This window comes from Leopardus geoffroyi, chromosome C1 (genome assembly GCF_018350155.1).
Source record: "Leopardus geoffroyi isolate Oge1 chromosome C1, O.geoffroyi_Oge1_pat1.0, whole genome shotgun sequence".
NCBI lineage: Eukaryota > Metazoa > Chordata > Mammalia > Carnivora > Felidae > Leopardus > Leopardus geoffroyi.
The window spans coordinates 18,072,350-18,133,297 of NC_059328.1; the positions used below are offsets into that span (position 1 = coordinate 18,072,350).

General features: G+C 51.3%; 1 protein-coding gene and 1 long non-coding RNA gene across 4 annotated transcripts; one reads left to right on the plus strand and one right to left on the minus strand.

The window, feature by feature from the left end:
- Positions 1-6,725: 6,725 nt before the first annotated feature.
- Positions 6,726-10,176, minus strand: LOC123599836. Its single transcript, XR_006713313.1, has 3 exons — positions 9,495-10,176; positions 8,614-8,729; positions 6,726-7,469 (listed from the first exon to the last, which is right to left on the minus strand). It is a non-coding gene; the product is annotated as an uncharacterized LOC123599836 (long non-coding RNA).
- A 3,955-nt stretch (positions 10,177-14,131) lies between these two features.
- Positions 14,132-60,001, plus strand: GRHL3 (grainyhead like transcription factor 3). 3 transcript variants are annotated; one of them, XM_045482180.1, is made up of 17 exons: positions 14,132-14,407; positions 22,881-22,885; positions 36,956-37,142; positions 40,413-40,474; positions 41,865-42,210; positions 42,467-42,540; positions 43,477-43,630; positions 43,841-43,952; positions 45,311-45,405; positions 47,066-47,224; positions 47,769-47,847; positions 47,953-48,089; positions 50,092-50,126; positions 51,241-51,329; positions 52,225-52,310; positions 54,715-54,779; positions 59,058-60,001. In XM_045482180.1, exons 3-17 carry the CDS (start codon positions 37,077-37,079, stop codon positions 59,170-59,172), a joined length of 1,674 nt encoding a protein of 557 aa, XP_045338136.1. In that variant the 5' UTR covers positions 14,132-14,407; positions 22,881-22,885; positions 36,956-37,076; the 3' UTR covers positions 59,173-60,001. The 3 variants fall into 3 exon arrangements, with proteins under 3 accessions (XP_045338136.1, XP_045338133.1, XP_045338134.1); XM_045482177.1 differs by lacking the exons at positions 14,132-14,407; positions 22,881-22,885 and adding an exon at positions 24,976-25,233; XM_045482178.1 differs by lacking the exons at positions 14,132-14,407; positions 22,881-22,885 and adding an exon at positions 24,977-25,233 and having other exon boundaries at positions 47,956-48,089.
- Positions 60,002-60,948: the final 947 nt, after the last annotated feature.

A 60,948-nucleotide genomic window follows, 5' to 3' on the forward strand; every position in this document is an offset into this window, starting at 1 on the left:
GAATGCTTTTCCCCGCCACAGTTGCTCAGAGAATCCAATCCTTGCAAACTGGGTTTAAATGTCCCCTCCTCGGAGAAGCCTTGCCCGACCACTCAGCACCTTCTTTTGTCCCCAGAGCTAACCATTTCTTTTGAGTTCCCGACACACTTCACACCTTCCTGGGTGGCGGGTAAGCTTGCTGTGCACTACAGTGGATCTGTCTGTATGTCTGTCCCCTGATGGCTTTTTAAGGCCAGGGACACGTCATATCATCTCTGTGTCCTCAGGATCAAAGATAGTAATGTTCAAGCGTTTTTAGGCGTGGACCTCTGTCTCCAAAAGAAAATCTATGAGCATCTTGATATAAAACAGCTTCAAGGAAAACAGTTCCTGGGGCGGTGGGTAGACACCCCTGCCTGTGTGGTCGCCTCAGACCCTGCCTGGGACCCTCCCTTGGAGCCCCTGAGCTTCTACAAAAGTCTGAAAGCCCCTGACTCAGCACCATGCTGGGAACAAGGTCACTGCTCAACAGATACTTTTTAAATGACTTGAAGAGCAAACCCCTTCGTGACCCAAGGAATGAATTCCTTGGAGGAGAATTTCGGACACCTTGATTGCAAGGAGGGGTGCACCAAGCCTTTGGGTCAGGAGACAGGGGTTCAAGTCTGAGCCCGATTGCTGTCTGGCTGGCAGGGACCTCACCTCCCTGGACCTCATTTTTCTCATCCATAAAATGAGAACGGTAACACCTCAGCAGGGCTCTGGGTTTGTGATTATTCCCAGGGGCAGGGCTGTCTAACCACCCCTTCCCCATGTCCACTGAAGTCAGGATGGTGGGCCAGTCTGGTATAAAGATGCGAGCATGGGCTTTGGCACTAGATCCCGGCTCTGACATCGACTAGCACGGTGAGCCTCAGTTTGTGCATCTGCCAAATGGGGATAAAAATAGTAGCTCAGAGGGTAGCAGTAAGCATGTGGCCAGGTCCAGAATGTTCTACCCTGAGGTCTGAGGCCTCACTTTCTAGCCCTGCGACCTTGAGCAGGTTAGGTTACTTAACCTCTTGGAACCTCAGTTTCCCCATCTATACAAAGGGGCCCATAGTAATTGCTACATGGGAGCAACTGATACCACCCCCCATGGGGCTGTTGTCAGGATTAAATTAATTTATATCTAAAATGTGCTTAGCCCATGGGGCACCTGGGTGGCTCAGTCCTTTGAGCGTCCGACTTCGGCTCAGGTCATGATCTCGCGGTCCATGAGTTCGAGCCCCGCGTCGGGCCCTGTGCTGACAGCTCAGAGCCTGGAGCCTGTTTTGGATTCTGTGTCGCTCTCTTTCTGACCCTCCCCTGTTCATGCTCTGTCTCTCCCTGTCTCAAAAATAAATAAAACGTTAAAAAAAATTTTTTTTTTAATAAATAAATAAATAAATAAATAAATAAATAAATAAATAAAATGTGCTTAGCCCAGAGCCCGGTACGTGATAAGAGTTCGCTTGACAAGAGCTGATAATTAATATGAATTCAGTTCGAATTCAGCATGTTGCATATGAGCTTTGGGGGAAAACACACACACACAAAACCCAAAAAACAGAAGATGGGCAGAAACTCCAGGGCTTTGGATCTCCCTCTGTAACCTCCTGTGAAAGGGACAGAGGCAGCTTCTCTGGTAGGGTGGGGGTGCCCCACGGTGTGCTTCGGGGCGTGTCCTGCTGCCTGACTCAGAGAAAAGCACCCCCTCCCACCTGTCCCCCACCCGTCTCCCGCGGCACCCTGCGCCTGCCCATCCGTGTGGTGATCAGACCTGACCCTGGAGAGCTGCAAAGATCCTATCACTGCCCCAGGGCTAGGGGTGGCAGGAGCGGTTATAATTACGGGTTTCATCGAAATTGTGGCTATGATGAGCCCCGCTTTCCACGGCTCCTCTAAGAGCTCTGCCTGGGCCCTCCCCAACCCCTCCCACCTGGGTGCTGCCAGAAGCCGGCACTCCCAGCCCAGGGAGCTAAGCACTGTATTCGAAGTATCTCATTTAATGCTCACAAAAGCTATTGTCTCTCCCTCCCACCCCGTCCCATTTTACAGATGAGGAAACTGAGGCTCAGGGAGGCAAAGCGATTCGCCCCAAAGCAAGTGGCCAAGACAGGCTCCAAGGTGCTTCTGGCTCATGGCCCGTGATCTTAACCTCCACCCCAGCCTGCATCTTGAACAGTGCCAAAATCTGCTTGTAATCGTACAATTCGGAAACTGGGCTCTAGAACCCAACTGCCCTGGGTTTGAGTCTAGGCTGTGACGTCGTGTGATCCTGGGCGGTCACACCGCCTCTCTGAGCCTGGATCCCCCCCCACCCCCCCCACCCCCCATCCCCCGGCTTGGATGTGAGAATTATGTGAGAAAACATAGGTATCTGTAAATGCCTGGAATAGAGAAGGGTCCGGTCAGGGACCCTTCCTTCGCTATTGTTAGTGTTAAGGTTTATTGATGAAGAGTCTGCATAGATACAGTCACCAGGGTGTGAAGAAACCTCTTGGTATTAGACGTGCCACATGTGACATTCCCAATTTTCTCCAGATTCTGAGTCATGAAAACGCGGATTGAGTCACGGGGTTTCCATTTTGCTTATATTAAGCCATCAAATTGTGGGATCTTTAACAGAATCTTTGGTGGAAAGCAAATGAAACAGATTCCTCCCCCGCCCCCCCATTTGCTGTGTGAGTGGACCCCAGTCAGTCAGCGTCTCTGATCCCAGAGTGTCTCCCTCTAGCTGAATGTGTTGATCCTTTGCCTGGAGGCTTGTAGCGACCACGGTGCAGAGCCTGGAGCTCTGGGAGGGAAAGGGGTTTTAGAAGCCCTAGGTTGGGGCGCCTGGGTGGCTCAGTCGGTTAAGCGTCCGACTTCAGCTAAGGTCACTATCTCGCGGTCTGTGAGTTCGAGCCCCGCGTCGGGTTCTGTGCTGACAGCTCAGAGCCTGGAGCCTGCTTCCGATTCTGTGTCTCCCTCGCTCTCTGCCCCTCCCCCGTTCATGCTCTGTCTCTCTCTGTCCCAAAAATAAATAAACATTAAAAAAAAAATTTAAAAAAAAAGAAGAAGCCCTAGGTAGTCCTGTCCCTTGTTTCCTGTTTCCTGTCCCTTGTTTCCTGTGATAAATGACTGAGAGACAAAGATGCCCAATAGGGAGAGGGAAAGGGAGGGGGTGTCATTTACTGCTCTGGGAGCACCTCTCTAAGACACAGCTTGGAGTTCTAACCATCTCCGGTGACCCACTTCACTCTGTGGCCCAGAGCAAGTATCACTCTGGCTTTCAGTGACTGTGCCGTGATCACTTGTCTCAGACTTACTCACGTCTCCCAGCGAGGCAGGAAGGAAACACCGTGCCTGGCATTAGGCAATCCCGAGGACCGGGCAGGATTCCATTAACCCCAGAAATGAACCTTGGGTTCCCATCTGCCAGGTCCCACCCGCGCCGAGGCTGGGGCTTTATCCTAATTTACGAGCTTCTCCATTTTGCCTGTTATTATGTCCCTCTTATTCATGAGCAGGCTTAGGACATTCAGGATTTCCTTAATTAGCGTTTCCTCCTTCCTGAGCATTCTGTCTTAGGATCTTTATAGGTCATTTACGACCTCGCAAAGTTTGACATTGTCCCAGGCAACCCTGGTTTCTTCGCTGGGAAGGACAAGGGACAGGTTGAGAGAAATGGGCGGCTCATCTCAGTGGGCAGGTGGGAGCCGCTTCAGCTCAGGTCAAGGGCAGCCTCTTAATCGCCAAAGGCCGTAAGCTCACCACGTCCGGTCACTGGAGGACAGACACCATGCAGACAACGGGCCCGGAGCGGAGGTTTTGTACGTACGCTCTTTGAAAATCCAGAGGGCCAGAAACTGGTCTCCAAAGACAGCAAGTTCCTATCACCTTCCCCACTTTTTTTTTTTTTTTTTTTTTTTTGAGCTTCTGGGTTTTGTTTTGTTTTTTTTCCGAGCTTCTAGTTCTGCGAGGTGCTTTCTCCCAAGGCCCTTTTCCCCCAGCCTCAAGCTCTCTCGGGCTGAGGTGGGCAGGGGAAGGGCCGGAGGTGAGATACAGTCCCAGTCGACACAAGCACCTTTCTTTTCGTTCTGCGGTGTTGGACACACGGGCACGCTTAATAAAACAGGTGGCTGATCCGAAGTGCTGATTCGGCCACGCCCCCTCCCTTTCATCTTGGGCTGTGAGTGTTTAACAGCCACGCTTAACAAGAAGAAATGGAATTTATCTCCTTAATAAGCCACCCTGAAATCACTGGGCTTAATCATGTTCATCTCCCAGGAGGCTGCGGGGATCATTTCTGGTTTTAGTAATAATTCACCTAGTGTGCTGCACAACGATCCATATGGTCATTTAAAACAACAGCAACAAACTCGGGGCGCCTGGGTGGCTCAGTCGGTGAAGCGCCAGACTTCGGCTCAGGTCGGGATCTCACAGTTTGCGGGTTTAAGCCCCGCGTCGGGCTCTGCGCTGACAGCTGGGAGCCTGGAGCCTGCCTCGGATTCTGTGGCTCCCTCTCTCTCTCTGCCCCTCTCCCCCTTCAAAAATAAATAAACATTAAACGACAACAACAAAGAAACCCCATTGATACGGGTCTTTTGAAAAAAGCAAGTTTATAAAACATAGCACCTTGTGTGCAATTCCGGTTTTGTTGGGGAACATCCACTTGTGGACGGGAGAATAGTTTGGAAGGTTTAAAATATCAGTGGATATTTAAAATATCAGTGGTTTAAAATATCAGTGGATATCTCACTGGATGGTGAGGTAATGTGGTTTTTGAATTTTCAGGTATTTACTGCCTCTCGAGATTTTGATAAATTCCTTCCATAAACATACATTATACTCGAGAGTCAAGAAAAAAGTAACCCCCAGGATATCCCTCAAACAAACTTGAGCTTAGCTCAAACAGTCTCGGGGACTCAGACCAAAAGAAAAATCTAGATGTCGTAACTAATTTCTGCTTTTATATCCCCTTCCTCAATTCAGGCCCACCTCCCCGCAAGGCCCAGGAGTTGAAGCTAGGGAGAAATGATCACTCATTTGTGTTCGACTCAGTAGCACATTTGCCCCCCTAGTTCTGGCTTCTTCCCACAGTGAGAGCTGTCACAGAGGCACGCAGGGGTGGGAGCGGCTGTCTTTCCACAGCCCTCAAATGTTTTGGTTTCTCCCAGCCTGTGCTTTATCCTGAAGGCCGGGGGTTAGAACTACCGTTCACTTCTCTGAGGGAGGGGTGTTGAGAGGAATTTGCCGGTTCAACCTGGGTTGAGGCAACCAGACCTCAAGTGTGGAACCAGCTTCCTTCTTGCGGCCTTTCGGGGGGCAGTGTTCTCGGCAGAAGCCGGGACGGGCAAGGCCTCAGATAGGGGCTTCGGGTACTAACTCTCTTCAGCTTCCTTGAGAACAGCCTGATTCCCTCCCTGCCTGGAGTTAAGCCTGGAAAGTTCCATCCCCCTGATTGGAGGAAGAAGAGGGGTTTACAAAAACGCCCTGGAAGATGAGGAGGAGGGCAATAGGCCGTTTGGGAGTCAAACGACATTTGTGGCTGATGAAGGCTGATTTTGAACCCCAGGTGGTAGTTTCCCGTGGGATGGGGAGAAACGGCGAGTGGGCTGACTGCTGGGGCCTGCTCCTGCGATGGCTGTGCCTAGGCCTCCCTTCTGCCAGGCGTGGCTGGCGAGGAGCGCCTTCCCAGTGGCCCGGGCCTCCCTTGGGCCCGCTGCCCCGCAGCTGCCATTTCAGATGTGAGGCTGCAAGCTTCTGAGGGGGGGCCACCTCCCGGGAGATTACACACCCCTGCAGGAAGGCTCCAGTGAGGAGGAAGGCCGGGTGAGAGGGGGTACCCAAATGAATATCAGGTCCATGGTGGGCACTCAGTAAATGAATGAACCCCGGGAAACAGTGGCTAAGAATGTGGCCACCGGAGCTGGTGGATCTGGGTTCACACCGCGGTGCCGCCTTTAAGAGCTGTGTGTCCGTCAGCAAAGGAGAACCGAATGCCCACTGCCTAGGACTTTTGAGGGGGATTAGCAGAGCACTGGGGCCTGCTAGTGCCACTGAGGACCTGGCTTTTAGACTTAATTTAATTTAATTTAACTTATATTTAAATCTGGAAACTGACTCAGTGTAAAATATTTTCCTATGAAGGACAACTTTGTTGTTTTGGTAGGACTGCATCACACTTTTCATGTATTTTTCTCTAACTAGCTGCTTAATTAAGACATAATTTACATACCATTAAATTCTCCATTTGAAAGTATACAACTCAGTGGCTGTTAGTGTATTCACAAGGTTAGGCGACCGTCACCACTAAATGCAGAACATTTCATCACCCCAGAAAGAAAGCTCATACCTGTTAGCAATCTGTCCACGTTCTCCCCTGCCCCCAGCCCCTGGCAACCATAATCTACCTTCTGTCTCTATGAGTTTGCCCATTCTGGACATAGCATATAAATGGAGTCATTTAATATATGTTCTTTTGATTCTGGCTTCCTTCACTGAGCTTAGTTTCTCAAGGTTTCCTTCATCTTGCATTTACTCCTTTTTATGGCTGAATAATATGTAATATTCCTTTGAAAGTATATGCCACCATTTGTGTATCTATTCATCAGTTCACAGATATTTGGGTTGTTTCCATTTTTTGGCTACGAGCCCTTGGAAACATAGCATTCAAATTGAGATGTGTGCTAAGTGTAAAATCAATTCCAGATTTCAAAGACTTGTACAAGAAAAGAATATAAAATGCCCTGTTAACACTTTATTTGTATTGGCTGTATGTTGAAATCACACTTTTTTTTTTTTACATATGTTGGGTTAAATAAAACATATCCTTACAAAAAACTAGCCTGAAAACAAGACTGGGAAGGCGTGAGCCGCTGGGGGGTGGGGGGGTGGGGGTGGGCAGGGGCGGGGGTAGTTCAGGGCCTGAAATGCAGAACCGGTTGACTCAGCAGCCAGAGCAGACACTTTTGGTCACCCTTCCTTGGCACTGAGGGCAGCTGCAGGGAGGAAAATCCAGGCAGGAGTTGGGAGCAGACCCGCACGTAGAATTATGGACAAAAGGAGTAATTGCAGTGGCCAGTGACAACAGTGGCTTCTCCTGGCACCTGGCCTGGGTCGGGGCTGCAGAGATGCTCACACCCCCATAAGCTCCCCGGCTCCTCCCAATGGGAGAGGCCTCCTTACCCCTGGGCACCGGGCATCTGGCTCCTGAGTGGCCATCAGGAGCCTGGAGCCCCGGCTCTGCTCTGTCACCATCCTGCTGTATGTCCTTGGGCAAGTCCCTTCCACTCTGGGCCTTGTCAGGCGAGGGGATTGGCTTAGGGGATCTGGAGCGTTCTCCAGCTTTACTATTTAATATAACAATTTTAATATTAATATTTCCTATTCTAAATGAAAAAGTCCTGAGTCAAACAGATGGGAGATCAATCCCGGCTTTCTCCTTACGGGCTGTGTCACGACTCTGCCCCATGTTTCTCCATCTATAAAATGGGGTAAATAATAAATAGTTACCTCACGGGGTCACCGTGTAGTTTAAATCAGATAATCATTGCTGAGGCTGAGTGCTTAACTAGGTACCAAGTACTGTCCTAAGTGCTTTGCACAGATGAGCATATTTAATCTTCCCACCAAACCCTCCAAGGCAGGTCTCATCAGTTCCATTGCCAAGGGCACATAGTGACAGTGTTTCAGAGCAAGGGTTTTAAAGCCAGGACTTCCAGAGTTCTTTATGTCTCACGCTAACCCAGTGCCAGCACACATAATAAACCCTCAGTAAGTGTTGGAAGGGAGAGGGAGGCAGAACCCCATGGTTGTTGATATACCTCGATGGAGACACTATTAAGCTCCCCACCAAACAGATAGGGACACCAGGCCCAAAAGGATGAAGTGATGTGTCCTGGGCCACCGCCAAAATGGTGACAGTGCGAAACCCAAGTATCCTGGCTCAGAGCTCCCTCAAGTCTTTGAAACAGGAGTGGATCTCATGCAAATCTGCTGGCAGATGAGTGGCCCCAACCCAGGCTGATCTCAGAACTTATCACTTGGCTGATTAACATCTGAATATCAGCGCAGTGCTTCTGGAAATGCCTTTGTCTTCCTCTGTGTAGAGTCCCTGAACTCATCTAGGTAGAATCCTTAGTTGTTAGGTCTTGCATTTAATAAGAATTGTCTGCCCAGGGCACTTAAAAAGTCACTCTTGGCTTGAGACTCGGTTCAGATATTTCTTGAGTGTTTACTGTGGGTAGAACATGTATTAGGTGCCGGAGCTACAGGGAGATGAAGGGACTACCTCCCTGCCCTGCCCTCCGGGAGTTCCCAGTTGAATCAGACAGATAAAAGAAATTCCCTTGCTCAAGAATAATTGCTTAAAGATGGGCAAAAATGATAAAGGCCAGTGTTGGTGATGGTGTGGAGAAGGAATCGCTCTTGTTCCCTGCTGGTGGGAAAGGAACTTGGTACCACCTTTCTGGAGAACAGTCGGTCACAGGGACTAAATGTCATAAAATTGTGCCTGCCCTTAAGATCCTGCAATCCTACCTCTTGAAACTGGCCCCGGGGAAATAATTGTGGCTGGGCACAAAGATTTAGCTGTAGTTATGTTAATACAGCATTGATTATACTAACCTCAAACTGGATGTAACTCGAATGTCCCTCAGTGGGTGCCTGGTAAATGAGGCCAGGTCTTCCATACAAAGGTCTTCATAGAACATTTCATGCTGGAAAGAGGTTCACCTTGTTGCCTAATGGGAGAGAAACAGTAGGTAACAACAGTATCCGTGGAGTGATATCATTTTTTTTTTGGTCAGGATACATATTTGCCACGATGAGAGCTAACATTTATTGAGTCAGTTACAGGGATTATGTCAATCCTACAACATAGATCATTTCTTTAAAAAAAAAAAACAAAACCTTCTAAATAAACTTTTTCATATCATAGATGCGGTCTTTATTTTCATTTTACAACTGGGGAAATGAGGTTCAGACAGTTTAGGAGACCAGGCCACCTGTGTATAGCTGGGATTAGAATCCAACTCAGGGAGCCTGTGCATTTAACCTGGGGGCTGTGGCCTTCCTGTAGGCAGAGAAAAAGGTAGGGAAGAGCCACAGTAGTTCTCTTTGGATGAAAAATTTTCAGTTATTTATTTATTAAATGTATTGTTACTTAATTTAGTCTTCATTATATTTATCTGCATTTTCATTGTTGTTTTTTTTTTTCTCTCGATGAGCACGGTTATTTTTACTTCAGATAATACTGGCCTATTGACCCTACAAATCAAAAAGATCAAAAGCTTGAACTGTCAACAGGGTTTTTTCCCTGCCATGCCTTCCAACTGCCAGAGGGCTGTTTCAGGCTAAGGAGCAGGCACACCAAGGTCCAAACTTCTGCAAAGAGCGCAACCTCATCCCCAGCCAGCCCCCCTCACGCAGGATCCCAAAGGGCTAGGTTCCAGCCGAAGGGGTTCAGTCTACCCACCAGCCCCTGACCTCCAAGGCCTGGACCTCACCTGCAATTCAAAGGTGGGCACTCTGGTCACGGTGGCCCCATTCCTCTTGACGTAAGGCTTCCAACCACCTCATTTCAGAATGAACCAGGCAAGGAGAATCCCAAAGCAGGTGGCAAGGATTCTTAAGAAAACCAAGATTCATGTTTTTCCCAAATCAGTTAGCGATCCCCTAGTCACCACCCACCAAGGGGTTCGTTCTTTTTACTCCCTGTGCTGGCTGGCTGCTGTAATAACTGTTCATGATTAAAACTGTCACAACGGCCCTTAGACGGCCATATCTTAGGTTTCCACCCTCTGACGAAAGGGAGACGTTGAGAGCAAGCCAAAGAACTGTTGGGGGGGGGGGGGGCGGGGAGGAGTGGGAACGTGGGCGGAGGAGGAGGGCAGGGAGTTGTAACCATACCGAAAATAGCAAAACGGCAATAATAAACTTAACCAGCATTTACTGAGAACTTAGACATGCTGTGAGGTTTACATGCATGATCTCATTGAATCCTCCCTTAAAACACCAAGAGGTACATCAGGCACTGTTACTACATGACCTCAAAGGTGGGAGAACCCAGGCGGAGTGATATTAAATAACTCGCCGGAGGTCATGTCACGCAGCTGATAAATGATGCAGTTAGGCTTCTAAACCCAAGACCTCCTCTTGCTAAGTAGCGCTTTCCTGGAGCTGTGGGAGCCCCAAACAGTCTTTACACCTCTCGGTGCACACATGCGCGCGCGCGTGCGGGCGCACACACACACACACACACACGCGCGCGCACACACACACACACACACACACATGCGCGCGCGCTTTGCAGTTTCAGGGAAACTGCTGCTTTCAAGTCTCTTGGCCAGAAAGAGCTCACATTTCTTCTGGATTTATGTGAGGCCACTTTGGAAATAGGCCAGCTCGACGACTCTGAGATCAGGCACCCGGGTTTGTATCCTATTGCCAACACTACATGTTTCTGTGACCTTGGGCCTCAGTATCTCAGTGTAAAATGAAGACTGGTAATAATACATACACGCATGTACACAATCACATGCTGACCATGAGGTTTGGAAATATACTATTATTTTGACTGGATTATAATGTAACATAGCTAAACCGTTCACATTGGTTATTCTTTGTTATTCGTATTTGCCTGTTTTCAGACTTAATGGCTACTATGTATTTATCTCATGGGGGTTATATGTATGCGCCTGTGTATATGTATACATACAGATATAGATGTTTAAACACATGTATATATATTGAAATATGTGTGCAAGGAACTTAGCATACGGCCTGACACACAGCAGGGGCTTAATACGTGATGGCTCCTGTTATCTTTATTTTCAGAAATCTGGCCTCAACTGAATCTCACCAATGTTAATTCAGTGCTTGCTATGGGAGGGCCCTGGGGGGAAGCCTACCCCCAGTGGGGTAGGCAGACATCCTCATGAAGAATTCTCATGGGAGTCTACATAAGTGATGTGCTACCTATATGGACACAGTGCTTCGAGAAAATAATAGACAAAGGAGTGCATGATTGCCAGGGAGACTTAAGTGGTAAGATTTTTATTTTTAGGTTAAATGCACAATACAATAAATGTACACAAATGTACAATTTGGTGAATTTTGATGGAAGTATACACTCGTGTAACCACCACCAGAATCAAGATGGAGAATATTTCTATTCCCTGCCCCCCCCCCCCAAGCCCTTTTGTGCCGCTTCCAGTCACAAAGGCAACCACAGTTCTGTTTTTTCCACAGTAGCTTTGCCTGTTCTTGACCTTCATATAAATGGAATCATTTACAGTGTCCTCTTTTTAGGTCTGGCTTCTTCCATTTAACATGGGTGGCAGGTTCTAAGTTGAGCTTCAAAGCATTGCTAGGATTGAATAAGTAACAGTGGGGGCCAAGGAGGTAGCTTGAGAAAAGGTAAAAAGGGAGAAAGATTAACATAGTATGCTTGGGGAATGGTAAGTGTGGCTAGAATGAGGGTTGGGTTCCCAATGGGGAATAGCGAGAAAGGGATGGAAAGGTAGGTTGGAGTTTTGTTTTGCAGGGTTTTAAATGCCAGGTCAAACAAAGTATGTGGACTTTATCCTGAAGGCAGTGGAGAGCCACCTAGGATTCCTGAACAGAAGATGAAATGTGGGTTTTGAGAAGAAACATAGATATCTATCTCCATAGCAGATAGCATAAAATGGAGTAGAAAGAGTCTGGGGCCAGGGGATCAGTCGTTGGATCGTTCATTCATGCATGCATGCACGCATGCACATATGCGGGCATTCATTCAGTCTCCCAACTTTTTGACCAGATAGACTGTTCATTCATTCACTCAAAAAGAATGTATCTGTGACTGGGGCCTGGTTTGACCATTCTCCATTACATTTCATCCCTGGCTTTGGTCCTTGGACTAGAAAACAAATAAAAATTTGATAAACCCTGTCTGTTGTTGTTTCAAATTCTACTCTCCCTTCTTCCACATTCTAGAAAATCCTTAATCTATTCTGGGCATCATCATCAAGTCTTAAGAAAATCTTCATCCCCATCAAGTATATTTTTCTTGAAGACCCTATTGGGCAGGCATCACCTTATTTTGTGAGATTAGCCCCAAGAAACAGGAAAGGCTTAAATCAATGAAAGCAAGATTAACTGCTTTTGGTGGAAGGCTGGCATTAGAATTTCCCAAAGTGGGTTCTGCCCTGGGCCACTGGTTCTATAGTTGTTGCAGGTATATGGTAGGGATAGGGAAGATGATTACATGGCCACCTCAGTTTGGGAAACCCTGGGTTGAAAAAGCAAACAAAACAGCTTTCCTGAGGCGCCTGGATGTCTCAGTTGGTTCAATGTCCAACTTCGGCTCAGGTCATGATCTCACGGTCTAGGAGTTCGAGCCCCACATCAGGCTCTGTGCTGACAGCTCAGGGCCTGGAGCCTGCTTCAGATTCTGTGTCTCCCTCTCTCTCTGCCCCTCCCCTGCTCACGCTCTGTCTCTGTCTCTGTCTCTCTCGCAAAAAATGAATAAAACATTAAAAAAAAAAAACAGATTTCCTAACTGTTGGACTTTTAGAGACTTGACTGTGCATTGCTAATTTTTAAGGGGGTCTGGTGAGCAGCTCTACCCGAATGGTTTGATCCCAGAACCTTTTCTTGGGCATTCTTGTATTGTCCAAAAACACATCTATGGGATTTCCTGACTTGACTTTAGAGAATTCGAAAGCAATTGAGATCCAGGAGAGGCATGGAGCAAACTGCCCAGGACAGTAAAGCCAGAGAGAGGAGAGCCAGGAGCTGTGAAGAAGAGGGTGCTACTTCCTCAGGAAGGGTGGGGTGGGGTGGGGTGGGGTGGGGTGGGGTGGGGTGGGGGAAGGGAGTGGATTTGAGCCTCACAAGGAAGTGGGAAGAAGAAAGAAGCTTCCCAGCTGGAAGAGGAAGTGGCTCAGGCTGGACTGGGGCCTGGAGAGGACAGGCATCATGCAGAATTCTATGGAAATGTTCTCTTCAAGACTGACTGCATCTGGATGCTGTTGCAGGACAGAAGGAAGAGAAGGAAAGAGTCCAAGGTTCCTGGCCACCGACTGGAACACAGGGTCCCCCATCACAATCTCTAGGGCTCTACCCACACCCACGGACAGAGGCCTGTGAAGTTGAGCTCCGCCCCTTCCTGTCCTGGCTCAGACACTGTCACAGGCCCTGGGCTGCAGCTGCCCCTGCCGTCAGGGGACCAGAGGATGATCAGGTGGCGCTTCCAGAAAACAGTCTGAGATTTCGTGAAAGACGGGCAGATCTGTGTCTCATCACCACCTAGGTGGTGGCTTCAGGCAAGTTTGCACACGAAATTATGGCTGCCGCTGATGTTCTGGGGTAATTCCGGCCCCGGGTTCAAGTCCCAGCTCCACACCCTCCTTGAACAAATCACTTTACTTCTCTGGGCCTCAGTTTGCCCACCTGGAAAATGAAAAGCCTATTTTTTCCTAACAGTAAAATATTTTTTTAAAAAAAATAATAACATAATAGGTATAAAATATTTAGCATGCGTTGGGCACTAAGGGCTTTGTAAAAGGGCACTAAGGGCTTTGTAAAAAGTGTGTCTGTTCCTTACCACCAATAAATTCCTCCAAAGCCCATTGTCTCTGCAAAGGGAAATTTGTGGCGTGTTAAAATGGTTAAGTGATGTTTTACTGTAGGGGGTAAAAACTGGTAGAACTAGTTGAAACCAATTGTTTTTTTATTTTCTGTAAACCCCACCCATCTCATCCCCCTGGGGTCAAACAGGGCATAAGAATAACTCAGTGGGGCTCTGCTCTAATGGACACTCCTGCGGGGAAGGACTCTCATTCCCAGGGATGCTAGACGCCTCCTCTATCCCCAGCATTTGTCCCCTGCTGGGGGTGACTCAGACTGCTTGATAGGCAAGGGGTTGGGGGGGGGGGGGTTGGGGGGGGGAAGTGTCAGAGGTCACTACACTAAAAAAAAAAAAAAGAAAAAGAAAAGAAAAAAGAAAACGTTCCATTTCCCTGGCGGGGCCTGTTTTATAACAGATCACTACATCCCCAGGCTCCAGGGGAAACATCCCTCCCTTACCATAAACTAATCCGTCCTGAGGAAGTGAAGACCGACTCCTGCCTGAGGCATCCTTAAGGGCAAAATCCTGGGGTGTGATGTTTGAGGCTGGCCAGGTCATTGTGATGCAGGTTTTGCTTTCTAACCCCACACCTTCCCTGGGGCCTTGCTGGGGCCTTGCTGTGGCTCCTGAAAGCCTCGTGGGGTCTTGCAAACAGTTCTTGGGGTTGAGAAGGTTTAGCCTAGAGGCTGCTTGGATGCGGGGTGCATAGGTGGGGGATCAGCTTTTGAAGATGGCACCAGGTCGCTGGTGTTTGTGAAATGTGATCCGGCAGATAAGACATCTGGCACTAATGCTTTCTTCCGTTCTGTTTTCTCTTGGGGGCACCTTCAACATCACAGATCACAAATCTTACCTAAAAGGAACCTGAATGACCTTCAAACCCAAACCTTTCATTTCACGGTTGAAGGGACTGGTTCAGAGAAGAGAGTTAACTTGCCTAAGGTCAACACAGCCAAGGAGAAGCAGAACTGGAACTCAAACCTTGACCTCCTGTCTCTTGGTCCAGTGCTCTCTCCCCCACAGGGTAACAACGGTACTGGTAGCAGCCGTGTTAAGTGCTTCACATGCATTTCATCCTCACAACCGTCTATGAAGTAGATACTGTTACTGTTGCCATTTTACAGATGGAAGAAACAGACCCAGACAAACAAGCTCAGGGTCACGGCTAACAAAACGCAGAACCAGGATTTGAACTCAGGTCTGGCCAGAAACCCGGAGCTCATGATCATTAACACTGGACTTAACTCTCAATACTCCAAACCACCTCCTGGGCTGCGGGGAGCCTGGAGAGTGGACCAGGGTGAAGCAAAAGGCTCCCAAACGTGTCACATCCAGGTGAGGCTAAGTATAAGCTGTCAGTTATCCAAGGGCGACCGAATGAAATACTGTGGGACCCTATATTGGGTCATCAATCACTTCAGAGGCCACTAATAGTTTTGAAATATGGCCACACAGCCAAAGCCACTAGCTAGAGAGTCAGGTCCCTGTCACCTGCCTACGGAGACTCTTCTCCTCCTGGAGGTGTCCTCAGCGCCCTTTAATGGGTAATACTGGGGGGTGTCTGCTCATGACTGAGGAGGGTGTGAATGACAGAGCTCGTTGTGAAAGAGGAGGGGGCTGAGGCTGAAGCATCTCTCCAGGGACAGTTGTCAAGGCATGACTCAGATTTCGAAAGAGCCTGGGCAGAGAGAACACTCATGCTCACTTCCCCTCTGAGGATGAGGAATCTGGTGACTAACCTCCATCACCAGGCACATCTGCCCTGGGCTGCGTGCCCTGGTGGCTGGAGCCGAAGAAGAGACAAGACAAGGAACTTACTGTTTCACTGGGAGGCAAGATAAGCCATCTGTAATGACAGCAACAACAGCTGACATTACCAGGACTTAGAACACAAGAGTGGTGCTAAATGCTTTGCGTGTGTTCAATCATTTAAAACCCTACAAGGTAGGAGTTATGCCTACTTTGAAGATGAAGAAACGGAGGCTCCGAGAGATCAAAGAACTTGCCTAAGGTCCCACGGGTGGTAAACGGTAGAGCCAAGGTTTGAACTCAAGAAGGTTGGCTCCACAATCTATGATCTCAACTAGATGGTGCCCTACCGTGTGTTCGTGTGTGTGCACGTGCACGTGTGCGGGGCAGACGCTCTGGAGTAGAATCCTCATCCCCTGGAGGGGGAGATTAGCACACTCTCACGGAGTCCCCCAACACGTGAGAATCTGACAATTCCAGCAGGAAACCGATTTTGCAGAAAGCCAGTTGTAGACACAGGAAGGAGGCAAGGTTTTCTAGAGTAGAGGGGTTTGGTGAAGGTTCCCCCACCAAGCTTCCTGGTGGGCAGAAACATACCTTATTTGTTCCTCCCCCCGGCCCGTGGCACAAACGCTTGGCCAAAGCAGGTCCTCACTAAGCTTACTGAATAACTGCTTGCTGAGGCAACATCGACTGATGGTTCAAGGGCTTGAGTTTTAGAGCCAAATGTCCCAGGTTCGAATCCTAGCATGGTCACTCTAGGGCTGTAGGACACCATCAAGTTCCCTGTCCTTTCCACGCCTCAGTTTCCTTACCTAGAAGATAAGAGGTGGTGATTGTATCTAAACCTTTGGGCAGTTGTAAGGATTGAGTGAAACCGGTCAGGAACATGTTCATCACAGTCTGGCATATAGTTAAGTGCTCAAAAAATAAGAGCTACTATTGTAATTTTTAATGATTCAATGAATCTTCATAGTTGTTTAAATGAATAATGCACATATACAGACAGCAGGTCCTGAAGTGGAGGAGATTCCAGAACATCTGGAAAATGGAAGGTAGAGGTGGTAAAAAAATAAACCCAGCCTGGGAGGGAAAGCTGACCACAGCGTGACATGTGCCCAGGTAGTGTGGGCAGCCTGTCCAGAGCACAGGCTGAAACGGTGAGTAGGGGCAGGTGGAAGTAGTGAACTGAGGAGGACTTCTGAGTAGCTGCCCTCCTGAGGGAAGAGCCGGAAAGGCCCGATCTCGGTAGGAGACAGGGTTCGTAAGCACCTCCAGGCCGCAAGAGGCCCCAGAAGCCCTTCCCCTTTTTCCTCCTGGCCGCTTGACCACCTGCCACCAAACTGAGGGCCTTAAAAATCTCCCAGCAGACCAGTCATGGATTCAGAAAAACCCAAAGGTGAATGCCTAGGGTCCAAGGTCGAGTACTGAACCTGTGACCACATGGCCTCTGCCTTCCTGAGAAGGCGCAGGGCCCAGAAGGCCCATGCATGTCCCTCCCTCCCCACTTCTCCAGTGAGATCAGATCTAAATAAACACCAGGGGCAGGCTCTGAAGGCATACTGTAAAGAAATAGCAACAATGGACCTTACGGGTTCATTATGCCTACTTGGAACCTCTCTGAGCCTGGAGCAGGCCCCGCCCCACCTAGCCCTACCTTTCTCTCACCTAGGGACACTCCACTAACCCCAGACACTCACTCCTGTTCAGCACTGACACACCAGGACTCTGTGTCCAAGCCAGGTCTTGGACATTTTCCTTGTAGTTCCTCAAGGAAACCCTCATCTGAACCCCGCAAGCCTCCAGTTGGATCCCTGCAGACAGATGAGAAGGGGAAATACATTTTTAGCTTTGTTGGCCACGGTGGCAGTGGGATTAATAGGTGTTTTTTAGCGAGGCTCCCTTTTATTTGGAAGTGGGCAGGAACTTTTTTCTTTTTTAAGTTTCTTTGAGAGAGTGTGCAGGAGTGGGGGTGGGGCAGAGAGAGAGGATCCCAAGCAGGCTCTGTGCTGCCAGCAAGGAGCCCAACCTGGGGCTCGAACCCCAGCGATCCGTGAGATCATGACCCGAGCCAAAATCGGGAGTCAGACGCTTAACCGACTGAGCCACCCAGGCGCCCTGGCAGTACCTTGTTTAATGGTGGCCCTTTTAACATGCAGACTGATGATGGCAATGGGGATGGGTCGCTAAGGCCAGAGAACAGGTTCCTAGAAAGAGTGGGCCTCCGGGGCTGAGCCAGGAGGGTTCTGTTCGTTCCAGAGGGCCCTCTCCTCCTAGGATGGAGGCTGCCTTCCCTGGCTGCCTTTTGCTCTGGCCAGTTCCTGGCAACAGAGAAAGACTTTCCAAAGAGTCCTCTGGCTGCTTCTTCCTTCCCAGCTCAGGGACAAGCCTTCTCTGATTTGCTACTTTTTTAAAACCACAGTTTCCTTTTTCCTTTCTTTCTTTCTTTTTTTTTTTTAATGTTTTATTTTATTTGTGAGACAGAGACAGACAGAGTATGAGCAGTGGAGGGGCAGAGAGAGAGGGAGACACAGAATCCCAAGCAGGCTCCAGGCTCTGAGCTGGCAGCACAGAGCCCGACACGGGGCTCGAACTCACAAACCGCGAGATCATGACCTGAGCCGAGGTCGGACGCTTAACCGAATGAGCTACCCAGGCCCGCCACCCCCTGCCCCGCTTTTTTTTTTTTTTTTTTTTATTAGCAGAAGAAATACTGTCCATAAGTAAGCCGAAAGAATAAAATATAAATGACCCCTGATCCATTATCCATGATACTCTCTGGTGTGTATCTTTCCTGTTCTTTTTCTATTCATATAAATGGGTTTTTAAAACGGGAAGTGACTAATTTACTAAAAGTAGAATTTGAGACTCAGAAGTAGAAAACAGACCCAGCTTCTAGACCCAGAAGCTTTCAGTAAGTTGCTGCATGAATGGGCCTCCCTTTTCTTGTTTGTAAAAGGGTAACAGCAGCTACCTCATAGGGTTGTCATGAGGATTAAATGAGATAGAACACTGAGCCCAGTGCCTTGCCTACAGTAAGGACTCTAACAATTGTGCTGTAAACTCAGTAAATAACTTTACAGGCCTCCTTTCAAACTGGCTCAGTGTGCAACTACATTTGGGTATCTTATTCATCACTGAGCTTCTGTTGAAGGGTATTTATATTAACTCTAATTTTTTAGGATTATAAACGATGATCTGATGCATAACCTTGCAGATAACTCTTTGCACCACAGAGATTACTTGCTTAGACTAAATTCTTATGAGTGAAACCGCTAGATCCAAAATGAGCTAAAATCTAAAGCCCACGTTTGGACTGATTCACATTCCCTCCAGCAAGGAGAGAGCCTGTTCCCTCACCCTTAACAACACTGGGGTTTGGCATTTTCTTTCATCTTTATCACCTTGGTAAGTGAAAAAACAAACAAACAAACAAACAAACAAACAAACACTTGCCTGCTTGTTTTCCAGGTATTCAAACCTTCTCTTGGCTTTTTTAAAGGGACGCTTTGAGGACAGTTTTAGACCCCATAATGATTCTTCCTGTCCAAAGCACTGCCAGGAAGGAACACAGGTGGTGTTAACAGCAGAACTGTGATAAAAACCTCAAGTACAGAACCGAAGAGGGTCTGGATGCTGCCCACCCCTCACCCCTCACAGTCACAACCTTGCAGCTTCTTCCATGCTTTCAAATGAGGGCTGTATTCTCTGTGTAGGGCGTGTGGCCCGTTTCTCCACTAAAGTCCAGGGATGGGGTAGAAAAGAATTTTACGATGAAATGTTTACAGAGCTTCAGGCACATGTCCAGGATAGCACTTTGGGGACCCATCAGGCTCCATAATGGTATCCAGGATGATGCTTTATCCAAAACCTGAGGTTCCAATCCAAACTCCTTTCTTAAGTAGGGATGTTTTCTTCGAACATCAAGTTCAAATGGGGCCAAAAATCCAACCCCACCCCCCCTTCACTACCTCCATCCTGATCAAGCCAGAGATAAGCCAGAGATAAAGCATAGGAAGCATATTCTAAACTGAAAAGAGCTTCACACATCGGGCTGTTAACAGAGGCTGAGTGCTGAGTGCTTGCTGTGAATTAAGCCATGTACTGAGGCCAGAAATAGGTGATGGCCAAGGACCCTAAGCTACATGCTCACCTATAGCCCCGGCTATCTTTTATTAGGTACATACTATAAGCCACTGGCTTTCCATTGAGGTCTTATTTAATTGAATCTTCAAATCAACCCCACTGAGGGATGATGGGGAAACTGAAACTTCCAGAAATGAGTCACTGGTCCAAAGGTATATGCTAATAAGAGGAAGTGTAGCGACTAGAAATTTGGAAGTCTTCCTTGGGGGTTGGAGATAGAAGGCAGCAGCCGATTTTCCCAGGATGTCAATTAGCTTCTGTCCATTGTACATGTTCATCCATTTTTCATTTGTTCAACACGTTTATTGAACACTTATGTTGAGACCTGGGACAGGCGCCACATAAGATTTATTTTTCTTTGTGTGGTTTCTGCACTCCAGAATCTTATAAATCCTTCCTACCTTACAAATCCTATCAACCAACCTATCTCTTTTTCTTCCTTTCTTCTCTCCTTCCCTTTTTCCTTCCACCGCCCATTCATCCATCCAAGGCTTTATTCCAAGCACTCAGGATGCTGAAAGGACTGCTTCCAAGGCTTTAGGGTCAGGCAGACATTGGTCTGATTCCGTCTCTAGTCAGACAGCCAGGTAACCCTAGAGGAGTTCCCTCACCTCTCAGAGCTGTTCCTCTTCTGCAAAGTGGGGATACTTATGACAACTACTTCACAGAACTCCAGGGAATGACATGAACTGCACATAAAGCACCTAGAACTGTGCCTGGCACGTTACAGGGACAATGGCACGCACTAAGGACAGTATCTCCTTTAACTTGCAGAGCAATCATTTCACCGAGGAGGAAACTCAGGTAACAAGGAAGTAAAGTGGCTTGTCCAAGGTCTTAGGCAGTTGACTCCAGAGTTGGTATCCTGTAGTAACTTGGCCAGTGCTCCAGGAGTCAAGTCCGTCTGGAGTGGATTATGTGACCCCATTTGACAGGCAGGAATGGGATAAAGCATCTAAAGCAAGTAGCACAGGGTGAGTGCTCAATTGATGATCATTTTAATGAAGTCAAGATTAGAACTGATTCCCGAGCTCCCTGCTTTGAACCTGCAAGTTGGGCAGCCCCCATTTTCCATGCACACACTTCACAGGGAGGCTCCAAGCAAGGACTCCACATCTTTACTATCTTTATCTCCACCTTTGCTCCAGGAAGAATGAGGACAGAAGGACCACTTAGTTAATGGGCATTAAAACGGGGGTTTGGGGGTGCCTGAGTGGCAGGTAAGCATCTGATTCTTGATTTCGGCTCAGGTCATGATTTCACAGTTTGTGAGTTTGAGCCCCACGTCAGGCTCTGCGTTGCCTTGCTTGGGATTCTTGCTCTCTCCCTCTCTCTCTCTTTCTCTCCTGCTTGTACTCTCTCTCACTCTCTCAAAATAAATAAATAAACAGCAACGACAACAACAAAAAACCCCTGGGGTTTTGTAGGGGTACCTGGCTGGCTCAGTCAGTAGGGTGTGTGGCCCTTGGTCTTGGGGTCATGAGTTCAAATCCCACATTGAGCACAGAGATTACTTAAAAAAACAAAAATATTTATAAACAACAACAACAACCTGAGTTTGGTATAGTATTTCTAATTAAAAAGCAATGCAAGATCAGTGCAGAAACCTGGTAGGGAAGAGAAGATAGGGAAAAAATTAAAATTCTGTCATTTTAGCACCCACAGAGAAGTATTGTTGACATTTGGGAATTTGTCCTTTCAATATTTTTATGTAGGTCAACAGATTTTCATTAAGTCTGGGATGCCCATGAAGTCTTGATGTGTTAGAAAAAAAGGACTGTTCGCAGGGCCATCATGTCCAACAGCGCAAGTCTTGTACCCTAAGATGGCACTGTGCTTGTGCAGTCCACAACCTCTGCAGACAAACAAAACAGCTCCTGCTCTTAGCATGTACTTAACTCCATGGTCCTAACCTTTACCCCTCCCCAACATGTAAAAAGCGTCACACTCTTTCAGAGATAAATCTGGAAAGGAGAAGGAGGGATTTCCAGAAGTAATCTAGAAAAGGAAACCTGGGTGATCTCGCATGTAACGCCTCCCTTTTCGTGATTCATTAATCTGGCCTCAGAGGCTCCGAGAGAAGCAATTTACCCAGTTGTAGAGCTAGGAAGTGGCCGGCGGCCAGGCAGAACTTGAACCCAGGGCAATCCCTAACTTAACCTAGTTCTACAAGAATGGAGGCAGAAAGATGTGGGTTCAGATTTCAGCTTTTACTTATCAGCTTTTCACTTTTGAGAAATCATTTAACTCCTCTCAGTTTCTTCACCTGTAAAATGAGGCAGCAGCTTCCTCATGAGGTTTACATGAGAATTAAATGAGAAAAAAAGGCTATCCTAACAATTACTGAGTGCTCTGGGCCAGGCATTGCAGAATGCACTTCACGTGCATTATCTCATTGAATCCTCACAATGACCCTATTTCACAGGTGAGGAAACTGAGGCTCAAAAAGCGCAAGTCATTTGCCCAACATCACGTGGTTGGGCTGGGATTTGAACCCAGATCTGTCAGTCTCAGAGCAATACTGTTAGCTAACATAGGTAACTCTTAGCACAGGGCTTCCAACATACAAACGTGAAATAAACAGCAGCCACCATTATTTGCTTACACTGTTGTGAAAATAATTACTATGTCACATGTGACTGGTTGGTCTCTGTTTTCAATCTTCTCGGCCAAGAAACCAAGAATGGGGCCAATCCATAGAGGAGGAGAGATGCCAGCCCAGCTTAGCCCTGGGGCATGCCCAGGCTACACAGGAGGAGGAAAGGGGTGTGGGCAAAGCTTGGGTAGTGTCTCTCTCAAACCTTGGCATCTGTGATTCGTTTAATGAAGGGCTAGAACAGCCCACACCTCACAACTGGGAGGCATAGCTCTGCTGAGGGGTCTGGTAACCTTGTAAACTGGTTCATGGTGCCCGCGCCTACCTACCCTAGACCATTAGTCTATGGTCTCCATCCCACCCAGGGTGCCTCCCCATGTTTGGAGACATGGGACCCCTCTGCCCCATGATCTGGGCCTCTGCTGATCTCTGCAGATGGGTGTGTGTGATTAAAGAGGCAAAATCCAGAAGTAGAGAGAGAGGACCCATTTCAAAAAGTCCAGCGAGCACAGACACGCCGCCCGGAATCCCAGCCTCCATCTGAGCCCAGCCAACATGAGTCACCTCCACAGCCCTTTACCTGTGAGTTGCAACACAGCTGACAGAAACTCCCAGCCTTCCAGGAGGCGGGCAGACCAGTGTGCCATCCCTTGGGCCGCAGTGAGCTTTGCAGTTACAGCTGGCACCAAATGGCTCTCCTGCCACCAATAACATCTGCAAAGTGGTTGGACACCGGCTCTGTTCTTGGATCAAATCCCAGCTCCAGCTCCACACTTCTAAGCTCTGCAGCTTGAGTAACTTAGTCAGTCACTTATACTTCAGTTTCCTCATCTCTAAAACAAGGACAATGAAAGCGCCCATCTCACAGGGTCCCTATGAGGATCAAGTGAGACGATGCACGTAACAGCGGAGCATGATGCCTGATATGTGGTATACTGAGGACCTACCGTCCGCCAGACCCGTAGTAGGCACTACGGAGGTTCAAAAGCGAACAGGACAGACAAGATCTTTAATGGAGTTCACATTCCAAAAAGGGGGGGGGGGGGGAATGAACAATAAACAATTAGAAAAATATAAAAAGGCTGTTAGAGCTTTGTAGAGAGCCAAATAAAGTGGTGTGATATAGTGACTGAATGTGACTTTAACAAGGGCAGCTGGGGGGCCTGGGTGGCTCAGTTGGTTGAGCATTCGACTTTGGCTCAGGTCATGATCTTGCAGTTCGTGAGTTAGAGCCCCGCAAGGGGTTCTGTGCTGACAGTTCAGAGCCTGGAACCTGCTTCAGATTCTGTCTCCCTCTCTCTCTGCCCCTCCCCTGCCCGTGCTCTTTGTCTGTCTCAAAAATAAATGTTAAAAAAATTAAAAAACAAAAAACAAAAAACCCCCCCCAATAACCCAGAAAAAACAAGGGCAACTGGGAAGGCCCACTCTGAGCTGATGACTTTATTAGCAATTACTATTACTATTTACTGTTATCCGTCAGGGTGCCCTTGGCTGCCACCAACACAGCCTCCAGTGAGAAACCAACCTCTGACATTTCTCAAACCCAGTACCCTTTCTCCACAGGCCTGACCTCACCCTGAGAAGGCTCCTTCAGATTCTGACTTTACCCTGAAAACCTCCATCATATTGGCAGGAGGAGCTGAAACCGCACCCTTCCCTGAGAGAGAAAGGAGTGGGCCAAGGCGAGGCTCCCAGGAAGACAGAGCAAAGAGATAATTTGCTAAAAGGGAAGAGGGGGTGGGCAGAGAACAGAAAGAGAGAGGGAAAAAACAGATACCAAGATCTGTAGCTTAGATTTAATTTCGAATTAATCCTGGTGGAAGCTCTAAAAACAGCTCTAGCATTCTCCTAATTGTGTCTGTGGATCTTTTGGGTTTACCAACCTTGTTCCTCGCAGAGCCAGCTCATGGCAATTATTCCACAATTACTTAGTCTGAGGAGTATCTGATTTCTCCTGTGTTTCCAATGAGGAAGAAAGCGCTTATTAGGCTCTGTGAAATGACCAGCTAGCTAAGGCTTCAGAGGTGGTGGGCTTCAACTTTTCCATCCCTTCTGTGCTGGCCAAAGGTATCTGGTTTGCTCATCTCTCATTCAGATCTGTATCACACCAAATAAAAGGCTGCTTCCCACCCTATCTCCACCCCCCCCCCCCCACCACTGACTCCTCAAGAACAGTGACCCTGTCTTCTTGGCCTCCGTCTCCTCAGAACCCAGCGTAAGGTCTGGCACACAACAGGTGCTCAGTAAATCATCTGTTGAATTGCAGCCACTGACTTCAGCTCTAAGGGACAGCCAGACTTGGAGATGACTGAAGATTCAGATCTGGGCTCTGACACTCAACTAGCTTTACCCCTGGGCAAGTCAATTTACCTCTCCCGCCTCCATTTCCTCACCTGTTAAGTGTGTTGGGAAGGAAGGGGGTGCAGTAATAATGTCAGCCACGGTGGGTTACTGTGAGAATCAAAAGAACTCACTTGAATAACTGTAAGATTATTCAAAAATAACATACTGTTATCTTAAGGGGAAAGCTCTGAAAAACAAAGGGAATTTACACACAGGACTTCCCCCCCCCCCCACCCCCATACGGTGGGCGGCTCTCTGAGAATTCCCCAGTGACTGAAGTATTTGATGCTGGGTAGAGGAAGGGGCAAAGGAATTGAGGGGATGTTCCCAAGTATCCAGGATACTAACTAGAAACAGAAATCGACCTTTAGCCAAGTATCTGTCTCTGTACTTTTCCTCTATCTTCTCTCCAACATTTTTTTCCCCTCCCTCTCTCCTCCCTCTTCTCCACCTCCCACCCCCTCACCTAGGAAGGAATTGGCCAGCTCCACCCAGCCGGCCCCCCTTGGCTCCGCCCCCAACGCGGCAGGCCAAGAGTTAACAGCTGCACCTGTTGAGGCATACCTGCTGTCGCCGGCACCTGTACCCATAGCCAATCAGCACCAGCGCTGCCGGGAACCTACCTGTCAGCAAAATCCGGACACTCAAACCTCAACATAAATCAAACACTTCCCTGGGCAGGGAATGTCTGTGTCAGGCAAGAATTAGAGACAAGCGGTCAGCAGAGCCTCAGTGCTGGTGCCCGTCTTCATCTTTGAGCTTGGGAGCCTGGGAGCAAGAAGATGTCGAATGAACTTGAGTGAGTAAACATTGGTGGATGCCTGGCGCTCTCTGAGCATGGAGGCTCCGTGGGGTTTCCAGAAGGGGGAAGCGCAGGGAGGCCGGCGCCAGGATTCACAGAGCAATTTGTAAGGGTAAATGAATGGGCTGACGATCTCACTTTGACGTGTTGAGGCAAGCCCCATCTCAAGCTAGAGTTGAGTGTTTCCCTGGGAAAATAGGTTTTTTTCTCTCTCTCTCCATGCTGAGCAGTTTCGAGCCAGGTAGGGAAACACAGAGGACTGAAACCGCGAAGGCTGTCGGCACCACTTTCTAATACTCTTAAAGGGACTCAGAAATCAGCTCCAATCCCAACTAGGCTATCTTCTTGCCAAAAGGAACTTCTTTGAGGTAGTTCTAAGAGCAGTCTTAGGCAGAGAGCTGGATTTCTCTAAAGGGGCTTGTTTGTTGGGTTGGAACAGTCCCAAGTGGGAAGGTTACAGAGTGGTGTTTAAACATACAGCCTCTGTAGTCAGCCTGACCTAGGTTCAAATCCAGACTCTGCTCCTTATGGGGTATGTGATCTTGGACAAGTCATTCAACTCACCTGAGCCTCATTTACTTCATCCAGAAAATGGGCACAAGAATGTTTTGTAGGGTTCCTGACAGAGTTGTGTGTGATAAAAACTGTAAAATGCTAAGCACAGAGCTCGGGTCTGAAGATGCTTTAACAAAATGTAGTTGATTTTATTCAGAGGCAGTTCTAAGTCTGAAGAAGCTGAGATGTGGTTTTCAGTGAGGTCATCTCCATTGCCTGGCAGGATGCAGTGCCTTCCTGCCCATATGAGTGAGATTTAGACTCCCCACTGGCTGATGTTGATGTTCACCATGGACCCCCTGCTTAGGGTCTAGACCTCAGAGAAGGTGGCTTGGAGCTGGGATTCTGGGCTGCTTTAGTTTGGGTTCAGGGAATTGGCAGATGCCAGGCTTCTAAAACACAGACTCTCCTTGCTTTGCTCAGAGGTGAGTGGGCAGAGACAAGGGCGGAACCATCTTTTTTTCTAGCTACTCCTCAATAAATTGTTTTAAGAACATGAGACCTGCGGGGGGCAATTGGTGGGTCCTAATTGCAGACAGTGTTCCATGTTACCCGCTAGCTCTTGAGTTCTCCTGGATTAGCCAACTATGTCCATAGTACACTGACTGGGCATCAGATTTCACTTAACAAACTCCCTGGGGTTGACGATGTGTTGACAACTGGAATAAAAGCAGGGGCACTGGAGGCAACACCTGGGTTCAAATACCAGCTGTCGCTAATGAGCTGTGTGACCTTGCACAAGTCACTTCACCTACCTGAGTCTCTGTTTCCTCACTTGTAAATTGTGGGTGCCATAGTGGAGTTGTTGGGGGACCCAACTACTTTGGAAAAGTGATTGGTTTAAAGCCTGATAAGGAGCAAACTAACAATACCCTTGTTACTTCACAGAGAAATAACCGATGAGTATTTATGAGCCTCTTGCTTTTTATTTTTCCACACTCCGAAAACAAAAATCTTATGTCTTGTAGATCTGCTGGTTAACACTGCAGAGGCTGCAGACAGAATCTGCTCATTAGTGCCCCTTTGGGGGGGGTGGGGGGAGGGGTTGGTAAGTGTCCTGAATACTTGAACAGAAAGGTTTCCTGATTTTCTCCTTCTTAATGATTTGGGTTTGAAGTCTGATCAGCTGACAGTGGACACTTCTCTGATCCGATTGGGGGAGGGGGAGGGGAACCTGTGCCCGCAGAGTAATTGCAGACAGACTCGGAAGCCACCGTCTGAGATTACAAGGACAGAGCCTCAGTGCCCTGGGGCTGGGCTACACTTACGGATAAGGGGGGGGGGAGGGTATCAAGTGCTTGGCTTGCAACTTTTGAGTAGTTGCTGCTGGTGCTGCTGTGATCACAGGCTTGGCTGCCGAATTCCCCCCGCCCCCCCCCAAAAGTGCCGAGTTAGGAGGGCTGGTTCTAGCGTCCATCTTGAGCTCCGACAGTGTGATGAACTCTTGCCAGGCCTTGGTGTGGTGGGAAAAGCCGGATTCGTGTAGGACTAAATGCTGCCACTTGGCAACCGCAGGATCCTGGTGAAATTTGTTTCTCCTTTCCGACCGTCTGTGTCCTCCTCGGTCCAACATGGGCTGTGCACACCCACCTGGCCGGGGAAACAATGCGCTCCGGCGTGCGGGCCACCCGGCCCGGGGCAGGCCTCCGGTGGAAGGCGGCACTTCGAAGGCCGGGTCCTGGGGTGCATGGCGGCGCGTAGTTAGAACCCCGCTCGAGGCAGCTTGCGGGTGGAGCACTCCGGCCTTTCATGTGGTCGGGCCCAGCGCCTGCCGGGTGCGTCCGCCAGCCTCGGGGCAAACGCAGGCCGCCTCGGGTGCCGCCAGTGGGCGCCATCTGCTGCCCCCGGGCTATAGCCGCCGCAAGGGATCCTGGGGCTGCGCGAGGCGCAGGAAGTCGCGGCCTGGCGCGCTCCTCTCGCGGGACGCAGTGGGCGCCTGCGTGCAGCCCGCCGTGGCTTTCTGGGGGGGCGGTCCGCTTACAGCCTGGGGTCTTATCCCGGTTGCTGTGGGTCCTTCGGGCCCCTTTGGAGCTACAAGTAGAGTGCTGCCCCGGGGCCTAGTGTGTGCCTGGCGCACCTGCCCTCGCTCGCCCCGCCCAGGAGGAAATGAAGCGTTAGGAGACTAAGTGATCAGCACATAGTAGGTCTAATCGAGTGGAGGCGAGAGAGTGAAGTGAGCGAGGTGCACCAGGATTCCCTCCTCCAGCCTTGCACGGTCTTCGGACTGAGAGCCCACCTGCCGCCTAGAATTTTCTCCCTCCCGAAAGCCTTGGAGAGACGGGACTGCCCGTGGGAGGGGGACAGGGGACGTCCCAGTGGGTGACCGCAGGCCTCTGTCGCCGCTCCATCTGATCTCCAGGAGCGCCAGGCTCCAGACTGCCTGGAGCGCTGAAAGAGTTAACCAGGAACGCCTCCCCACTGCGGTTTTGTGGTCGAAACCATGATTGCCAGGAGCAAATTTTTGTCGTGCACAAGGTGTGTTATTAAAAGTCGGAGTTACGCTGCTGGTGAATGAAAAGTTAAGAGCCCTCATTAAGCTCGGCCTGTAAAACAGGCGGACTGAGGCTGAGACAACCCTAACGGCGGCGGCTCCGGGTGCGGGACGCTCCTGAGGCTCCTGCTACTGCACTGGCTGCCCAGGCACAGCGAGGGCCCGGGGTCAGGCGCCTGGAGCCAAAGGGGGCGTCGGGGGTCCACCCAGAGGAAGCGAAGCCGGAGGAAGGGCGGACAGGAGGAAGGGCCACAGGGCCGAAACAGAAATAGCATACTGGAAGCTTTCCCTTTGGTGAAAACAAAAGCAACAGCCAAGCATTGACCCGAGGGCCGACTCCACAGCAGACACGGTGCCCGGTGCTTGGTAAATACATGATCTCCTTTAACTCTCCCAACAATCCAGTGAGGATGGGAGCGTAAGTGCAGTGTTGCTCAAGGACGGGTCTGAGGCTTGCCCCAGGCTTGCTCAAGATCTCAAGGAAAAGCTGGAACCTTCACCGGGTCTCAACCGAGGGCCTGGAAGGATGTTCCACACCAATGTGTCACCCTGCTTCCTATCTGCACAGATATTGAAAAAAGACGAGGAGATACGCCAACCTGTTAATAGTGGTTATCTCTGAGTGGAGGAATGCAGGTGAATTCTAGTCTCTGCTTCCAATTTTCTCTGTGTTGTACATTTTGTATATTGTGGTTTTACATACCTATGTTACTTTTGAAATGGGGAAGGTGAGGAGAGAGAGCCATTATTTTGCAGAGAGAGAATTATTGGTTCACCTAAAACTGATGTTCTCCAAGTGTGGTTCCTGGACCAGCATCATCATCTTCACCACCTGGGAACTTGTTAGAAATGCAAATTCTCAGCCTCACCCTAGACCTACTGAATCAGAAATTCTGGGGGTGGGGTTCAGCAATATGTGTTTTAACAGGCCCTCCAGGCGATTCTGATGCATGTTCAAGTTTAAGAACCATTGGCCTAGAAGACCTGGCAGAGGATTGGGAGACAAGAGGTTCCCAGATCTTCTTCTGACCTGCCACGTAGTTGCTGGGTCAGCAAGCTGAGAGCTCGTTGCTATGGGGGTCACGCTTGTGTTTGAGCCCAGCTCTGCCACGTAGGGACCAGGTGACTTTTGGTTGAGCTCCTTAACCTTTCTAGGTGTCAGTGCTGTATGTGTAAATTAGTGATAATACGCCCCCCCCCCCCCCCCCCCACACACACACACAGGTCAAGTACGAGAATGAAAAGGCACAGGGCCTGATGCTTTTAAATAACAGTTCCTTTTCCTTCTCGTGTTGCCCTTCCCCTCTTGGGAACTCAGCATTTGCAACATGGAGCAAATAATCCTGGCTTCCTTTCATCTTCTAAAAAAGTCAGAACTGACCTAGTGGATGTCCTGAAGGGAAATTATCTCACCAATATTTGGTGTTATTTCACTGGTGGGTGGAGCACCCGGGCAGCAAGAATTGGAAACTTTTGAGGGCAGGGACAGCGTGGTGTTTACCTTTGTGTCCTAGTACCCAGCACAGGGCTTATTATAGGGTAACTCTCAGTGAATGTTTATTGGATGAATCAGTGCGTGAATGAATGAAGGGATGTGGCACCCTGGGTTTAGAGGTGGATTTCAATTTCTTTCACATCTCAATTGAAAGAGGGAACAAGGGGTGCCTGGGTGGCTCAGTTGGTTGGGCGTCTGACTTGATTTTGGCTTAGGTCATGATCCCGGGGTAGGGGGATCGAGCCCTGTGTTGGGCTCTGCACTGAGCCTGGAGCCTGCTTAAGATTCTCTCTCCCTCTCTCTCTCTCTCTCTCTCTGCCCCTTTTCCCTGCTCACACACTCATTCACTTACTCCCTAAAATTAAAAAAAAAAAAAGTGGGGGAGGGACAAGAAAATTGGACAGGAAATGAGAAGAACATAGCACGAAAGAAAAATTCCCATAGAGGGCAGAATTTTTCAAAGAGGAGAAAGCGAGTTTCTGTTATAATTAGAAAATGGCACATAATTAATTTGCGTGCAACCAGAAGCTCTGGCTGGAGCCTGACCGCCCTCAGCTTGCCCACCTGAAGCCAGATGATGAAGCTGGCAATGCCTGCCCCTCTTATCTGGGAATCTCCAAGCTTTAAGTCTCCTGTTGCTGCTAGGAGGAGGTGTCCCATTTACAGGTGGGAGAAGGTGAGGCTGTGAGTTGTCGTGCAATTTGATGGGGGCTGCCCTACAAAGTGAGTAATAATAATGATAATAGTTCACATTATTATGTGCCGGCACTCTGCTGATTACCTGCATTATCTCATTGCATTTTCCAACAGTAATACCTCATAAAGCTGCAAAGATGAAATAAAACAATGACTAGAAATTGTTGGGCCGGCACCTGGTGCTTGTTAAGCCCTCGAGTGAACAGTAGCTATCATAATAATTCTGTGAGGTTAGTACTCTCGTCCTTCCCTCTTTTTACAGGTAAGCAAATTGAGGCACAGAGAGGTCAAGTTGCATTAAGTCACACAGCTAGTAACTAGCAGAGCTGAAACTGGAACCAGGTTTGCCAAACTCTGGGGCCCACCCCGTAGTCATGAGCTCACACTACCTCGTTCAAAGTGGCGTCACGATAGAGCCATGCGCTAGGCTCCCTCTTTTTTCCATCGAGGCCCCCAAAGAGCCCCCAGCATGTGACAAGGCACATTCACAACCTGGGCGTCCAGAAACCAGATGGGCCGCTGGCAAGCACGAGAACCCCAGACTGCTCCCGTCATGCCCAGGGGAACACTGTGCATGGGACTGACTGATAAATGATTCCTCGGTGAGCGGTTGCAGCAAGGCCTCCCTGTGGGTAATTAGTGAGTGTGATTGATCACTGCTGAGGAGGCTGGGTGGCTCACGACAGGGTTTGCAAGTTACTGGGTGTATCTGGGTGTCCACACCCAGCTCAGGTGGCCCCTGGAACTCTTCCTCCTTGGGCTGGAGGGAAGTGGGACCCAGCTCACTGGATCTATCCTGTGCCAGGCAGGGGCTTGAGGCTACCCCCGTGGTGGTGAGTTTTCTTCTCCCTTCTGCAAAATGGAGTAAGAGTCCTTCCTTTTACATCTCTGAATTATTGAAATGCCTTTGAGGTGGGGCAATGATTCAACTTAGTACTAGCTGGGAAGCTAAAAGACTCAACTCTCAACCCTGCTCTGTGCTGAGTGTCCTTTGGCAAAGTCACACTTTGTCTAAGAGACTAGAGTTTGAAAGTCCCTTTGCACCCTGAATTGAACCCCAAAGTCCTCAAGTAATGGCTCAGACACATTTACTTAGTATCATTGGGAGTTTCAAGTGGTTCTCAGCCCGAAGGCAGTGGGCACTCGGAGCCCAAAAGGACTTGGGAGGAAACCCGCTTCATCACCCTGGGCTTCCTCCAGCCCGGTGCCCAGAAAGATCCAGGGTAGAGTCAGGAGGCTAAGAGTATGGCTGGGGGTGGAACAGCTGGTGCCACACCCCTCCCATGCTGTGGGCCCACAGTGAGCTGCTGGGGCAAGGCCCCACCCACATGAGAACCCCTGCTTGGGCAGTTTGCACATCCCCACAGGCTCGGGACAGGGGCTTCAGGAAGTGAAGCTTATCAGGTAGACGCCCGAACTCCTCTCTCTTGATCTTCTATCCAACCCTCTCCCAAGTGGAGGAGAAGGCTGGACCAGGGAGGCTCTGAGGAGGCAGCCTTGTGAAGGTTCTTGATGTTAGAAACCAGAGACCTCTGTTCCAAGCTTTATGCCGTGAGATACTAGCTGGGTGGCCTTAGGCACGCCAGTGGCCCTCTCTGTGGCTCAACTTTTCCTGCTATCACACGGGGGATAGTCATACGTTCCCTCCCTACTTTACAGGGGCGTTGCAGGATCAGAGGTGATGACAAATGTATGAGAAGCATGTTGAAAAATATAACACGCTATGCAAATGAGAGGGATTATCAAATCTCTGACTTGAGTTTCCTCCTCAGTGGCCTGGCCTTCCTTGAAACAAGGCAACTTATGCAAAAAACCTGGCACACAGTAGGTGGACAAGCTCTGGGAGTGGTCCCAGGCTTATGCCTGTGATCTTGTGTCTCTTCTCCTCTGCTCTGGAAGATCCAAAATCCTCCCCACCTATCTCACTGCTCCCTCTTCCCTCCAGTACTCCTCTTAACAACATCCGGTTACTCCCCAGACTTTAGGCAGGTCAGGCTCCTGCTTCCTTTCCTTCATCGCTGTCTTCGTCTAATGTTAGGTGTTTGTTTTTGTGGTTTTGTCTGTCTTCCTGCCACTGAAATGCAACCTGCATGATGGCAGGGATGACCTCGTTGTCTTGTTTGCCTAGGACAAGGCCTGGCACATAGTAGTTATTTGACAAATATTTGTTAAGATCAGGGATGGAGGGTTGGATGGATGCCACCCATATTTATTGGGTTTTTCCTCTCTTCTGTGTCCCTTCTTGGAAACTAATTGTCGGTGGAAAAGTGACTGGTTGTGGAGTTAGATCCCAGGAGGGCTGGCTTTATAACTCACTTGACCAGTCCCCTGGAACAGGTCACCTAACATCTGTGTTGTCTATTTCCTGGTCTGTAAAGTAAAGATAATAACACACCATGTATGTTGGGAGGCCCCATGAGATAATGAACGTGAAAGTCAAGGCGAGGGGTTATTACACTGTCTCTTTTGTTTTTGACACAGAACCTTGTTCACAGGAGGCTTAGGGAGGATGTTAATTTAAGAACCTTAGGCAGAGTCTCCCTTTTACTCTCATTTGGGGGGCCATGATGATGGTGATGATGATGGCTATTATTTACTGAGTGATTATTCTCTGGCAGGCTCTAGGCTAAGCACACTTCTTACGTTAATGCATTTAATTCTCCTAACAGCCCATGAGATTAGCCCCACTCGAAAGTAGCCATCCCTGGTGACTCCCTCACATGACTGTTTTAATTTTCTTCACAGCCCTTATCACTGACTAAAATTAACTCATTTACTCCTTGTTTGTGGTCTGTCCTCCCCAATTAAACTGTAAGTTCCATGGGAGCAGAGCCTTATCTGTCTTGTTCTTGGCTGATTCACCAAGGCCTAGAGAGTCCCTGACTGGGTGCACAGAAGACATTCAGGAGACCCATCTAACAGATGAGGAAGTAGGCTCAGAGAGGCTAATGCCTTACCCAAGGACACACAGTTGACTTGGGTCTGTCAGGTTATGACTCTGGTGCTATTTCTTTCCATGGTGCTGCTCAGGGTTCTTCTATGCCCTGGTAGAGATCTGACATCAAGAAGGCTGCCCAAGGCCAAGTCCTCTGGCCATCCTGTCCTCCCCCATTCTCCTTCCTCCTTCTTGTAGCCGAGGAGCTCTGCCTTGGGCCAACAGAGAGTTGGTGGAAGCCCTTGAGAAGGTGACTGCACAGGGTGAGAGTCACCTTGTCTCCCCTCCTTATTCTGGCTCTGTCACCCTTAAGTAAGGCTCACTACTTGGAACTCTTCACATCTCTCACCCACTGGGCCCTTGATCCTCAATTCCAGTGTTAAGTGAAGGATAGAAGTTCTTGGATTTCAGGATTTGGCACATAATTCAATGCCAATCTTATCCATAGTCAAGACTTTCTGGAAGCCAAGTGCTTAGTCTGGGAACATGAAATTGATTGGTAGCATGAGCAGGCATGGGGACGAAGACACTAGGGCTCCCAGCTCCTGGCCAGAAACTTGCAGTCATCTTGCTTTCTTGCTCAGTTCCTCCTTCCTTGTGTGGGTGGAAAACCCTTTTCTGTATGTCAGTGGACCATTTGTTCAATGTATTGCAGAGGAGGGGAATTTCCAGAATAAGAAAGGTATCCCGAAAGGAGACAAGCATGGGGTACAGAACATCTTAGTGTCCAGAAGGTCTGAGTTCAGGTTGAGCTTCTACCACCCACCAGCTGAGGGACCTTGAGCAGGTAATATTACCTGTTTGAGTCTCCATTTCCCCAGTACCTGTCTCTCAGGGCTATTGCATAGAGTCGACGAGACAGTGCAGAAAACCAGCACGGTGTCTGCCGGTGGTAAATGCTTAAGGTGTGACAGCCACTGTGTAGCAAGGACTCAGAGGGTGGGGTCCCAGCAGGGTGGACTGGAGACCCTCGTAGGCCAGAAAGGCCTTCCGGAATAACGACAAACACTGACCTTTTCTTCCTGATGGGACTTTATCACTGTCTTCTAAACTTGGATTTTTAATTTTTTTTTTTCAACGTTTATTTGTTTTTGGGACAGAGAGAGACAGAGCATGAACGGGGGAGGGGCAGGCAGAGAGAGAGAGGGAGACACAGAATCAGAAACAGGCTCCAGGCTCTGAGCCATCAGCCCAGAGCCTGACGCGGGGCTCGAACTCCCGGACCGCGAGATCGTGACCTGGCTGAAGTCGGACGCTTAACCGACTGCGCCACCCAGGCGCCCCTAAACTTGGATTTTTAAATACGGTAAGATAACTGGTAGCTCATCGCAGCTGGTAATGGCCATTCCGCCAGAGTCAGCGAACGGGCTGTAGGCCCAGCTCTGCCACTGGCTTGCAGGGTGACCGTGTCTTGTATCACTTTGCAACGCTCGATGTCTGGCTCCAAAGCTGGGTCCGGAGCACAAGAATGGCTCTCATGTATTAAGCACTTGTTATGTGCCAGTCTCAGTTCTAATCATTCTTTGTGTGGCAATGCACTCAATCCTCATACTCCTATGTGGTGGGTGCTTTTATGAGACTCCTCTTACAAATGAGGGACAGTGCAAAGCACTGGGGGTCCCAACTGATGTGGAGGGAGGGCACCCACCAGGCCTTTCCCTGCTTCTCCCCCGTCCTTTTAGTGTGGGAGTTTCCTTTAGCCTGGGGCTGGGAGGGGCCCGGGCCAGCGACCTGGGATTGCTCTGTAAATTCTTCTAACCCCCGGCCCAGGAGGCAGCTAGGAGGGGCCTACTTCTCACTTCTCCGTCTTAATGCCCTTGATTTATTGTAACAGAAACTCGGGGTGTGCCTCCCTTTCCGCACCCCTAGCGCAGGAAGGTTTCTGTCATTTCTCTTTCCTGTGTGACAGCTCTCTCCCCCTCCCTCTCAGAGCCCTATGTCCCGCACCCTGGGGCCCAGTGTGATGGGAGACACTGTGCCCTGGATGAAGCCCCCTCCCCCTCCGCCCCGAGAGCTGCCGCCCACTGCCTGCCTGGGTGTGGTCTGGCTGCTGTTCCCACTCTGTGTCTGGGAATGCAGGCTTGAGCTGCAGGGTGGCTAGAGGGCACTTCCTGCAGCATGATTGTGAGGTCCTTGCCCACCCACTAGCCTCCCGCAGTGTCCCAGCCTAGCTGCTCCCATCTCTCACCTGCCACTCTCCACACACTCATTGCTCTAAAATGAACAGACCGGAACTTTCCCACCTCTATGCCTTTGCTCACCGTTATGAGCACGTTTTACAACCGTGATTCTCAAAAGGTGGTCCCTAGACTACCGGCATCAGAATCACCAGGGAACTTGTTAGAAATGCAAACCCCCAGCTACCCCAGACTTACTGAATCAGAAACGCCAGGGGTGGAGCCCAGAATTCTGTGTTTTAAAAATAAGCCTTCCGGGTCATTCGGATGCAGCTAAAGTTTGAGAACAGCATCCTGTATTACAGCATCATCCTGCTTGAGCTTGATTGCCCTCAGGGCCCCTCACTAACAGGAGTTTGAGCAATTCCCTTAGCTTCTCTGAGCTTCAGTTTCCTCATCTCTAAAATAGGGACACTAATAGTGCCTGCCTTGCGGGGTTCTTATGAGAATTAAGTAAGAGAATCCATGGAGAGTGCTTAGCACAGCATCTGAAATATGGTCAATGCTCAATAAAGATTAGATAATAATTTTAATAATCTACATCATTATTCTGTGTCATGTCCCTATCCCTATGGCCTCCCTTGGCTCTTCTGTGTGATCTATTCCCCAGTGCTGAATATTCCCCCTGCTAAAATGTCCTGCTTCCTCCAAAAAGCCTCTCATGATCTCTTTCCTTTGAGCCCCTGTGGCTCGTCTCTTGGGCCACATGCCTTGTACGTGTCTGAGTTCTCAGCCCTTCTGCGTTCCGTCTCCTCCGCGTGTCCTCCAGCTTTCGCCTCTGGTTCCTGGCTCTGAGCGGCTGCTCGTGCCCTCTGCAATCCGTGTTGGTCTGAAAGGCCACTTCCCAAGACCAGGTTCTGCCCACAGGCTTCCTCACCCTGGCTCTCTCTGTTCCTCGCCACGCTCCCTAACTTGCAACAATTGCCAGCCTTCCGTGGCCTTCACAGTCTGGAGAGGAACTTCTTTGGAAGAACTTGTGCTGGGCCATCTGGAAATTTTGTTCTTCACAGCTTGTCGTTGTTTCCTATCCTTCTAATGCTAAATCCCCCTTGAATAAGGATCTACCATGGCAACATTTTACTGAATCCTGTCTGAAGCTTTGCAAGGTTGGGATTATGGTCTTTGTGCTGCAGATGAGGGAACTGAGGCCCGAGGTCTACGGCTTTCATATGGCAACATTTGATATTGACTGAAAGCATCTAGCGCCCGAGGGCAGGTACGTTCTAGTCCCCCAAGCTGCCCAGTGGTGGCAGAAGAATCGGTTCCAGGTTTTTAAGACTCTGAAATCCCTGGGCATTGGCCTGAGGCTGACCATCCATGGACCTTCTTCTGGGACAGCCTCAATTTAACATTCCTTACTCACCTTCTAGTTTCAGGTCCGTACGACTGCTAAAGAATGACCCAGTCAACTTCCAGAAGTTCCCCTACACTAGTGAGGACGAGGCCTGGAAGACCTACCTGGAAAACCCCTTGACGGCTGCCACGAAGGCCATGATGAGGGTCAATGGCGACGACGACAGTGTGGCGGCCTTGAGCTTCCTCTACGACTACTACATGGTGCGTTCACCCCTCTGGGCATGTCCCCCCTGACTGAATGTATGCCTTCGCTTTCAGGCCTCACGGCCCCGCAGGCCTCCCCCAGCCCCTCGCTGTATTTTTTCTCTCCTCTGGGTCTTTGCACATGCTGTTCCCTCTGCCTGGCCCCCTCCCCTTTCCCCCTGACCAAACCCCACTCTTAACTCTGGATCTCAGCTTCAAGGTCACCTCATTCATTCATTGAGAACGGGGAAGGTTTTCTTGGGTCTCCCATTCTGTGCCTCTTGGTTCCCTCATTATTACCATCATTACCCTTGACTCTGTCTTTAGAAACTTATTATTTATGCATTTATTTCTTCATCTCCCCCATGACTGAGCTCTCGAGGGCAGGAACCACGTGGTGATCATTACTCAGTCCTCAGCACCCCACACTACTGGCCACACACTCAGTGCTCCGTGTGTGCTGATGGAATGGATCAATGTGTACCAATGGCACACACACACCCTGACACCTGCCGTCTTCCTTCTGCCCCTGCCCTTGGGTCATCCCAGTTGCCCTGTCCCCCCCACCCACCTATCCCACCCTTACCACCTGGAACATGCCTTCTGCTCTTGAACCATTTTCTTTTCTTCCCAAGGCCACTTTCACTTGGCAGCTGTCCTGCCACATCACCTCTCCCTCTCCCGAGTGTTTGACTGTCCTTCCTGCCGTTGCTGCCGTTCTGTATGATTCAACACCTCCTGACAGACGGCCTTTATTGTTCTCTGATTGTTTCCGGGGACCTTGGCCTTGACACTCTGGTAGATTCTCCGCTCCTGAGAATTAGGCCCTCCCATATCTGACACGCGGGCTTGAAGTAGTCAGCAGTAACAAATACATAACACAGAGACCTAGCTACCCCTTCCAGTGCCTGTGCCAGACATTGCTAATGGATTACAGCCTGCATTCTCACTGGGGGTACGTGGGGCTGAAGAATCTTTTTCAATGCAGTGCTCCAAGCAGCCCCTACCCATCTGTCTGAATTGTCACATGACAGCAAACTTTCTTACCTTCCCTAGGCTGGGTGACTGCTCTAAGAGACTCTCCCAGGTTTGAGAATAGGAAACAGAAACAGCCAATTATTGAGATAACTGGCTTTGAACTTGAAGATTTAAAGCTACTTTGTAAATAAGCCCTCAAATTTACTGACCAAAGAAATACTTTATCTACCTTACCCCAAGGGGGAAGGCAAACTCTCTGTGTAAATTCACGGGCCAAGGATGGAACGTGTGGCCCCAGATTCGAGAAGGCCCCCAATTTTCTCTCTGGCTTTCCTTCTCCCCTTGGAGTGGTATGGTTACCCTAGCTTACTTCCTCCCCAGCAGACCAATAGCATCCTGATAGCATTTGGCACAGGCCGACTGGAGACACAGTGGGAGCTAAGAATCCGAGGCCTGGATTGAAACCCGGCCTGGGATTTACGGCTCGAGGTTGGACCATAAAGTAAAATCCAGCACCATCTCCCCAGGCAAAGGACCGTTCCCCAGGGCCAGAACGGTGGGGAGCCGCAGGTGACCCCTATGGTGGTTTTAGTGAAATACTGTGTCCTGATGAGGCACACCTGCCCTTCCTCCCCATTTCAGGGCACTCTGGGTTCAGAACAGCTCCGTGGATAATGAGGACAGGGTCTCATGATGTGAAGAGAGCACTGAGTTGGGATTTGAGACCGGGTCTGGGCACAGACTGGCAATGTGGTTTTGGGCAATACAGTTCTAAAGGTGACAGCTTATCCTTTCTTACTGAATGCCAAGTACCTTCCTTCATCCTGTCCCATGGGGTGTGAGTAGGAGCCCAGGCATTGGAGTCACCAGGCTGGGTTGGAGCCCTGGTTATGGCTTTATTAGCCAGAAGTCGAAATGACCTAGATGCTCTAAGATACAACGATATTATAATTATAATCATTAAAATAACATTTATACAGTGTCCTCCATATGCTAGGTGCTGTTCTAAACATACATGGGGTTGAGGTTGCTATTATTATCCTTGTCTTACAGATGAGGTACAGAGACGTTAAGAGACTTGCCCAAGGTCACACAGCCACTATATGGCCTATCTAGGAATTGAATCCAAGAAATCTGGATCCAGAGTCCATGCTCCTAACCACTAAGACAACAGAGCCTCTCTGGGCCTCAGTTTCTTCATTCATATAATGGAGATAACGTCAGTAGCTGTCACAGAGTGGTTGTAGGGACTAAATTAGAGATCACATAGAAGGCCCTTCATACAGGGCCTCGTGCACAAGAAGCACTCTACTGAAAAACCACAATGAAAGGGCTCCTGCTGGCTCAATCAGTAGAGCATGTACCTCTTGATCTTGGGGTTGTGAGTTCGAGCCCCATGTTGGGTGTAGAGATTACTTAAAAGTAAAGTCTTTTTAAAAATTTTTTTTTTCAACGTTTATTTATTTTTGGGACAGAGAGAGAGCATGAACGGGGGAGGGGCAGAGAGAGAGGGAGACACAGAATCGGAAGCAGGCTCCAGGCTCTGAGCCATCAGCCCAGAGCCTGACGCGGGGCTCGAACTCACGGACCGTGAGATCGTGACCTGAGCTGAAGTCAGACGCTTAACCGACTGCGCCACCCAGGCGCCCCTAAAACTAAAGTCTTAAGGGGCGCCTGGGTGGCTCAGTCAGTTAAGTGTCTAACTCTTGATTTCGGCTCAGGTGATGATCTCACAGTTTGTGAGTTCAAATCCTATGTCGCACTCTGCGCTGACAGCGTGGAGCCTGCTTGGGATTCTCTGCCTCCTCCTCTCTCTCTCTCTGCCCCTCCCCAACTTGCTCTCTCTCAAAAATGAACATTTATAAATAAAGAATAAGGAAATAAATCAGATCTTTTTTAAAAAGTAAGCATTAAAAAAAATAATAAAAATGAAAAATAAAAGTAAGCATTATTTTTATTCATAAATCTCCACAATACCCTTGAAGTAGGCATTATAATCCGCCACTCGCCATATGAAGAAACAGTCTCAGAAAGGCGCGGTCATTTATCTAGAGTCAGACAGCCCTTTTAAGTGGTCAAGTTAGAACTTAATCCGGATCTGCCTGACTCCAAATTCCATGATGTCTAACTGCTAATCTTGGGGTACTTCTCCAGCTGGGGGCTCAGACTAAATGATGGCCTGCCAACTCTAAGGACTGGGTGGCAGGTTTTGTCCCAGTGACCAAGGGACAAACTGGCCAAGTCTGCTGGTGGGGGGGTGGGGGTTGGTCTTAACATAAATGTATAAATCCCTCTTTCCTCTCCTCTCAGGGCCCCAAGGAGAAGCGGATACTATCCTCCAGCACTGGGGGCCGGAATGACCAAGGAAAGAGGTGAGGCACGCCCAACTACCATCTCTGCCCCTTTCCTCACCCTTACCTCCACCTCTGGGCTTATCCATTGGGCACAGAGGGCTCAGGGCTTAGGACCCATGGGACTCTTAGGGGCCCATGAAAGTGTTAGAATTTATTGTCAAATCAGAAGAAAACAATGATCGTAATCCAACCTGGATTATATTTATTTTTATACCAATGCGATTGTAAAAGGTATTTTAAAATATTTTTCATGGAAGAAGGAGCCTATGAAGGCAAAAGAGACTAGGGCCCACCAAGTCATAGAGACCCTGCTTGAAAACACACACACACACACACACACACACACACACACACATACAGCTTACTGAAAACAAACTTCAAAGCCATCCTCTAGGAAAAGCCCTGAAGGCAGCTTTTCTGTCCTAGCTCCAAACCCCTCCTCCCTGCAGCCTCCCGGGAAGGGAGACCTGGCCTGGGGCGGGAGGGGGGGGAGGTGGTTCAGGTACTTCTTTCCTCTGGCTCTCTTGGGCCTCTGCCTGGCATTAGTGCCTTGGGGCACTGATGTTCCTCTCCCCGTGGAAGGCAGCCCAGGCCATGCTCGTGGCTAGATGGGCACTAAGAGGGACCCTGCCCTTTCTCTACTCTGCCCCAGCCCCCCTCTCCCACCACCTCCCCCACTGCTCTGCCCCACGTAGGGCCTCTGCTGGGAAACCTTCCGGGCTTCTGTCTGCCTTCCAGAAAATCCAAACTGCTAAGGCAGGCATTACCACTCATGCAGCTGGCTCAGGGCCCCTCCATGCTAGAAACAATAGGGTTTAGTGTGTGGAACTTTTCTGAAAACTAATTTTTCTATTAATGTTGTTAGCTTTTCAGATTACAAAAGTAATACCTGTTTGTTATAAAATATTCAAATTCTATAGAAATGTATAAAGTAGAAAGTAAAAGTTTCCTGTATTCCGACTCCCCTCCCCGCCCTTAACAGTTTGGGGTATATCCTTCTAGACCTTTTTCTGAACACATATTAACTGTACTCACAAATATACGCCACCACCCCCTACACACACACACTGTATTGATGACTGAATACAGGTGTTTTAAAGTGGAGACATTTGACTCTGGATAAGAAATAAATAAAATTTCAGTTTTTAAAATTACCACGGACAGTAAAAGATAAAGCAGATGTTTTCCCTTCAGCCCTGAGCTGGTACTTTGTTCCGTTCTTAACACCCTCCTCCCTGCTCATCCCTGTGACAAACGGGCCTGGTACTGTGCCCTGAGTCATGCGTGCCGGGAAGGTCCGACGTGACGTTGTGTTAAAGAAGGTCGGCGCTCACCCTCCAATCCGGCCAAGGATCCCCCTGCCCCTGGAGAGAAGAGGGGCACTCACTCAGCCCTCCTCTCTCCCCAGGTACTACCATGGCATGGACTATGAGATGGACCTCGCTCCCCTTGAAAGTCCCACGCATCTCATGAAATTCCTGACCGAGAATGTGTCTGGAGCCCCAGAGTACCCAGATGTGCTCAAGAAGAATAACCTGATGAGCTTGGAGGGGGCCGTGCCCACTCCGGGCAAGGCAGCTCCCCTCCCCGCAGGCCCTGGCAAGCTGGAAGCTGGCTCTGTGGACAGCTACCTGCTGCCCACCAGTGATGTGTATGATAACAGCTCCCTCAACTCCTTGTTTGAGAGCATTCATGGGGTGCCACCCACACAGCGCTGGCAGCCTGACAGCACCTTCAAAGATGACCCACAGGAGGTGAGGGCCCACCCCCATGCCCCTCACAGCATCCCTGGATATGTGCATGCATGTGCAGAAGGGGAGAAGACAGTGAGGAGATCAGAGGTTTGGAATCCATGGGGTGAAAAGTCCTAGAGCAGAGGCAGGTTTGCCATGTACTGTTGTTCCAGTTGTGCACTAAACAACCTGCACAGCTGTATGGAGCAGGCCCGGGATGAGGCCCCAGCAGCCTGCATGTGGCCATTTATTCTCTCTGAATTGTGTTTCTCTGCAGTCACTGCTCTTCCCAGATATCCTGAAAACGTCCCCAGAACCCCCGTGTCCAGAAGACTATCCCAGCCCCAAGAGGTAACTCAGCTGCTCTGGAACTTTGGCCACTTGGGCAGTAGGCCGGGGGCTACAGACAGAGCCTCATACTGTCCCCAGAGTAGCCATCATCAATGAATGAGAAGAGGAGAGTGAGGGCACATGAAAGGAAAGAGACTGACAAGGGGCTCAGAGCCCTGTTTAAAACACTGAGGTTCTGAGGCACCTGGGTGGCTCATTCGGTCAGGCTGTCTGACTTCGGCTCAGATCATGATCTCATGGTTCGTGGGTTCACATCGGCTCTCTGTCGTTAGCACAGAGCCTGCTTTGGATCCTCTGTCCCACACCCCCCCCCCCACACACACATCTGCCCTTCCCCCGCTTGTACACGCACGGGTGCTCGCTCTCTCTCTCTCTCTCTCTCTCTCTCTCAAATAAATATTAAAAACAAAAACAAAACAAAAAAACTAAGATTCTGTTGCCCTTAGTCTCCCCTATGGTTTTGTCACCCCTCAGGGGTCTCTCTGGTTTCCATTATTTGTTATTCAGCAGGATTGTGGCTCAAGGAAACCACTAAATAGAAACTCCAGGGACGCCTGGCTGTCATAAAGCATGCAACTCTTGACCTCAGGGTTGTAAGTTCGAGCCATATATTGGGTGTAGAGATTACTTAAAAATAAAAATAATTTTAAAAATCTTGAAGAAAGGGAGGGAGAGAGAGAGAGGGAGAAAGAAAGGAAGGAAGAAAAGAAAGAGGAAAGAAAGAAAAGAGGAAAGAAAGAAAGAAAAGAGGAAAGAAAGAGGAAAAAGGAAGGAAAGAAACCAAAAGTGTGGAAACTGAGGCCCAGGGAGGTTGAGTGATTTACTAGGTCACACAGCAAATCCATAGCACAGCCTCAGGCTCCCTGCCCCACTGCCCTCTGGGATACTCCTGCCTGGGAGCTCAGCCTTACTGTCCTCACCCTCTCTTCCCTGCAGTGACTTTGAGTACACCCTGGGCTCCCCCAAAGCCATCCACATCAAGTCAGGGGAGTCGCCTATGGCCTACCTCAACAAAGGCCAGTTCTATCCCATCACCCTGCGGACCCCAGCAGGCGGCAAAGGCCTTGCCTTGTCCTCCAACAAAGTCAAGGTATGTTGCCCCTGGAGCAGCTTGGGAAAGGGGTAGGATGGTTGGGCCAGCCCTGCCTGACAAGGACCCTAGGATAACTGTCCATTGCCATAGAGTGGGGGAAACTGAGGCAACAGGGCAGGGGTACCGGACCAAGGCTCTGGGAAGGGTCAGGGACTGCCTGGGCCTCTCCAGGAGGCTGGGAGTCACTGTGGCTGCTTGTGCCTGCAGAGTGTGGTGATGGTGGTCTTTGACAATGAGAAAGTCCCGGTGGAGCAGCTACGCTTCTGGAAGCACTGGCATTCCCGGCAACCCACTGCCAAGCAGCGTGTCATCGATGTGGGTGAGAGCCCACCCAAGCCTCCTCTCTCCATCTCCCTCCCTTCTGCCCTCCCCCCCACAATTTCTCTGTCACGCACACACACATACACACACCCCAATCAGGTCTTGAAGTGCCCTTTTCCCCAGCCCTCTGTGATCTCTGCAGGACTTCCTTCTGACCCCAGCCGCCTGCCTGGCCCCTGTCTCCAGGTCATAACTATGGGGTTTGCAGGGATTTGCATCTGTTGGCTGCAGGCTGTGGCCTTTTACTGTGTTGCTTTGGGATAAACAGTGCCCTAGAGACCCCAACAGTGTTGGATAATTAGACCCCTGGCCTGCTTGTCCCCACGGGGGGCTTAGCCAATTGAGACACAAATGCATAAGACAAGAGAGCAGGCAGCTGGTGACTGGGAAGGTTTGAAGGGCAGTGCGAGAGAGAGCTCTGCTCTGGGAGCTGGGACCTCGGCTCTGTCAGCAGCTAGGGGGCCCGGGGAAGGGGCACGAGGTGCTGCCTCATCCCTGCCCCAGGCCCTGGGATGGGACACGTAGGAGGCACAGCCCATCCTCGGGCCTCAAGGTTCTGGCTCCACACTCTTCTGACCGTGTGACCTGTGTCACCTCCCCTTTCCGAGCCTCAGTTTCTTCAGCGGTCAAATGGAATAAGGCCAGCCGCCCTGCCTGCCTACGTGCTGTTTCTTCTGCCTGGGAGCACGTGTACCGGAGAACATGATGTACATAGGGGTGATTCTGTGACTTAACTGAGAGGCTACATAGCAAGTGGGTAGGAGCCTGTGTTCAGGGGCCAAAGCTGAGCTCCATTCTTGCTGTGCCTTTTTTTTTTTTTTTTTTTTTTTTTTTTTTTTTTTAGCTGTGTGACCCTGGTCAAGTGACCCGACTTCTCCGAGCTTCATTTTTTGCATGTGTAAACCGCGTATACATAGCATCAGTGTGAGGATTAACAGAGGGCTCGCCACATGGACGTGTTCGATAAACGGGGTGGTGGTTCTACCGTTTGTTCGATATTCCTACCACCATCGCTGCCCTTATCACTACTACTAGTATTTTATCTGGGAGATCTCCTAAATCACAGTCCCAGTGAGAACGCTAACCCCCACCCCAAAATCATGAGGGCCCTGACCTAGTTGGCAGAGTTAGGGATTCTCTGTGGGGTGTGGGCAGATCTGCTTCCCAGGTTGGACCCCAGTTTTTGCATCTGCAACTCAGGGCGCAGCAGTCAGTCCTTCCTTCCCCCTGCTCACCTGCCCCTTACCCCCCCCACCCCAATTGAGGGATGGTTCTTGGGGAAGACAGTACAAACACCTCCCCACCACGTCCCCAAACCCCTTTCCTCCTGACTCTCCTGGTCTCCTGTGGTTTCAGCCGACTGCAAAGAAAACTTCAACACCGTGCAACACATCGAGGAGGTGGCCTATAATGCATTGTCCTTCGTGTGGAATGTCAACGAGGAGGCCAAGGTCAGTGTGTGGCTGTGATGGAGCTGGTCACTCACGAGTCCCCAGGCGGGCACCTGGGATCGTGGCAGCCGCTCTGATGAGGGCGGCTACGGAGGAGGCAGGGCACACAGCACTGGCTCTAAAGCCAGAAGGGCTAGGCCTGCCTCCAGCTCCGTGACCTCGGACCGGCGCCTCGGCCATCAAATTGGGGTGCGGTTGTAGCAGCTGCTGAGAGGTTGACGGGAGGATCACGGGAGATAAGTAAAAGTAGAGCACAGTCTGGCACCTAAGCGGTGGCTGCCGTCGCGGATCCCATGCACCCACTCACCAGATGGGAGAACTGAGCCTCGTGCCAGGTCACACGGCAAGCCACCGAGGACACCAGCTTCCCTGACTTGCCGGCCGTCCGTGTGGCAGGAGAAATGCTTTGGAGCCCGGTAGATGAGGCTGAGATCCGTTACATGGCTTCCCGCGTCCGTAAGGAGGGAAAGGAGTCCACCTCCTGGGGCTGGGGTGGGGATTTGTTCCATGGGATCACGCGTGTCTAAGAGATGGGCCCGGCGCCAGACGCACCGGAGAGGCCTGAAAATGGAGCCTCTGGTGACTCTTTCAAAACAGCCATTTGGTGCCTAAGGCCAACTTTCCATGTGCTTCTGGGCCTCTCTGTGCCCTGGTTTTCTGTTTGGAGAGCCGGCACTGTGGACAGGGCACGAGTCTGACATTCAGGGACTGGGTGACATTCAGGGACTGGGTCCCTTTGCCTCCTTGGGCCAGGCCTGCCCTATCATTCCACGGTTGAGTCCAGCCCTGGCAAAAACATTTCTGGCCTAGACAAGTGGGGGAGCTGGGTCCTGTCTCCCGGCTTGCCTCATGGAGCAGTCCAGGCCGCCGGGAGGAAACAGAGCTGAAGGGGCTCCGAAAACACAAAAGGAGGCACAAACGGGAGGGATTATTATTATTCAAACAGATGCCAGGGGCCAGAGGAGGGACTGGGGCCTCCAGTTCGGGGAGGCGGGGAAAGAGTTTCGTAGTAAGGGAGAGGAGGGTTTCGGTTGGGATTTTCTCACAGCCTCTTAAGCCCCCAGGCTTGGGTCTCTCTCAGGTGGGAGCTGGGTGGGAGCTGCATTAGGGCTGAGCTGGCTGAGGGGGAGGTATGTCAGGCATGCGCCCGCCCGGGGGCCTGGCCCCCCCACAGCCGAGGAAAGAAGGGGATCTGCTCAGGCACCGCACCCCACCCCTGCCTGTGCAGGTCAGGACCATTTCCGAGGGAAATGTCCCAGAGACCAGCGGCCAGTCTGGAGTGGGGTCTGGCCCTGGCGCCCCACGGAGGAGTCGGTCAGGCAGACAGTCGTCAGGCGAGCTTGGCAGGGAGTGCCCAGCTGAGACTCGCCCCAGACTGCCGTCAGAGATGGGCGGAGGCTTTGGGTTGAGACCCCAGCCGTCCCACTCCCCATGACAGGCCACTGCGTGCCAGGCCCACCGGGTGCTCCGTGCGCCCCCTGTGTCCCCTGGGGAAAGCTGGCACGCTGCCCTGGGCACAAGTCTGTCCATCTGTAAAAGAGGTGGTGACAGGTGCCTTCCAGGGGCGCCGTTTCCCAGGCTCGATGTGCAGGGCGGTCGTGGGACGGCAGGGCTGGCCGCCGGCGCAGGCTGTTTATCCAGCTCCCCTGTGTGTCCCCAGGTGTTCATCGGTATCAACTGCCTCAGCACAGACTTCTCCTCGCAGAAGGGGGTGAAGGGCGTCCCCCTGAACCTGCAGATCGACACCTACGACTGTGGCTCGGGCGCTGAGCGCCTGGTGCACCGCGCCGTCTGCCAGATCAAGATCTTCTGTGACAAGGTGGCTGGGGCGGACGGGCCCGCTGCTGGGCCCCGGCGGGGAGGAGGGCCAGCCCCCACCCTCGCGTCCTCCCCAGCCGCGCGGGGTGTGTCGGTCTTGCCCTCCAAACACCTCTCTCCTCTGTGTGCTCGTCACTGTCTGCCTTGGCCCCTGTGTGCATTTCCCCCGGTCTCTCTGCGCTTCTGTCTCTCATCTCTGTCTCTTTCTGAAGGTCTCTTTCTAGACCTCAGCATCTCTCCACGTCTCTTTCTGTGTCTGTCTCTCTCGTGTTTCTCTTTCTTCTTCGCATCCCTCTCTGACTCCACTTCCCTCCTCTCTGTTTCTCTCTCCGTTCCTCTCTCTCCACATCTGTTTCTCTCTCGTGGCCTGTACTGGCCTCGGACAAGGCTGGGCTGGGCCGCATAGGCTGGGAGCTCGTGCTTTCCCATCTCCCGGTCTCACTTTGGAAAGAAAGCAGCACTGGATGGCTGGTCCAGATTTAAGATGCAAAGCAGCCAGCCCCTCCCAAGGCCCTGGGTGACCCCCTTTGCCCTCTTCCCGGCAGGGAGCAGAAAGGAAAATGCGGGATGATGAACGAAAGCAGTTCCGGAGGAAGGTCAAGTGCCCCGACTCCAGCAACAGTGGTCAGTGGGGATGAGTCAGGGGCTGGGCTGGCCTGGGGTGAAGGGGAGAAGGAGACTGGAGGGCAGAGGCTTGGGGCCTCGGACGCAGTGCCTTCCTTTTCCCAGCAGGTATGAAGGGCTGCCTGCTGTCTGGCTTCAGGGGCAATGAGACCACCTACTTGCGGCCTGAGGCTGACCTGGAGACCCCACCGGTGCTGTTCATCCCTAATGTGCACTTCTCCAGCCTGCAGCGTCCCGGAGGGGTGAGGGTCTTGGGCCAGAGAGGGTCTCGGCCCCTGGGTGGGGTCTGATCAGCACAGACCAGCGAGGAGAAACCTACCACTCAGCCACTACAGACCAATTTAGATGTGTATAGGCCCCAATGTATATACATGTTTAAGTTAATGAATTTATTTTGAGAGAGAAAGTGAGTGGGGGAGGGGCAGAGAGAGAGGGAAAGAGACAGAGTCCCAAGCTGACGCAGGGCGTGAACTCTCGAACCGTGAGATCGTGACCTGAGCCGAGATCGAGAATCAGACTCTTAACCGACTGAAGCACCAGGCGTGTTCCCCCCCCACCCCCGACTTTTTTTTTTTTTAACATCAAGATGCAAATACTTGTATTGAATCCCAGGGGATTAAAAAACATAGACATACATCCATATGTAACATTAGTGAAACTTTTCTACTGGGGAGAAGAAGGTTAACGAAGAAACGGATTTCATAACCACCAAAGCGTTCACACCTGGGGCACGCACGGAGGGTCCGAATTTCTGAGCCCCGAATTAGATTGCAGCTGACTCAAAGCTGTGTGGATCACGATGGTCGCGGCAATGCCCGCGAGCGCTCGCTGTGCGCCGGGTGCCGCTGTCAGCACGGTCCCCGCGCCGGCTGCGTTGACCTTCACTACCTCCCCGGGAGATCGATACCACGACTCTCCCTGGACTTGTGGGCTGGACGTTGAGGCGGAGACCAAAACCACACGGTACATGGCAGAGCCAGAGTGTGGACGCAGGCACCCCGGCTTTAGAAGCCACGCCCGGGAATTCTAGCTGTAGCACCTCTCAGGCCAGTGAGCCGTCCTTTGAGGGAGACACTGCTGTCCTCTCCACTTTCCAGATAAGGCCACACCATAGCTCAGTGGCAGAATCGAGACTCCAGAGCCTCTCTAGTAGTTTGCTTCCATATTAAACAGTCTGACTATTTCCTGCCATTGAGGTCCCTCCGTGTAGGTGGGACTCTTTGCAGAAACAGCCCTTGCCCTCCAAGATGCGTTCAGTGCCTTGACCTCGAACAATAAGAGATTCTGGAACTGAAAGAGCAGGCAGTTCTTTTTTTCTTTTTTAAGTTGATTTACTTATTTTGAGAGAGAGAGAGAGAGAGAGAACAGGAGCAGGGTTCAGAGAGAGGGAGAGAGAGAATTCCACGCATGGAACTCGACGTGGGGCTCGAAGCCACGAACCGTGAGATCGTGACCTGAGCCGAAACCAACAGCCAGCTGCTTAACCGACTAAGCCACCCAGGTGCCCCGAGAGCAGCTAGTTCGGATGCGGCCCGTGGTCCACACTTAAAGGCCTCCTGCGTCCACCATCCTCCCTTCACTGCCCCGCCCCGGAAGCGCTCTGTGGCCCCACAGTCAGGTGGCCGCATCACCCTAGTGTCTCTCCCCAGCCAGAGGCCCCGAGTTGGATTGAAGGCCCTGTGGCCAGGCTGACGGCTGCTCTGTGGGGAAGAGGGAGGCACCCTCGCACCTATGAGCCTGGGGACCCGCTCAGGCCCGACTCTGCCTCCTGCTGGGTGCGTTCCTTCCGGAGGCACTCACCAGGCCCGGGTGCCTCTCCTCACGGAACCGGTGATGACTGCCGCAGACGGTCTCTGGAACCCTCTGGAGAGTGCCCTTCCCCCCACCCCCTTTTCCCCTGTGCCTCAGCTTCCACTGCCCTGCATGATGGTGTGCAGTCCTGACCCTTCTGGGCGAGCTGGGGCTCAGGTGGGGCTCACGGAGTTGGCCGCGTTCCTTTAGCACCTTCAGGCTCAGTCCCCGACCCTTCCCCTTGGGCTGGATGCTCCCTTTCCGCTCAAGATCTCAGCTCACCTAGGAGGACTAAATCTGAGCAGAATGGGCTGGAAAGCCATCACAACCGCATTCCCCACCTCACCCCCACAAAGATTGTGCCCCCTCCCCCCAGACGGCCACCAGCAGCAGAAGGCCCCTCTCATCTTCCTGCCTGCATGTGATGGAGAATGTCTTCTCTCTTCATTGCAGGCAGTGCCCTCGGCAGGTCAGAGCAGCTCCAACAGGTAAGGGCCTCACCCCCCCCCCCCCCCCCCGCCTGGCCCCCTGCTGCTTGCGCTGCCCCCCAAGCCAGGGCCTGGGCACAGAGGAAGCAGCCATGGGACTCTGCTCCCAACCCCCAAGCTACATTCACGCTCCTTTCTCACTGAAACTGCCTGCGTTTTTATGGGTTTGTTTTATGTGAAAAGCTGGCGAATCTCTGGCGAGACACCTGCTTGTAAAAAGGGAAAGAAAAGGCCTCTGCGATGGTAGCACAGATTTGGAGAGTTAGGAGGGGCCACAGTGCTGGAGGACCAACTGAGGGGTCCACACACACCCCCTCCCTGACTCGAGGAGGGAGGGAGGCGCCCCAAAGGGCCCCATCCTCCCCTGTGTCAGCCTAGAGATCTGTCTGAGGGAAAAAATGGAAAAATGGCCTCGTGGGCTTGAGGCAGGGATGGGGGGCCATGTGAGAGGAAAAGCACACATAAGAAAGCACCTTAGTGTGGATATCAGTCTCTTCCCCCATAGACAAGGGGTACTTTTCCTCTGGTGCTTTCACACCGAACCACAGTGCCAGCCAGCCAGGCGAGCAGGGGTTATTGCCCGGCTTTATGGGTGAGGAAATGGAGACTCGGAGAAGTGAAGTGACGTGGCCAGGCTCACACAGCTCTTAAGCAGCAGAGGTGGGCTGGAACCTAAGCCTGTCTTCCTCCAAATCCCACAACGCTTCCCCCTCTCCCCGCCTCACATCCGAGTGGATTCTCCCGAAAAAGAACAACACGCTGATGATGAAACGAGAGTCCATATTTACTGAGACCCAACTGTGTGTCACACGCTGTTCTGAAAGCAGTTTGTGTGACGTCCTTCAGCCTCACAACTTTATGAAGTATTCTTGTCCTTACCTAATTGCCACCCCATTTGATAGAAGGGGACACTGAGGGACTAAGAGACTCATCCCGAGTCACCCAGCTAGTGAGTGGGATTCGAACCCAGGCAGTCCCACCTCCAGAACCTGCTGCTTTCGCTGCCGTCCTCCTGCGCTGTGCCTGCCCTCATGGGGTTTTCTGCACATCTGGGGCCCCTTCCAACTCTGGGATCCCCCGGATTCCTCACGAGCCCCTCCCTGTCACCCCCCAGGCTGCCTCTGAAGCGTTCCTGCTCACCTTTCGCTGAGGAGTTTGAGTCTCTGCCCTCCAAAAAGGCCAAGGAAGACGATCTTCAGAGAGGTACCCTCACTCCCGGCCCATCTGTTCTCTGAGCCCACCGCGTGGCCCCCAGGGGCCCCATGGGGCCTTCCCCCAAAGCCTCGAACGCCAATCCTGGCCCGGCAGCCGGGGCGGCACCCACCCAGCAGAGAGGGCGCAAGGAGCTCTTTGGAGCTGGATTTGGGCCACGACTTGAGGGTGGAGTGGGGATAAGGGTGACACGCAGGGAGCTTGGAGAGTTGACCGTGGAGCCGGAGGTCTTCTGCCTCCGCTGGCCTCGTGGGCATGTCCCTTGTTAGGCATCCCACAGCAGCTGGGCCAAGGCAACAGGTCCATTATGTTGGGCAACCCCCCCCCCTTCTCTTCTGGGGTGGGAACAGCATTGGGTTTCCATACCTGGCTTTCTGGCTCTGACAGCCTAAATCTGTAACTTCCTGGGAGAGGGGGATGTGCCCAAACCTCAGGGGGCTATAGCTGATCATCAGGAAGAAACCAGCCAGCAGCCAAGATCAAAAGCTCCTGGCAACCTTGCATGGAGCCTCATACTGCACTTGGTGTTTAAAGTGTCATGTCATTAATTCCCCAACACCCCTGTGAAAGAGGGGGTGGAGCCACCTCCATTTCCCATTTGGATAAAGTGAGGCTCAGTGATGTAACAATATCTTCTTCAAGGTCACCTGGCTGGCAGGTGATAGAGCAGGGATTCCAACCTGCCCAGATTAGCACAGTCTGAGGGGGGCCTGCAGAGCCCGTGGGATTTCCCATCTGGGTACAGACCCTCAGCGAGGATTTGCCTTTCCTGCAGAATTCAATCGAATGCCCAAAACGATACTTTTGAAGATTCCCCCATCCCATGAGGTATTCCCCGGCTCATTGACCCTCCCCTCACCACTAAAGCCACCCCTTTGCCTCTCAGTTCTGTTGTATGTGCGGAGGGAGACCGAGGAGGTGTTTGACGCCCTCATGTTGAAGACGCCAGACCTGAAGGGGCTGAGGAATGCGGTAAGAGGCCCTGTGACCCCGCCCAGCCTTGGCCGGACCCCACTCTGAGCTCCTGTCCCCACTCTTCACTACACAGTTCTGATTTCCCACAGGAAGCTTCTGAGAAGGAATATGCTGGAACCTTGGCTTTCTGATGGTCCACCTGTCCCACCCCACTTCAGGGGGGCCTGCGGGCCTGGCTGGTGGGGGAGTGCCTCTGTGATGTTATCTCGAAGCCAGAACCCTGGCCCCACCCTGGGAGGCACACACACCATAAATCCTCCCTAATCTGATGGCTGCTGTCTGACAGGCCAGAGCTTTTTGTTGGCTTTGCAAACCTGTTTCTGTTTTAATGGGAATGAAACCCAAAAAGGCCAGGCCCCAGAGACTCTCTTTTTTCTTTTCCAGGGGGCCTCATTCCTTTCGCCTGTGGTTGGCTGGGGGGCACTGGCGGGGGCAGCCAAAGGTGGTGTCTGGGCAAGGAGACCTTCCCCAACCCCCCAGATTGCCAGAGCGGGCAAAAGAGCTTTGAACAAAACCCACAGCAGCTTTGTGCCTCAGCTTAAAACCGAGCAAACACAAGCCTCCACCAGGGCCGGCTGTGCTTAAAGGTCCAACCACAGAGCAAAGCCAGACAGGTCCAAGATGCCAGGCGGGGGGCGGTGGGGGTGGGGGAATGAATCTAATAATAGCACCAGCTTCCTTTTACTGAAGACCCACTATGTGCCAGGCATCGTGTCAAGCAAGCTGCGTTTGCTAGCTCACCATATTCTCTTAACCCTGAAAAGTGGGTACTATCATTATCTCTTCATTTCCCACAAGGAAACGGCCTTCCAGTGGTCGGGCAACTTGCCGAAGTGACAGAGCTACCATCCAGCCCAAGCTCTCTCCACTCGGCTATCCCCTCCTGGTCACTTCACATACCGTCCACCCTGCTTGGTCGGCACCAGCCCCAGAAGTTGGGCTCACAAAAGGCCACTTGAATATTGACTCAGAATCTTTGGGCCGGACAGTACCTAAAAGGGTCCCCATCTGGTATTTGAGCTCTCTCCCCAGGCGGGTACCCGCTCTTGACTCGTGTCCTTCCAGGAATGGGGAGCTCACCGCCACACGGGGCAGCCTACGCCGTCTTTGTACAATTTATGGTTAGAAAATACCTAAGTCCTTTCGAGTGAATGGAGATCTTCCTCCTGGAAGCTTCTAGCCATAAAGCCATTAAAACAAATAGCCTAAGAACTTTTCTGGACTGGAAGGATCTCCAACAGGGCGGAGAATAACTGAGGAGCCAAACCTGACCCTCTTCCTAAAAGGCCCAGAGAGAACGTCAGTCTGAAGCCCTTGGTCTGAGGCTCGCCGCAGCCAGTAATGCCAGACTGCAGAGTAACCTCTGCCTGAGCCTCTCACCAGGGCACAGGCCCCGCGCTGGGCCCTTCATGTAATCTTCTCGGTCCCTGCGCAGGACCACGCTGTGCGTTTACCCCGTTATTGTGCCCGTTTTGCAAACAAGGAAGCCGAGGCTGGTGACCGGCTCAGAGTCTGCCCTCCGGGTGGTGGAGCTGGGACCAGACCAGACCCATCTGCCCCGGAGGAAACTTCCGGTGGTCTGAGAGAAGCGGGCTGGCTCTCACGGCCACACTCACGGGCCTCGGAGCTGCAGGTTCTTCGTCTGCAGAAGGAGCACCCGTGATTTGGGTCGTGACGGTTGGGATGGGGCAGGAGACCAGGGATCAGGCTGGGCCTTGGTTGAGCCCAGCATCCTCCCCCATCCAATGGGGTTAGTAATTCCTGCCTAGAAGGGGGCAGTATTTCGATAATCCCCCTCGCGACAGGGTGGGAGCGTCCCCACCACTCCCCTTCTAAAAGGACAACAGTGAGCATTTATGGAGGCCTTCCACCGCCAGGAACCGACCCAGGTGTTTTACACGGGCCAGATTGGTCACGTGAGCACCCCTGTGAGGTAGGCGCTTCGACCGGCTTCCCCAGCTAGTTTGCCCAAAGTCGGCAGCTGGTGAGTGGAACCCGCTGGAACAGTGTGGTTCTGACGACAGGCGAAGGTTGGGGACCTGGTGGCTGCTCTTTGGGGTATTTTATAGCCACTAAACATGCAGTTTTTCAGGAGCTTGTTGTGATGCGGGAAGGCTTATAACATACAGTGTTAACTGAAAACAGTTCTATAAAGCTGTCTGTGTGGAACATAAAAGATCTGTACACATGGCCAAAAGATGGGAAAGGGCACACCCAGATGTCAGTAGCGTTTATCTCTGAGAAACAGGATTAGGGACTATTGAAATTGTCCTCTCTGGATTTTTCCACAGTATGGATGTATGTTACATTCATAATCAGGAAATAAAAAGTCCTAGTATAAAAGGCTGGAATGGATCCAGTCTGGGCAGCAGACAACACATCCCCTACTGTTTTCTTCCAGATCTCTGAGAAGTATGGGTTCCCTGAAGAGAACATTTACAAAGTCTACAAGAAATGTAAGCGGGGGTAAGTGCTCATAACAGCTCTCCCTCCCCCTTCCCCCTGTGCTGCCCCTTTCCCTCTATTTCATTTTTTTTTATTCTAATTTTTAATATTTATTTATTTTTGAGAGAGAGAATTCACGTGAGCAGGGGAGGGGCAGACAGAAAGTGGGGAGAGAATCCCAAGCAGGCTCTGCACTATGAGTGCAGACCCTGACTCAAGGCTCAAACCCACGAACTGTGAAATCATGACCTGAGCCGAAACCAAGAGTCAGATGCTCAACCGACTGAGCCACCCAGGCGCCCCTGCCCCTTTCCCCCTAAAAGTGTTGGCTCTGGGAGCTCCCAGCAGGTGCGCTCTGCCTGGCCCATGCCAAGCAGCATTTGTACTTGGCTTCGTGGAAAGGATGAGGGGTGTGGGGTTGGGTGGAAAGCCCCCAGTCAGGCAAGGCCACCTGCAGAGACCGGACATTGAACACCACCAGGAAGGAAAGGAGTGGCAGACTGACGGAAGGGTCTTTGTAGAGACCACAGGTGGAGGGGCAGCGCAGGTTCAAAGATCAGAAGACCCAGGTCCAAGTTCCGAGGCCGCTGGATAGCCAAGTCATTTGATTATAACGATGATGATAGTGACCACCATTCGCTCGACTATGTGCCAGATACTGGGCTACGAGTAGCTCACTTAACTCTCACAGCCACACTATGAAGTAGACACCCATTACCCATGCTTCACAGATGGGGAAATTGAGGCTCGGAGGTGATAAGGAATATCCAGGAGCAGGAGCAGCAGAGTAACGGCGTGGAGGCAGAAGGGCCCAGCAATGTGGCCACAGGCCGAGTCAGGGGGCCCCAGAAGGGCAAAGCTGCTGACGAGTCCGGAAAGGGGGTAGTGATTGATGTGGTTTTGAGGGAGCCCCCCGGGGATGCTCCCCAGGCCTCCTGCTCAGGTCTGGATGAGGCAGCAGAGAATAAAGCTTTACCTTGCAGAGGGTCCAGCGGTGCGGGACCTTCCATATGTTCCTGGGGATTAGTGCTAAACACCACAGCACCCTTTGCTATCTGCCCAGGAGATCCCTTGGCAAGGGGAGACGGAGGGCCATGTGGTGACTGCCTTCCCAGGTTTGGGTCCCGTGGTCAGAGCCAGTGAGCTGGACCTTCACAGCCCTTGTGAACTGAGTCCCTGCACCTGCCCAGCCTGGGGCCTCGGGTTAGCGAGGAATTGTCAGCACCATTCCCTGCCCAGAGGACCCACTCCCAGCCCTCTGCCCACAGGTCAGACCCCATCCTCTTGCTCTAGATGGTGTAGCTCCAGCTACACTTACTAGCGGCCCCCGGAAGGTGCTTGGGCATCGCCCCGTGGCTACTGACTACGGGCTTTCCTTTTTAGAAGGCTTTGCAAAGCCAGGCAGGTTTTGTTCCCAGGCAGAGGCCCCGTCCAGTCAGGCCCGGGGGTTGGCCTCTAGCCCTCCCTCCTCTTTGGTTCCCAGCAGCCTCCCCCAGAAGGGCAGGGGATGGGGGGGGGGGTGTGCGGTCCTGCAGCCCCTGGAGAAGGATCCGCTGAGTTTTGGTTGTATGAGCGCCTAGGGTTTTTTGTGGGCTTTTTTCTTCCAAGTTTCGGTTTCAGATTGGGGCTCACATGTTCTCTGGGACGGAATCCACCTCATAGCAGAGGGCAGGCCCTGCTTTGCCCAGACAAGCCCAGCCCTACTTCCCCTTGGTGCCAGTGCCCACGCCCCCCAGCTGCAGCGGCACCTGGGCCACCAGCCTCCCTGACGGATGCCACTGCAGGCTGCGCTGAGGGGCTAGGAAACGTGTCGGTGTGATTTGGGGGTGGGGGTACACACGCAAGGATGCCCCAGCCCCCTTGCGTGGATGTAGATGATAGCGTCCACGTGTGGAGCACGTCCCATGTGCCAGGTGCTGGGCTAAATGAGTCCCAGGCATAGTTCAGTGTGATTATCTGTAATTCTACAGATGAGGAAACTGAGGTTCAGAGTAGTTAGTAACCAGCAGAAGGAATCCCGGCCTGTCTCCAGCCTCTGCATGCACCCATTTTTTACCTCGCCTCCTGCTTGTTCCTCTAACTGCTAAGTGATGTGCAAACAAAGACTGTGGCCAGGTCTTGTATTTGCCTAACCCCATAGCCCAGGGCATCACTCAGCAGCCCTTCAGAAGCACCCTACACCCCCCACGCTCGCAATCATGAAAACTTCAGATCTAGCATCCTCCGAGATGCTTAAATGAGAAGAGTCCACAAAAACGCTTTGGGGAGAGGAGATGCCGGGCCCCTTTTCCACTGCCCTCAGCGTCAGACTCCCCTCCTCTGAGGAAGAGAGAAAATTCTAATCGATGGCCTAGTTTATTTGCACAGAACTCTCCTGAGAGTCCCCTGGACAAAGGTAGATACAATCAGCTTTACAAGCACCACTGAGTGATTGAAAGATTAACAAATACATTGTTTTCCCGGCAGCTGGCCAAGCGTTTCAGGGGAACCAGGACAGAAGACAGCTAGTAGCTGGCAAGTGACAAGAGGCCCACATTCTGGGACAGTGGTTCCCTACAAGCCCTGCCTCTAGGGCCCGGTTGTCACTGACCTCTGAAGGGAAGGGGTCTGAGGGCTTGTCTGGGATCCCTTGTGTGTAGGTGTGCACTCGGGGCCCGCGGGGAGCCCGGCAGGGGAGTGGGAGGGAGGCAGCCTTCAAGTTCATGCACGTAAGGCACACAGGGCCTGGCATCTAGAAGCCCCCAGTAAATACCACTATCGGAATCACACACCCGGCTGCCAGCAAAGCGCTCACCCCTCTGGCCCAGGCCCGGCCTCCTCCGGTCTGTTCCCAGCCTGCAGCCCCCGGACGAGGATCCCTCTGTGAAAGGAAGGAACGGCTGACAGGACCTAAGGAAGGGGGGCGCCGTAATGAGACACTGACAGTCAGCACCCCGCCCTGGGCAGCCTGCGCCCAGACCTCCTTGCTGGAAGCAGCAGCGTCTGCAGAGACGGCCCGACACAGGCCATAGGCTTAGGCTCGCTGCTTCTGTAAGGTCTGCATCCTCCAGACCCGGGGACGATGGGGACAAGGCTACCGCCTCCCTGGAGCTTCCCCTGGAAAGCCAACAGCTACTTGCCGGAAGCAGGGAGCAGTAACGTGAGATCCTCAGCCCCCCGACTCCCGCCCCACTTGAAATAACCTTGCGGCCATCTAAACTCTTTCCCAGCCCTGGATTTTGCCTGCCTTATATATGCCACTTCCTAACTTACATTCATAGGGTTTTTGTTTTTCTTTCTAAAAAACTGGCACAGCAGAAAGAAACCGAAGTGTGGCTTCAAGTCCAGTTCTGCCATCTATTAACTGTGTGACCGCTGTGCTTCTTTGAGCCTCAGCTTCCCCATCTACCCACTGGAGTAATAGGGTTACAAAGAGTCATTTTCTCAGGCCCTACTAGATTCTGAATTCCTGGAGGGCAGGCTCGAGGATCTCTGTGTGGCCCCTGTTCTTGCTGGGCGCAGGCCCTGCACATGGAACGGCCTTGGCAAACGCTAGCGGGGTGGATGGATGAGTGGCCGCAGACACTCAACTCCATTACAAAGGGAAGCTGGTGTGGTCAGGTCAGGTCACATCTTGCTGGGCTCTTCATCGGGGAGGCAGCAGCCAGAGGGGTGTCCTTTGGCTAACACCGTGGCCTTGACCCTCTGCGGAGGCCCACGGCGTGGAGGCTTGGTCCCGCTCAGGTTGGCCCAGGTCCCTGCCTGGAGGATGTGGGGAGAGAGGACCGAGCCCCTCAAGTCTCTTGTACCATCTGTGAGATTGCAGCTTCGTGGGGGTGGAACTGAGAGGGCACTCGTGTGGCACCTGCCTCTGGCTCAGGCGGGCACATCTGAGTGACACGATGCAGCCTCCCATTGAACCCAAACCACACTGGTCCACCCACCACACCTCTTGTGCTTGAACTCTCGCTTTGTGCCGAGTCCTCGGTCCGGCCTGGTGACCAAGGAACACCGCATATTCCACACATCTCACATCAGCCGCTCGAAGTGTCCACACTCGTGTGTATTAGGAGAGGTGGTCTGGCGCAGCGGTGGCCGTGGTTGGAGGTGTGGCTCGGCCACTTGGGGATCGTGGCCTCCGCCGTAACGGGGGACAGCGAATACCCGTCTCTGTTGTTCTGACGGTCAGAGGGAAAGTGCAGGAGGTGCCCGAAATGTTGGCACCCAAGAGGTGGTAACCGTTACTGTCATCCTTGTCACCCAGCAGCCCTGAAACAAGGGGCCTGCCACATTCTAGACACATCTCCTCTTCTCTTCCAGAATCTTGGTCAACATGGACAACAACATCATCCAGCACTACAGCAACCACGTCGCCTTCCTGCTGGACATGGGGGAGCTTGATGGCAAGATTCAGATCATCCTGAAGGAGCTATGAGGCCCAAGCATCCACACCCTCAGACCCCGTGGGGTGGCTCCAGGCAAGGAGCCCCCTGGGGAGTGGCCCATGCCGCACACAACCTCTCCTCATGCCCCAGTGCTGTTACTTGAATGCCCTCCCTGAGAAAAACACATCACAGACCTACAGATGTCAAGGTCAGTGAAGGGACCCAGGAGGTATCCTGACCTGAACCCCGTCTCATGCTTGAATCTACCCTGGACTTCCTGCCAGCCCCCGCCCAGCCAGAAAGAGTGTCGTCCTGCTTAACGTTCCCATAGCCTGTCTCCTTCTCTGAAGACCCTCCTTTCAGTCCATCGCCTGGTTGGCCGTTCAGATGGTGCCAGTGGACCCTCTTTCCCAAAGCTGACTCGACTCCTGTCCGGCCTGCATTCTTGATTCTTCCAACAACTTCAGACTGAGGATCCCTTACCCTTTGGTCAATTAACTTGAAAACTCTTTTGATTTTCAATGCAAACAACTTTTAACTGTTACCATGGTGGAAACACTCTTTCTCCCGGATTTCCTTGATACAAGTTGTAAATAATAGAGCTGATTCATTGGAGTGGCTGCTGTATAAAATAACTTCCATGCCTGTTCACTGATGTACACATTTCTTATTTACAATTTTCATTTATGTTATATATATATATAAGTATATATTGTATATATATGCAACATTTTATATTTTTCATGGATGCATTTTTATCATTTCAAAAAATGTGTATTTCACATTCTTGGACTATTTTTTTTAGCTGTTATTCAATTATGCATTTTGTATACTCACGTGGTATTTAGTAATAAAATTCTACCTATGTATTACTTCAAACGCTACACTTGTTCCTTCTGTGGAAGTCTTCCCGGAAGAGAGGGCGAAAGCAGATTGGGCCCGCCTCCTCCTCTGTCCTGAGGGTGGTTTACCTGGGCTCGAAGGCTGGTGGCGAGGGCTGGGCACCGGCGAAGCAGAGGTGCCCCCGGGAAGGGAGTGGGATCCTGAGGTCGAGATCTGTGTCTCACGCCGCCCCACAGGTTGAAGGTCAAGACCGTAGGACCACTGACTGGAGATGAAGAAGTCCCGGGAAGGACCTCACCCCGGGCACCAGCGGGCGGAGCCCCAGGCTGGGAGCCACGTGACCGGAGTTCTCTGCCAGCTCCGCCCCCAAGCTCTGGGCCTCGCCATTCTCCCCGCAGCTGACTCAGCAGCTCACAAAAGCTGGTGCTCCCGTCTCTTCCCAGCTTCGCGGTCAGTGACATCATGCTGGGACGTTGCCCGGGGAGCATTTACACCACAGACATTGACGATGGCTACAAATCAAGGCCTTTATTCCCTCTAGGGAACGGACGACAAACGTGCCCTTCCTTCCTCCTTCGCCCGCTTCCTAGCGCACGACCACCTCTGGGCCTCAGTTTCTTTGGCTCTGAAATGAGGGGCGTGGGTCTACGCCTCCGGTCATCTGTAACTATCATCTTTAGAGCCCCAGAGCTCACCGCTGGGTCTCAGAGGCCACCTCGAGGTGGGGGAGGGGAGAGCGGCAGCTTCTGAGGACCCTCCAGACTTCAGACCCGCTTTTCCCCTTTTACACGTAAGGGTTTCCCATAAACTTCCGTCTGAACAAAACTTTTTGAAAGGTTTGTAAACCGCAGATGCCTCCAACCCTCAGCTCTGACAGCCAGAGCCTGTGGTCCTAATTCCCACGGCCCTGCCTGGAGTCCGCACCGGGACTAGGGTCCCGCCGGTGAGCCAAAGAGCTCAGTAATCAAGAGAAATCAACACAG

Bases quoted from the DNA above. Each gene is read 5' to 3' on its own strand.
- GRHL3 (XM_045482177.1), top strand. The intron at 43,631-43,840 runs GTATGTTGCCCC...TTGTGCCTGCAG, and splicing joins TGTCCTCCAACAAAGTCAAG to AGTGTGGTGATGGTGGTCTT. The intron at 45,406-47,065 runs GTCAGTGTGTGG...GTGTGTCCCCAG, and splicing joins ATGTCAACGAGGAGGCCAAG to GTGTTCATCGGTATCAACTG.